This window comes from Alligator mississippiensis, chromosome 6 (assembly GCF_030867095.1).
Source record: "Alligator mississippiensis isolate rAllMis1 chromosome 6, rAllMis1, whole genome shotgun sequence".
Taxonomy (NCBI): Eukaryota; Metazoa; Chordata; order Crocodylia; family Alligatoridae; genus Alligator; species Alligator mississippiensis.
This window is the reverse complement of record NC_081829.1, coordinates 9,883,281-9,954,798: the sequence shown is the minus strand read 5'-3', so window position 1 is coordinate 9,954,798 and position 71,518 is coordinate 9,883,281. Positions and strand designations below refer to the sequence as shown.

Genomic DNA, 71,518 nt, shown 5'->3' with positions numbered 1-71,518 from the left:
TTTATTTGTAGGTTTGTCACCAGTTTCCATTGAACTAGATAAGCAAGTCTGAGACCAACACCTCCCACCCCTTCTTCATCTTGATACAACAGTCTTTAAGATCACCCCATGGTCAGGAAAGCTAAAGCCATGTCAGTAAAGCCATTTGCACAGCTGTGCATTCACCCACAGGAGGCATCTGTCTGTCTTCACTTCTGGCCTTGACTGGAAGAAGTGAAAAGAACATCTCTTCAAGCCCAGTTCCTTCACCCTCCGTTTCGCAGCCCTGCTGCTCCTTTTGGCCTGCTCAGATGGATGAGTAGTGGTATCATTTATGCCCACTAGTCAGAAAGCCAGAGGATTCTTGGCAACTTATCTATAATGTGGCTTTCAGTTCCCAGCAGGCATCCTACTTCCTAATGCCTACTGACTTGAATGTCAACTCAGACTGATAAAGGACCGTTACTGTCCCCCTTAGGGAAACAATTAATGGAGCAAAGATGGGAACCACAGAGATGCACTATAAAGATTTTTGCTACTTGTATTCAGTAACCAATGGCAGTAGTATGTTGTCATCCTCTATCTGGAGCAGCAACCAGGAGGGGCTGGGCAAAATCAATACCTGCTTTGAGAACTGGAATTGCATTAAAACAGAGGTGTTAAACATACAGCCCATGGGCCAGATATGGCCAGCTGAGCCTCTCTGCCTGGCACACCAGGCTACCACTGGGCCACCAGAAGTTGGGGGACATGGTCTGCCACCAAATTCATGGTCCTTTCGCCTCACCACCTTGGCTGTCAGTGGTCAGCTTGGCTCACTGCAACAGCACTCCCAGTCTGCACTACAGACCAGATGCTGCCACATGCAGAGCGGCCACCACTGCCAGACTTGCAACTGCTGCTGCAGCTGCATTAGCCACCCTCGTGTCTCAGGCTGGTTCCCGACTGCAAGGAGCCCAACAGTCTAGATCCAGCCTGAGGCCCTGGGTGAGTCTGACACCCCTGCATTAAAATATCATGCTCCTGTGTACTCCTCACATCCTCCACTGATTCCTATTCAGCCACCTTGACCTGTCTGCTTTTTTCTGATAGAATAGGTGTGTTAAACATATGGCCTGCAGGGCTCCTGTAGAGGCCAGGAATTTAGGAGCATGGCCTGCTGCCAAATTCTTGGGTATGTATTTCTGTGAAGGTCAGCAAGCAGCAGCTGCATTAACCCCCATGGCTACCTGATGCCATTTATGTTGCCACTATCTGCCCTGTCCTACTGCCAAAAGTGGGTCTGGAGCCCTGCAATCCAGATCCAGACTAAGGGCCAAATGAGTTTGACATTCCTATGCTAAAGGAAGAATGACATTGGTTATCAATGGAAAAATGTTCTTCATCTCCTTTAGGGACCATGTTTTGTGTAATGAAAAGGTCATTCTATACCCTACTGGTGGAGAAAGTGATGCTGTCGTGTCATTCTATTTAAAGTTATAGCCATATTAGCAGTGATTTGCTTTCTGAGGTGGACTGGCAGGTACAGACTGTGACTTCTGTGATACTTTAAAACAAGTTCCTGCCAGTGTCTGCCCCAATATTTGTATCACCTGGAGCTTTTGAGCAAGCTGTTTCACAGCATTTGTTTTCAGTTTTCAGCCATTGATCATATTTGTAAAACTTCTCTTCTGTATCTGCACTTTGCAGGAATTTTTCCATCATCTTATCCAAGGTTAAATTTTCAAAGCAAGTTTGCATATTTGGGGATGCCTGACTTGGGGGGATACTGGTCTTCAGATTGACATCTGTAAAACCTTCCCCTTCAGTGGTGGGGTGGTGAAAGGAGGCAGTCTACTTTGATGAGGCAGCTCGGCATAGGAGTACTCGCTTAAGTCCTTGTGCAATTTATTGTGGGAGGATTTGAACTCTGTGCCCTCCTCCAGCTCTGGGCATGGTGGGGATGCCTGGTACGTGTGGCCCAACAGAAGGCAGCAGCAGCAGGGGCTGTGGCAGCAGGGTGAGGTGAGGACAATTAGTAGCTGGGGCCAGAGGAACCACTGGGATAACCCCAGCAGCTGAGAATTCAGGCCATCTCATTGAGGTGCTTGTAGGTCATGTCTGTGCACCTGTGTTTCTTCAGCCTGTCCTGGCTCTGCTCAAACTCAGATTGAGGCTTCTGATTCAGATACAGCATTGATTTTGTGTGTTTTTGGTTGTAGCTGTGTTGGTTTAAGGACTTGGAGATGCTGGTGCTTCTCAAGGTGGACTTGTAATCGGTGCTGGATGGATTTTTTTCAGAACAGATATGTGTACTGGCCTGCTACCCAGCTGAGCTAGGCTTCAAACACACCACATCAATACAGGCAAGATTCTTTGCAGTTCTGAGATCTTCAAGGAAGTCTGTTGTTCCTTGAGATTGCAGAACAGCAGGTTCCCAATGCCTAAAGAAGGGTGTTTGTGCCTGAAAGCTTGCAAAGAACCTTTTTTCCAATAACTCAGTTGGTCTAATAAAAGAGATCACATCTACCCAAAGAACCTGGCCTGTATTGATGTGGTGTGTTTGAAGCCTAGCTCAGCTGGGTAGCAGGCCAGTACACATATCTGTTCTGAAAAAAATCCATCCAGCACCGATTACAAGTCCACCTTGAGAAGCACCAGCATCTCCAAGTCTGACATTAGAAGTTGCATGCAGTTGAAATGGAAGTACAAGTCCTATTTAGCATTTGCATCTTTCGAGCACAGCATGCTCCCTGCAGACAGAATTTTTGGAGATCTATGTTTTGCTTTAACGAGCTCTGCCTGACCACATGCAAGCTGCAATTTTTAGAGCTTTATAAATTGGCCAAAGCTGTAGTTTTATTTCAGGACAGCAAAAGACACAACCCTACCACAAAATCCACTTAGTTGCCAAACTGCAAGTCCTGACTCCAAATCATACAGGCACTAGATATTTAAAAAAAAAACCCAAACCAAACCCCCCCAAAATGTCAGTCATTTAATACAGGAAACCCAAACTGCAAGTCCTGACTCCAAATCATAGAGGCACTAGATATTTAAAAAAAAAACCCAAACCAACCCCCCCCCCCAAAATGTCAGTCATTTAATACAGGAAACCAATGTATTTTTCCTTCATCTTATTCTCCAAAATGGCTGGACTGGTTTAAGTCGAACTTAAAGAAAACAAACCTGCCCGAGGCAAACCTCTGAAATGAAACAGGTCAGCCCTAAAGTTCATGTCTGGCCAGGGTGAGAGCAACTGAAAACGGGATCTTATAAGGGAAGGTATCAAACTACCTTGACAATAGGTAGAACTAGCACAGCTGTATGCACGCCCTCCTCTTCCTGACTCACGTTTGTAGCTACCGAGTGAACCTGTGGTGCATACTCATGTACTAGCTTTCCGACGGTTAACTTGATCTAACTTTGAAGTCAACTTATCAGAGAATACATCCCCCTGAGGTGTATTATCTTGAGCCTCATTAGTTGACTTTGCTCAGAAGATAGCCCTCGTGTCAAGGAGCTGTACATGCAAGCCAATTCACTTAAGTCACCTTAGCACGTGTGTGCACCCCCCCCCAGGTGAGGGGAACTGTGGGGCAGGCATGTTTAGACCAAGGAGCCACAAAGGGATACAAACCACTGTTCCCAGCAGGAGCTAGTGAGCACAACCCAAGGAAAAGGCCCAAACACCCACTACAAGGAGTGCAAGCCGAGGGCTGCAAAAAAAAGGCAGGAGGCGCGCATGCGCACTAGAAGCAGGCACTCCCTAGCTCGTAGCCAACTGCGCGGGTTGAGAATGAGTCGACACGGCTACAGCGCATGCGCACAAACCGCTTTTCCCCCCCCCCGTTCACGGGCTGCCAGTCAACCCGCGGCCAATCAGCGAGCGGGGGAGTGCGCGTCCCACCCCTTTGCCTAGCGGGGTGGCCACGCCCCTTAACCCCTGATAGGGCGTCGCGGGCCCTTCCCCCACGGGCGCTGAGCGGCGGCTTGCCACTCTCGGGCTCAGCGCTGGTCGGCCCGGCAGCGCGTCACTCCGGGTTGCGTGCTGCTCGGCCAGGCGCGGCGCTGCAAGGGCGGGGGGCGATGGCGGCGGGCGTGCTGCGCAGTGGTCTGCGCGGGGCCTTCCTCATGCAGCAGCAGCGCGGGTGGAGCTCGGGCTCCGGCGCGGACCAGGTGCGTGCGGGGGGGCCGGGCCGGGCCGGGCCGGGCCGCGGGGCGGGAGGGGGGCCGCGCTCACGGTGCCGCCGCGTCTCTCCGCAGCTGGGCGAGCTGGGCAAGGGCGCCGGCAAGGGCGGCGGGGGCGGAGGCTCTATTCGCGAGGCGGGCGGCGCCTTCGGGAAGCGGCAGGCGGCCGAGGAGGAGCGCTACTTCAGGTGAGCGGGGCCCCTCGGGACCGGGACCGCTGGCTGCGCTGCAAGCGGGAGTCGCCTTCCGCAGTCCCCGGCCCGGGGGAGAGCGCGAGGTCTGGACAGCGTTGTCTCTAATCCTAGCCTTCACGGCCTGGGATGCGGCGCCGCGCCCCCCTCGCGCGCTCAGCCGCTACCGAGGCCCCCTTCCTCCAGAAATGTGTCCGGGTGGCGGCGACGGGGGTGTGGCACACCTGAGCGGCGGGCGGGCGGGCAAGGCCCCGGCTGAGCTGGAAGGGAGCGCGTTGCCTCCAGGCCTTTGGTAAGTGTTAGCTGACCCGTGTGCCGCCTGCTGTGCCCTTCAGGGAGAAGGAGAGGGAACAGCTGGCAGCTCTGAGGAAACACCACGAGGAAGAAATCGATCACCACAAGAAACAGATAGATCTTCTGCAGAAAGAAATCGAGCGCCACAAGTACAAGATCAAGAAGCTTAAAAATGATGATGATGATTAAACCGCCGGTGTCTGTTGCGGTTTTCTTCCATATGCAGCCGATAAGTGTTTTGTCGTCGTTGTTGTTGTTGTTGCTGCTGCATTGAAGACTACAGGCTTTAGCCAACATAATCCAGGTTTGCACCATTATAATATGGACTGCAGGAAAATCGAATAAACTCAAAGAATCCAACAAGTGTTTCTTAGTGATTTTTGTCTTTCCAAAATGCATGTTCTTTAGCCTTCATCTTGGCTTCCCCCAGCTACTGATATTAAACTGCTTTACTTTGTCCCAGCTGCTAACAAGTGGTTTATACTCCTACTATAGCATTTCTACCCCAGGCTCCGGCCTGGCCCTGCTGGGGGGGGAGCAGCTGCAATGCTGAGCTGGGCTCTCGGTACAACCATTATTTGCCCTTTCTTTCTCCCCTTTCCCACCACCAATGGATGGGCCCTGAATTTTGTGTCAGTTTACAAATGTGGTGGCTGAGTTACAAGGCAAAACTATAGCCATTTTATTAGAGTAATTATTTGTTTCTTTACTTCAAATGTGCCCTTGGTCACATGCAAATGCATAGAGAGCTTTATGATGGGAGAATAGACTTCATAGTATTAATACTTTAAAAAGGAAACACTTGTGTTCTGGTTATACTCATTACACTTCAGACATTGATATTCCAAATGTCAATATCCTTTTGCTGACTAACTTCAGGGGTTTGTTTTTGGCGGGGGGTTGGGGTTTTTGGGGTTGTTTTTTTTTTTTTGGTTTTTGTTTGTTTTTTGGTTTTTGTTCCCTCCTACAACGCTGGTGCTGCTTCAGAAACCGCATGTTGAACTAATCCCTGAGCTGCTGCTTTGAGAAAGGTGGCGCACAAATCTAACCAACAAGTAAATAAATAATCAAAGTGGTACTAGTAACTGATCGGTGTAACCAACTTTTTAAAGGCCAGCTGACCCACCCAATTAACAAGCACACCTCTAGAATAGAGAGATGGAAAAAAGTGTGTGTGTGTGATTGTTGTCATAGGGTGGGGGGGAATAACAAGGGCAAGAGAGTGGGTTCTACCTTGCTCTCTCCTGTTTTTGTTTTTCAGCCTGTGAACCAAGTGCAGTTATTCTTTAGTACTACGAAAGTGGTCTTACAGTGTGTGGCCTAATATATAGGAGGGTTTCCCTAACACAGCTGTAGATTTGCAGTAAAGCCTGTTTTTTCTCAGGATTTTGTGGTTGGAACAGATCTCTGAACAGCTGTTGGCTCACTAAGACTTTTGGCACAGAAAGCATTTTGACATAGCTGTCATTGGTCTGACTGAGAAGAAAATGATTAGGTTCCCTCTGTTTTAAAAGAACATCTCTGGAATGCAAGAGGCCTTTATTTCTTTAAACAAGAATCGAAGGGCACATGGATCAAAAACAACAAAGAGGAAACATTGATTAAAAACAGAATTAACTAAGGTACTTGTACCAGTTGTGCTGTTTTTCCTATTAATAAAAATATTAAGAACCTTTTCATATTTGTAGTGAATGCTATACAAATACAGAAAAGACCATCTTTGCCCTAAAGAATTTAAATTAGCTACATGTGTATTTATCACCAACGTTTAATCCACTGTGGAAAAAGCAGCTTCCCTACAGAATATTCCATTATACCATGCTTGTCTTAATCAGTTTGCAGGAGTCATCAGGTGTGTGGGGGAGAGGTGTTTTTTGGGGTTTTTTTTTTTGGGGGGGGGGGGGGGGGGAAGTAGAGCTATAGAAATTACTGTTTTGGTTTGCCGGTTGAACTGAAACATTTAAGTATTGAGAAAAAAGATGGTCCTGGGTCAACTTGAACCAAAAACCTTTTTTCAAATGAAAACCTAAAACATTTAGTTTTCAAAATGTTAAACTAAGTATTTCATCAGTTCTATTTTTTTAAGTGGTTTTTCACTGAAGAAGAGTACTTTTTGCCCAAAATTTATCTGACACTTCTGCCACCTAGCTAGTTGGTCCAATAACAGTATTGCCACAAAACCCTTCTTTCCCAACATGGACAAGAGTAATGGTTGTTTTGTCTTATTAACCCCCACACTCCACAGTGGAAGCCTAATAGATTAGATGCAAGTGCCTCTGGGTACATTGCTGGTCTAGGTAAGAGGAGGGGAGAGGGGGTATCTTGTAGGGGAAGTATGGCTACAGGTAACTTGGCCACAGGTGGTAGTGGCTTATTGCTGGCAGAGGTACAAGAGGTTCATTAGAAAGAAGTGGGAATTGCTGTCTATGGTAAGCCTACAGGAGCAGTATTTTAGAGATCTTTCAGAGTTATTTTTTGCCTTGGGCTGCCATTGTAAATCTGATTAAAGCATTTGACCAAACAAGCTGTTGTCTACCAAAGCTTATGCCACAGAAGCAGTTAGTTTCTAATGTGCCACCCTACCCTGCCTTCTGCTGTAATGGAGACATGGAACATTTCAGATTTATTACTCATAGCATCTTTGAGTAACCTGTTGGTAACACTCTGGCTGACAGTGACATGGAGGTAGAGGAAGAAAGGAGAAATTCATGGAGCTGTTGTGCTGGGGAGACGCTGTGGAAAGATGAGCATGTGTGAAAGAACCTGCCCTGGGAGTAACAGGAAGCAAACAAGCCTATTCTGACAGATGGGACGCACCTGGCAACAGATGGAAATGCTGCAGAAGGTTCACCACCAGATCTGGCAAGTTGTCCCAGTCTGCTGTCCATCTAGGTTCTGGAGAACATATCTTATGGGGGGTCCTAGCCCCCTGCACTACAGGAATCTCCAAGACCACTTCCCTCACTCCCTCCCATGTTCCACTTAACAGAGGTCAAGAAAGATAATTTCAGGCTTTCATATGTCAGTCTGTAGCAGGTGCAGCTTCCTCATTATTTTCGTGGTTGTTCTTCTGCTGGGCATTTGGTTGTTTTCTGTCTTTTCTCTTTTGCAATAATCACTTCACAGTTTGTCGTTACAAAAGAAATCAGCAAACATTTAATTTTCAGTTCTTGTGCTCACTATATAGCCTTCACAAAAAATTGATGCTAACCCCATTCCACTCCCTCTCGAACTCTGAAATGCACATTGGCTACCAACCCTGTCACTGAAGATGTGAACTGAAGGGCTCTTTCAAGGCTTCAGGCACCCTCATAACACTATTAGGTGATGTGCTGGCATTTTGCAGGTCCTTGTGTCTTTGGTGTTTGAGCTCAATGTAACATATCAAACATGGTGTTCCCGGACAAGGATTTGCCTGTGATATGCAGGTGTGTATCTTTAGCAGCATGGAAAACAGTAGTGTGCTTATCCAAAAACCTTAGGCTGCTACCAGGTATTAATCCTGTCAGCATGTATAAAGTGTATTTTGCAGACACGACTTGCCTTTTCCTGAATAGAAGGAAATGTTGATGGGGAAGATTCTCCTGGAAGTGAAAATTTAGTCAGCCTTCAAAGGAGCCCTGAAAGCAGCAAAGCCAGAGAAGCCTATATTTTGACCTATTTTGGGCCCAACTCCAGGAAGGGGGTAAGTTCCGACACATTACAAGTTGTGGGATCAGGCTGGAGGTGCCAGCTGATTACTCTAAAACAGCCATGAAAGGATTTAAATAACTGCAGCTAGATTCACCAATCCTGCCAGCAGCAAGCATATCCTCTGGTCAACTACTTGGTTATGAAAAAAGACATATGGGGAAGATGAAGAACCAGCCACTCAATCATGCCTACGTAAGACAGGCTTAGCATCACTGCAGAAGCCAAAGGTAAAGGAGTACTACTGCTCCTTCAACAGTAGTAGTAGCAGCAATAGACAACTGTTGATCCTTCTGGATCATGGGTTATGCATGAATGGTTACCAGGACCTTTGAGGCATACACCTATGGAGGAGTGGAGGCTACCCAGATCTTCCATCACCTCTTTAGACCACTGAGACAGTATCCAAAGGCCAGACCAAATCCAGACACTTGATGGCTAAGATTTCAAATATTTAGAATTTTAGTGCTTATTGATTATTATTCAATCTATCAATAGAAGTGTGACTAACTAGTGTGCTATAAAGCAAAATCAGGCTCTCTCAACCTAGCAGAGGAGCAGCTCTGTTACAAGGCAGTTCTCACACATTTCAGAGAGAGAGATTTTTTGGGGGGGAGCAGAGAATGTCTAATGACCCTTGAGAAGCAGCCCCATCTCCCATATATTCAAAAGATAAGATCGCAGCTGCACGAATGAGCCTGTCTTGGTACCTCAAAGTCCCAATTAGGGATGGAAAAATTCCAGCTATATGATCGACACTGGGTGCATGAAATTCACGTGGACAGTATCTCCATTGGCTGGACAAGGTATGTTGGACTCGACCACCAATGAACGAGCACCAGCTAGGTACACAATGAATGGACTAAAAGTATAACACTGGAGAGGAACAAAGAATGTGTGTTCATCGCTTACCAACTTCCTCCAGGTGAGACCACAATAAACTGAAGCAAGAGACCTGTGGAATCATGTGCTGGCCAGATGTCTGTCTTCTTGCATGCATCTCTGAGGCACAAATGTAAGGTGAGAGCCTTTGCTTGCTTGCCAATTGTCAAATGTTGCTACTGTCTATCAATGAAGGTCTCCAAGTTATCAATGGGATATGTTGTGATTGGTCATTGTAAGCACGTTGCACTCTGCCCACAATTGAATATTGGCTGCTGATTCTTAAAATCAGGCCAACAACATTCAGTGCCTCAATAACTATAGTTATATACACATCCAGGAATTGAACTGGGGTCTCCCATCTGGCAGACAAGGATTCTACCACTGAACCACAACGTTGGGTTTCTCCTACAGTACTTATGGTTAAAGGAAAGAAATGAAGATACATGAAAATCATGAGTCTAAATTACCCACAGTTTGTCACAGCAAAAGTATGAGCCAGACAGTTGAATGGAGCCAAGGGTACACGTCCTAGCATGTATATTTCCATGGAATTTTTAAATAGAAATGAAGGACCAGAGCCTGTTTAAATAGGAAAGAGGATATGAATGAGGGTTCAAGTATGACAGTTTTAGAACTACAACCATGTCTGCTTATGAATTTGATTTGATTTAATTAATGCTATTTGTATTTGTAACAATTAAAGGAAATTAGGTTATTCATTTGGTACAGTATTTAATACTGCATTGGTTTTGTGCTATCTGGACAGGTGTGGCAGGACCATCAAGGATTCATCAACATTGAGCTCAGAGGTGACTGGGGGGGAGAGAAATGGAAGCTCCTGACAGACCATTAATGATTAATTACTTATGCACAGCAGCTCATAGTGGGTTTAGAGAATGAAAAATTCTGGGATAAAAAGAGAAGCAGATAAAAATGTCAATTATGTCTCCTCTATGGGGCTGATGCCCTTTTAACTATAGCAGCAGGGCTGAGTATAAACACAGCACTGCTTGCAGGTGGAATTTGTCTACAAGCAAAAGTAAACCTGTTCCCCTGAACAGCAAAGACTGCTGATAGAGTCCATGTGCTAGCAGAGCAGCATTGGCCAGTGGTGTGAGATGTTCTCACCCCTAATCGATGCAGCTCCAGTAGTAGAACTCTATAATTTAGACAAGGGCTGAGAAACTGACTGAAGAGTATCCTTGGATATCTAGACTATAGTTTTGGATCTGGAGAGGCTTTGCACGCTTTGGTGTCCGAAGCAGCATGTCTGGATTGAAGCACTGGCTTCGCTAGGCTTCCTGAAGCGGTTCGGAGCTTCTGAAGTGCTTTGGAAAAGCTTCAGAGCTGCTTCGGAGATCCGGCCATAGGGTATAATGGGGAATCGATTAAATATCTATAACTTTGTAGTTTTTTTGTCTGATTTGGATGAAATTTGCAGGGGTGGTAGCTTCTGCCGAGGGCATGAAGCCTGCCAAGTTTCAAGAAGACCAGTGCAGGGGTTCAGGGGGAACCGCACCCCAAATTCTTGAAAGCAAAACTCAAGTCATGTCTATGTAATACACCATGGGGGGTGAAAACTGCAGAGGTGGTGGCCCCTGGTGAGGCCACAAAGCCTGCCATGTTTCAAGAAGGTTGGTGCAGGGGTTTGGGGGGGAACTGCACCTCAAGCTGCAGACAAGTAAAACTCGTGACATGGGTGACACTGTGTGTTAAGGCGCAGCAGGGTGAAAGCTGCAGGGATGGTAGCCCCTGCTGTGGCCACAAAGCCTGCCAGCTGTCAAGGAGATGGGTGCAGAGGGATTCTGGGGCCCTGCACCCCTAGCTGCTGACAGGCAAAAGTCGTAACATGGGTGCTTGTGCAACTGTGTTTGTCTTGGGGCCGGGTGTGGGGGGGGACTACTGCAAGTGTGGCTGCTAAGCTACTGTGTTACCAATCAATCATGATTCACTCAGGGACCAGCTCAATACACAACTGCTAGCTAAAGTAACCAGTTAATTAGCAACAATTAACACCTACAAAACCACAGACAGACTAAGGAGAGGAAATAATCAATACAGACAATCAACTGCCCCAAGACAGACACAGCCAGTTACACAAGCACCTATATCATGAGTTTTGCCTGTCAGCAGCTAGGGGTTCAGGGCCCCAGAACCCTTGCACCTATCTCCTTGACAGCTAGCAGGCATCCTGGCCACAGCAGGGGCCACCATCCATCCAGTTTTCACCTTGCTGTGCCTTAACACATACAGTGTCATCTCTGTCATGAGTTTTGCTTGTCCACAGCTTGAGGTGCAGTTTCCCTCAAATTCCTGCACCAGTGTTCTTGAAACTTGTCAGACTTTGTGGCCTCACCAGGGGCTACCACCCCTGCAGTTTTCACCCCCCTGTGGTGTAACACATAGACGTGACGTGTTTTGCTTTCAAGAATTTGGGGTGCAGTTCCCCCCAAACCCCTGCACCAATCTTCTTGAAACGTGGCAGGCTTCATGCTTTCAGCAGAGGCTACCACCCCTGCACGTTTCATCCAAATCAGACAGAAAACAATGAAGTTATAGTTGTTTCATTGATTCTCCATTATACCCTATGGCCAGATCTCTGAGGTGGCGCCGAAGCTTTGGAGCCGCTTCAGCCAAATCGAAGCAGAAACCAATGTCTGGAACTCTGGATCAGATCCCTGGCATCCGAAGCCAGATCAAATAGCTGCCTACTTGCACAGGCCTACTAGACTAGAGAATTGTGCCACCATAACTTTTTTCAGCTTATAGCAGCCAATATACTATAGGGCCAGGATGTGTGCATATTTTCTTGCTTATGTGCACCCTCATCACATGTAGTTGTGTCAGCTGAAGCGCCCTACACCTAGGCATCCCAGTGCTCCACACACCAATCTGTGATACACTGTGCTGGAAGGTTTTTGCAATGTATTGTGGGAATTATGGAGTGCACCATTCCCTTTTCCCCATCCCATAGTTTTCCTCATTTGTTTATATCCCACTTTTCCTTTTCCTTGTGCTTTCTTTCATTGCCATTAACATGGGTCCTCTGTAATTCACTCTGTCACATCCAGACAGGTTGTGTAATTCTTCTTTATTTACATACTTCATATTATCACTACTACTTCAGTGACTGGTGGAGCAATTAAAAGGCCTCAAGACTCTTCAGGGAGAATGAGTTGATAATGTAGAGCAGGGGCAGGCAATTATTTTAGCTGGAAGGCCACTTAATGAGTTCAGGTGAGTTCTTGAGCAACAATGGTAGCCCTCCTCTTGGTCCCACCCCCTGGTCACTATCTTGGGACCAGAAGTCCCACCCCCTGTCCCTGCAAGTACTCCTTTTGGGAAGGGGGTTTCCCCATCTTGGAACTGGAAAAAACCCCCAAAGTATACACTAAAAATCAAACATTGACAATAATTAAAAAAAATAAAAGTAAAAGTATGTTTTGTCCTGATTTGTGTGCATTTGCATCCTGTATGTAGAATTGATTGCATAATAGCTCAAAATAAAATCTTATTCTTGTATATTGCAGGGAGTATGGGGGAGTGGGTATGGGGTTTGTGGGGGCCTGTGGGGTGTGTGGAGGGGGAGGGTGGGTAGGGGTGGGGGCAGGGAGTATGTGGGGGTGTGGGTGCATGTGTGTGGTGGGGTGTGTGTGCACGTAGCAGTGAGTGGGTCTCCCCCAGAGGAGCACGGGTGTGTGTGTGGGGGGGTACACGTGGGGAGGGGTGTGGGGTTTGTGAGGGGTATAGGGGAGGTTGTGGATGGGTGCAGTGTTTGTGGGGTGTGATTGTGTGTGGTTGTGGGGTTTGCAGGGGAGGGTTTGTAGGTATGGTGGGGTATGCATGACAGCCCTCCCCACATGGGCTCCATTGACCTGGTTAGCACTTGACCCCACCCTGCAACAGCTTGGAGCCCATGCTCCCTGTGGTGCCTCCCCACCACCACCAACAGTGCGCAGCCCCAGCACTGATGCACGCCTGCTCTGGACTCACCCCAGTAGGAGCAGACCAGGCAGACCTCATCCACAGCCCAGACCCCAGCCTGCCCTGTGCCTGCACCGCACTACCTGCCTATGGCATGTTCTGCTGCTCCTCGGCACACAGCAGGGCTGGGGTGCCTCTGTGGCTGGACTGCCTTTCTAGACAACCCAGGCAGGAGTGGTTCCTTCTGGTTGCCACTGCTGGCCCTAGCCCCACAGTACTAGTGGGGACCTGTAAGCACAGCCCCAAAATGGACCACCCCACACCAGCTCCAGATTCACTTGCACTGAGCAGCGGTGGTGGCCAGGCAGAAACTGTTGCTTAGCATGGGGGAAAAACTGCTTAGCCCTTCTTGCTGCAGCAGCTTGGAGACCGCACTGTGCTATCCTGCATCTCCGCTGCTGTCACAGCTGCCTCCAGGCTGCCCAGTGGGGCAGTGCTGGCAGTGCAGACCAGCCACAGTGCAGCCTTGGCATGAGCTCTAGGTGGCTGTAGCAGAGAGCGCCGGGCAGTGGCAAGGGGGAGGGGCTTTTCCCCCCATACTGAGCAACAGTTCCTGCCCTACTGCCACCACTGTGGCTGCTGCTCAGCCTGGGTGGGTGAGTCTGGAGCAGGCACAGGGCAGGCCAGGTTGAGGCTGTGCATGTGGGTCCCCACCAATACCATGAGGCTGGGGCCGGTAGCAGCAGCTAGAAGGAGCCACCACCACCTGCCTAGAAAGGCAATCCAGCCATGGAGCCATCCCAGCCCCACTGCATGCCCAGGGGGTGGCAGGATGTGCCACAGCCGGACAGTGCCTAGGCCAGGCAGGACTGAGGGAACCACCGCAGGCTGGACAAAGACCCTCTAGTCCGTGGGCCCTATTTTGCCCACCCCTGATGTAGAGTGTGTAAAAGTGCAAGTTGCACCAATCAGGAATCAGTGCTGTGAATCCAGGATAATGAGCAAGAGCTGCAGACTTCCAAAGGAAGGGGCCATGTTTCTGGAGGTATATGTTAACCTCATCTCAGCCTTTTTAGAGCAGAAAGGGAGAGCTGCTTTTACAGTTGAAAAGTAGATGGCTTAATATCTGGAAGCTTGCAGCCTCCGAGTAATGTCAGGCAGAAGGCACAGCAGGGAGGTACCATAGAGACTAACTGGTTAAAAAAGGTGTTGTAGGCAACAGTCTGTGAACAGTTAGTTTGTGGTTGAAAAGGGGATGGGGTGGGCAGTCATCATGGGTGTATGCATAACTATTAAGCGTGATTATCCTGCTGCAGACAACTGTGACTGGGCAATGAGCAGGACATAAGAATCCCCTTGCTTCAAAAGCTTCTTAACTGTGGAGGTCAATAAACAGAACAGGTATCCCAGTTCCTTCCTGCCTCTATCCCGAGTTTACAAACTGAAAGGGTTATTTTCCATGCTCATGCAGGCACCGATGGGTTACCCAGAACATTTCACAGACATTAATTCTGGCTGGCCAGGAAAGGTACATAATGCTCACATTTAGAAGAATGCAGAACTTTTTCAAAAGATACGGGCAAAGACATTCTTCCCCAGCAGGTACCTTCGTACTGCTAACGTTGAAATGACAATGGTGTTTCTGGGGTACCCAGCCCACATTTTGCAGCCTTGGCTCATGAAGCCATCCACTAGATACTTGGTGACAAAGAGAAATTAAATTGCCAACAGAAAGCAGGTGCAGGATGGCCATTAAAAATGCTTTTGTTGAAAGCCTGATGGACCTTAGTGGATCCAGTACCCCTGAACTTGCTGCTGCTTGCAGTTGGTCAAACACTGTTTGCAAAGTGCCAGCAGAGTGGCACATGGAAATTGTCAGACTGCTGAATTTGAGCAGCCAGAGAGTGGGGCAGCTAGCTACTGGTGCTTGCCCAGATGCTGTGTGGCTGAGGGAGACCCTAAGGCAACACCTCAGTGTTGTGTCTTGAAGGGCACTACCCCTGCATGCTTTGTAATGAAGGGAACATGAAGGTTTTGTGCATGTGCACAATAAAATGAGGTGCCCTTAACATGTCTGAATGCAGTGAAGCTAAGCACTAATGCATGAAGCTGGTAACAGTACACTTAATATTAAACATATCCAGTAGATGACTGCCCAAACACCTCTCTCATGTAGTTTGAAAGGTTTTGCACCGCTAGAGAAAGTTCAGCATGCCCCTTATCTATCTGTATATATCGATATCTGTATATATAGATATCTATATCATACATACGGACACATATCTATCTCTGAGTGTATATATATATCTATAGATATATCACACACATATCTATCTATATATAACCAATATATAGTCTATGTGTAGCCAACATATAGTCTAACCAAAGTGTGTGTAGATAGATATATATCATAGAACTATAGAATCATAGAAAATTAAGGTTATAGAATCATAGGAAATTAGGGTTGGAAGGGACTTCAGGGAGTCATCTAGCCCAACTATCTGCTCAAAGCAGGACTATCCCCAACTAGATCATCCCAGCCAAGGCTTCGTCTAGCCAGGCTGTAAAGCCCCGCAAGGACGGAGATTCCTCCACCTCTCTGGGTAACCTGTTCCAGTGCTTTACCACCCTCCTAGTGAGAATTTTTTTTCCTAATATCCAACCTAAACCTTTCTTGCTGCAACTTGAGCCCATTGCTCTTGGTTCAGTCATCTGTCACCACTGAGAACAACCCAGCTCCATCCTCTTTGAAACCCTGCTACAGGTAGTTGAAGGCTGCTATTAAATCCCCTCTCAGTCTTCTTTTCTGCAGACTAAATAAGCCCAGTTCCCTCCACCTCTCCTTATAAGTCATGTGCACCAGCCCCTGAACCATTTTTGTTGCCCTTCAGTGCACTCTCCAATTTGTCCACATCCTTTGTGTAGTGGGTGGGGAGGGGCAAAACTGGACATAATACTCTAGATGTGGCCTCACTAGCACAGAGTAGAGGGGAATAATTACTTCCCTTGATCTGCTGGGAATACTCCTACTAATGCAGCTCAGTATGCTGTTAGCCTTCTTGGCAACAAGCAACAAGGGCTCATTGCTGACTTATAATCATCTTATTGTCCACTGTAAGCCCCAGGTCCTTTTCTGCATGCACACACAGTTATGTATCTATCATATACGTACACATTTTTAATATATACACACACTTACAGGTTTCCTTGACTTTATGCTGTACATGCATTCCTGGAAAACAGTGCATAACTCAAATTCACATAAAGGGAACCCACTTCACAATGCAACAAGTAGGGATATGTTCCAAGACCTCGACTGTACTGACTCCCAAATCCATTCCTACCACTTTAAGACAATTTTGGTACTTTCCAACACCAGACGGGTGGCTGCCACTGCGTGCGGCACTTTGTGCCCAGCTGCAGCTGCTCCAGGATCAGTGCTGCTGGCTGCACTGTGCCCCCTGCCCGCCCAGCGGTGGGATGCATGTGATGTTGCGCCGCTCCCGGGGCAGCTGCAGAAGCACGGGCACCAGCTGCCCTGGGCAGCAGGCTTCCATCACACTGATAAGAGTGAATTTACCTCGCCTATAATGAATTTTTAGTATGAAAAGAATCATTGCATAAGAGCAAATTCGCACATACAGAACCTGCATAAAGTAAGGGAAACCTGTATGACATCCTGGCTGGGCCAGCATGGCTACAGCACCACTGACCCAGCTGCAGCAGCTGCCTTGAGGCAAGTACCAGGTGGGGTAGATATGCACCATACAGACTATATACACACACTACATATAGAGTGTGTGTATTGGTTATATATGGCTCGTCTACACGCACGACTTAATGCACACTAGCCTATTTTAATGTACGTTAAGGCATCACAAAAAACACGCTCTTTAGCCTAGTGCACATTAAAATAGGCTCAGGCCCATTTTCCCAGTACCTCACAATGGAGGTACGAGATTTACTACACGTAATCTAAAGTGCATTAACTGAACATGTAGATGCACCCCTAGAGACTAACCGAAGGGTGCATAATGACATCTATCTATCAAGAGCACACACCAAGTGCAGATGCTTCCTCAGCCTGATGAAGGGTATTTAAACCCGACAGCTTGCTAAGAAGAATTTTTCCAACTATTTGAGTTGGTCTAATAAAAGAGATCAGATTTACCCAAAGACCTTTGTCTGCCTGTGTCCTTTGACCAGCATGGCTACAACCTACACCCCTATATCTATCTATCTATCTATCTATCTATCTATCTATCTATCTATCTATCTATCTATCTATCTATCTATCTATCTATCTATCTATCTATCAGGTTTTTGAACCCGAAAGCTTGCTTAATAATTATTCTCCAACCATTTGGGTTGGTCTAATAAAAGATATCAAATTCACCCAAGGAACCTTGTCTGCCTATCTCCTTAGACCAACACGGCTACAACCTACACCCTTGTATCTATCTATCATGCACGTATCTACCAGATATACGTGTGTATCGACACACCCTTAGGTCCGTGTCTGTACAGTGTATACTTGGGCTGTACGTGCGCACACACGCGTGGCCTCCTCGGTGCAGCTGGACCGGGTTTCTCGGGCGCGGCCCCCTGGCGATAGGGGGCGCTCGCGGGACGAAGCCACCTCCCTCCCTTTGTTCGGCGGCGCTGCCCCTTTAAACCCCAGCGCTCGGGCCTCGCCGGCTCGCGCGTGCCGCCATTGGCCGGGCCCAAGCGCCGAGGGGGCCGAGCGCCCCGCTCCCGCGCCGCTCCCATTGGCTGGCGGCGCCGTCCGTCGGGCGCGAGGCTCGCTGACGGTGGGCGGGCGGCGGCGACGCCGCGGTCCCTGGAAGCAGTTCCGGGAAACCCCGCGTGCCGCCGGGGTCGCGCCGCCGTCCATGAGGAGAAGGAGGAGCGCGCGCCATTTGCCGTCGCTGCTTGGGCCCGAGCTGCGCCGCGCAGGCCCCGCTCCCGCTCCGGTGAGTCCCGCGGCGCCGCCGGCGGGGGGGGGCCGAGGCGAGGCGGGCAGGCCCCGCGCAGCAGCGGCGGCGGGGAGGGGCGCGGCCTGGCGCTGGCGGAGGAGGCGGGCCCCGCGCAGCCGCGCCGGGCCTGGAGGCGGCGGGGCCCGGGCCGCCCAGGCCTGGCGGGGTGGGGCAGCGCCCGGCCACGTGGAGCACCGGGCCCGGGGCGCGCGCGTGTGTGCGTGTGGGTGCGCGGGGGGGGCGGGAAGCTTGGCCTCGGTGGCCCCGGCCCCGCGCTCGCAGGCGGCGGAGGAGGACGTGCTTGCTTGTGTGCCCGCCCGCCTCGCTGCGAGCCGCCGGGCCCTGCTCGGGGGGGCTTCGCGCTTTTGCGGGGCCTCCCCAGCCTCCTCCCAGGAAAGTCTGGCAGCCGCGATGTTTTGCGCGGCAGGAAATACCCGGCCGCGAGGATCGGCCTCTCCCGCCGGCCGCGCCGAGCGATTCCCGGTGCCTTAGCGCCCGCGCAAGCGCTGGGGGGAGCCGCTTTCCGCTGCTCAGCTCAGCTCAGCCCGCCTGGGATGCGACTGGCTTTTTTGCTTTGCTTCCCCATCATTTTTTTTTATTATTATTTTTGCAGATCTATCTGCAAAACTTGTTGATTTTAAAAGCGGGAATTTAATATCCATGTCCCTCTGTTACATGTGGAGCTTGATGATCTGTCTTGCAAAGCAGTTTTTGTTCTTTTTCTTTTTTGCGGGGAAGCTCACGTGTTAAATAAATGTATCTTGGCACCCGTGCTGTGTGGAGTAGGTAGAAGAGGCATTGAGACATTCAAATGAATGAATGTTAAGACCCCTCTGCAGGGTCGCTTTGAATTATCCCTCAGACATTGCCCCACACATGCTTACAAGCCACCCCAGTGCTTAATTTGAGTGAACTGGCAGCATATCGAGTTCATCTACCACTGGTCAGGTTAATATAATACCATCACTTTGTGCAGTGATCTAATTGCGCTGACCACCTACAGCGCTAGTATAGCTGCTAACTGACTGCCGTGAAATCGTGGTAGGAGTGTCTAAGGCCATGACAGGCAGCGTTGGGTACCTTCATTAGTGTCTTCTATGTAGTTTTCAGCCTGAGAGCTGTGCCCATCTTTCTGTATGCCAAGAATGGGAATTGAGATCCCCCAAACTTTCTAGTACATGTTGTGATTTAAGTCTAAGAATTACTGTGTTGGAGGGGTGAGGGTGTAAAATACTCATTAACAGTAGCACATGCTGTAGTAGAAATCAAATTGAGAAAGATTGAGATTAGTAGAGGCAGTATCTTCCCAATAAAAACTTGACCAACCTTGTGCTGTGTTCATAACTATGAACCAGTGAATATTTTGTAGCGTGTTTTTTAAGTAAGTTCTAAATAAGACCAAGTTACGGTTGTTTTTACTACACCACAGTTTACTTGTATGAGAGAAACAGTTGTAATATACCTTCTTTCAAAACTTGAATGAATCTCATTAGTGACTGGAAGGTCCTTCAGTAATCATGTCAGAGTTCAGCTTCCCATTATAACCCCTTGTCTCCCCTCATTCATAACTTCCTTATTTTTTCCTTTTTGGTTTGAGACGTACTGTGGCTTTAGACTAAAAGTAGTTCTTTTGCGTGGTATCAGATTGTCTTGCTGTGCTCCAGGGATGCTGGGAAGGGGAGCTACAAGCTTAAAACAACTACTTTTGATGCATTAATAATGTAAATGGTTGGCATTCAGTATTTTAACTGTCCTACTTTTAGACCTCCAAGTTATCTGCAAAGAATATTAAAACCAGAATCGGGCTCAGAGTCCAAATTCTGTAGAACTTTTTAGTTATATCTGTTGCATGTTCAAGTTGACTATGTCCACTTCTGCTCCATGGTGGTCAAACTATAGCTAAATAGCAGTCCAGAGAAGTCTATTTTCAGCTGCCATACTTTCTTTTGATTTGTCATGTTAATAGAAAGCATCTATGGGGGAAAACATGGAGGCTTGACCATTTTGATTTTTTTTTTATTGTTTCTTTAAAATAAAAGCATTTTCCAGGTAATTCAAAACCAGATTAAATTTGACCTCCTAGTTTGTGTGAGTAGAACCTCATGAGAGCTAGTTATTACAGTAACACATTGTGAGACAGGGTATGGGCAGGATACCCAATTAAAAATACAAAGTAGTTGGAAGTATACTTTAATAGTATAAAGTTCCTGTTGTCTTCAGTTGTGTAGCTGGGAGTTGCAATATGGAGTTTTTAGTAACACATCTGACTGCACTTCCACATGGTCTTATTAGTATTCCAGGAACAATCCCCACACACAATATATATACTGATAATCAGTAACTGCTTTCAGGAGGTACATCTTCATGTGCACCTTCTGAATTCATCTCTTTCTGGACACTACATATATATGTATATCTTTCACCTGAGACTTTTGCACACATCTGGGGCAAAACAATTCACTAACCCTCTGAAATTAGGCATAGTTCTGTGCCTGCACATGAAGGTTACACTATCCAAATTTACTTGAATGCAGTGCTTTTTATTTATGACAGGTCAGAAGTTGAGCCATATCAGATACCACATACAACATCTATATACACTTACCTGATTTTGTGGTCATCTTTTTAGTGTTGCATACTTTTAAATATTAAATCTTTGAAGTTCATTTCAAGTATGGAAAGGGAAAGCAAAGGTATTCCTTAATCAGACTCTTTTTTTTTTGTGCATTCAGTTGTGTGTTGTTTTTGGTGGCAAAGTATCTTACTAGATTTTATCCCTAGTTGTCCCACGTAGCGCACACTGCTAAGGAAGGAAGACTAGGTATTTTCTTTCTCTCTTTCTCCTCCTCCCCCACTCCCCCATCACTGTAATTCTTGTATTTCAGTTATACATATGCAACCCAGTTAGAGAAAATGAGGTTTACAAAAAATAGTAGATCGGAGGAAATGTATTCTATTTGCAGATAGAAATATTTTCTTGAAATAACTGAGCCATGAATATTCTCCACATCCATAGTATTTTGTCACATTTCAGAATAAAATTATATTTAAGAGTTTTTGGTTAAACATGTGACAGAATATACATATTTCAAGTGGAATTCTCAATTTTACCTTGGACTTGTGCATGTAGTAGTCTAATCTTTTGTCATCTTGCACTAATGCTCTCAAGTTACATTTGCAAAGATAAGAAAACATAACATGAATATACTTGACTTACATGGAGTGTAATAGAACAGGCTCAGAATTTGTACAGTGACCATGCTGTTCTGCATTGTAGCAATAAAGTACCTTACTGGATTGCGTATGCCCCGGTTCATATATTTAAAGTCACTGGGCATATTTACATATTGTTATGTTGCAAATACAAAATGTAGTTCATGAAGAGCTTTAGATGTAGTGTGGCAGACACATTCCATTTTTACTTTTAGATAAACTCAAGAATGAGTAATTTTAAAACTCAGCAGTTTTCTCAAGGAGAGACTTGAATCCTGTATGTGATGTTTGACACAGGAATGTAGTTTTACAAGAAGTCAGCCTTGCTAAAGGGGCCATCTGCTTACTTAGGAGGACGCATTTGTTACTGTTACAAGTCATCCCTGCAGAATTTATTATGGTCAAAACCCATAAGTTTCCGCGGCCTATAGAAAACCTCTAAAATAAGGAAGGAAACATCTAGCCCTAACTTTGTATTTCCTTACTGATGTGTTTAATAGCATAAACTTAATATTGCATTAATATTTTGGAAATCTGATTAATATTTGGTGTAGTGGTGCATAAGCATGGACGTATTAACATGCACGGTTTATACAGTCTATGCAGTCAGTAGGTGACAAAAAACTAATGTAGAGCTTCTTTTTAAAGCTAAGTGAATAGTTTAAAAAGTATGTTTGATGCTTGATCAAGGGGTGGAATAGTTGGGTCTCAAGATGCTTATGTAGGTGCAATGCAGCTTTAGAAAGCCTTGCTTTTTCTTACAGATTGCATAGGGGAGAGTGGTGGCATCAGCTGTAGAAGTCATGACACTGAATAGTGGTTGTATCACTTCAGACTTGACACCCCTCCCAATCTCAGCTTTGTCACAGTCCATCACAATCCCTTGTCTCAAACAAAAATGACTTTGCTCAAGTTGCCAAATCTTTCTTGGTGCATTTTCAGACCAGTCCATAGACTTTTACTTTGAAGCTTTGGATATGCAGACTGTCTCTAGGTGTGGCTGTTTTGCATATTTGCTCTGTCTGCTGAATAGATAGCTTGAGGTTTCCACAGGGAAAAATAAAAAGGTTTGTTCTTAACCCATCTTTCATGTCACGTATTCCAGTAAACATCTCATTGCTCCTCTCATGCTGCGTATGTGTACGTGGTTATTCCATTGTTGATATGTGGATCATAAACTCTTCCCTGTCTTAAAGTCTAGGACCCTTTTCATTTCTGATCTTTAACAGTGGACCTTCCCAGTATCTCTGTGGGTAGTTGGATAACCTCATTTCAGCTCTTGTGGCTGAGAGTACAAAACATCTATTGGTTGGCTGGCTAATAGAGAAAGTGAAACCATTTATAGTACACCTAGGCAGGCCTGTTACCTGAAAAGATAGCTGTACAGTTTTTTGATTGTATATCTTTGCTACATCAATACTGATTCTTGCATCAAGTCTTTTAAGATAAAATTCAAGATGCTGCAGTCATGGCTTCCTTTTTAACTCTCAAAATCCATAATTCATGCAATGGTCTGCAGAATTTAAAACATTTTTCTGGAGTTGATACCTGGAGTGTTTTCCGCTCCCAGTTTTGTTCCACAATTGGTTGAAATTATAACAGATTTGAGTATGATGCTTCCCTTTTTTCTGTACATAATGAATTCTGACAGCAACCCAAATGAATACAGTTTTTTTTATAGGAAATATTTTAATGTTGGTTTTTAAGGAAGACATGGCAGCAAGCCAAGAAACTGAAAATTAGCAAATTAGTTTGGACATCTGTATGCTAAGTTACCCTCTAGGGCTATGTGTTCATGAAGGTTTAAAACAGCAAATTTTTGAAGGGAGATGAAAATAGCATTAGTTTTGTGGCTGTTTGTATCATACATTGTTACACTCCAGCAGCTGTGTCATCCATATAACTTCTTGATGTTCAGAAAGTAAAGTTTAGCCCTGATGTACATGAAGTACTTAAAAGTGTAAACCATGTACATGTTCCACAATATTACACAATTGTACTTTCTCTTGAAACGTAGGTCAGCTGCATCCCAAAGGCATTAAATACAACTTCTGATACAGGTCATTTTCAGCATGTATACCAATTAGTTTAGATAAATCATGCATTGTCCTACAAACTAGTTATTTCTGGCTTATTGTAATATAGCTCCTGAATTTTTTCCAGCAGCATAATAAAATGGCTAATCAGGTGAATGGTAATGCGGTACAGTTAAAAGAAGAGGAAGAACCAATGGATACTTCCAGTGTAACTCACACAGAACACTACAAGACACTGATAGAGGCAGGCCTCCCACAGAAGGTGGCAGAGAGACTTGATGAAATATTTCAGACAGGTATAATATGCATTTCTTGTTTCTGACTGGTTATGAAAGTGAGGGCAATACCATTTTCAAATTTTATAGATTAAGGTTTTAAAGTAAACTCACTGTTTTTTTTTTTGTTTTGTTTTATTTTGGTTTTTTTATTTATTTATTTTTTGATCTGTGTAGGTCTGAATGTATTGTTACTTTCACTTTCTCGAAGGCAAATTGGGTTTGACACTGACTTTTTAATTATTTGAAGCATCCTTAGCGTTGAATATGACATCCTAGTTGCTTCAGGATACAGTTCATCAGTTTGTCTTAGACTTTCACAAGTAAAGATGTATGTTCCAACATACTGAACTGTACATTTTTTCCTCAACACAAATCATCATTTGCTTTTACTTTTCTACTGTCAACTCCTCACAGTGACTTTTAAGGGCTGGATAGGGGGCTTAGTGGGGGAAGCAACTAGCTTGTCTTGCCAGAGAATACATTTGAACTCCAGTCTGCCTGTGGATTTTGTGTTCTGTCTAGTTCTTAGTGGACAGTTGAATCTATGTCAATCATTACACTGAAGTGTTCAGTCTGACCAATAAATAACTGTTATTTAATGAAGTTCAGGATTAAGCAAACTAGCAAATTCAGTAATCTTGCTGCTAGCAAGTGTTCTGCAAGTCCTAGAGAGAGGGTTTCTTCATAAGAATTTTTTGTAATCTTCAGCTTACCCCCCCCACCTTTCCCTCCCCCGCCCAGCCCCCCTTCACTATACTTTGGGTCCTGTAAATTGAAACTACTACTCTTCTCTTCAAAGTGTGCTCTGTGAACAGATTTAGAGATGTAATAGAAATGCTTTATGCACTTATCTTGAATATGTCAGTAGCGAGATACCAGTTTATCTTGTCTAATAGTCCAAAAATTTTGCAGACAAAGTGGAGGCAGTTCAAAATAATACCATACTAAGGATAGATAAGGTATTCTGGCTCATGTGGGCAGTCTTAAGTTGCTCCAGATGAGCTTCCAATGACTTTCTGCCAGGTTTTATTTGCCTAGAGATATGTTTTTCTAAGTGTGGGTTATGATTATTTGACTTGATGGCTTGAGCATAGGTATAAGTGCCTGGGCAAGGGAACTCAGGGGTTCTAGCATGTGTGGCAGTTAGGTTGTGTTATGAGGAGTTCTCAAGTGAGTTAACATCAAGCATTTTTTTTAAACCCAGAAACTAGTGAGCTAGTATGATATTCACTTGTTCAGGTTTCTTTAATACCAGTTAAAGATATTCTGCATTGCACAAGCACTGTTAGTAACTCTTGATACTGCAGCTAAATTGGGGATGAACTTTGGGATTTTTAATCTGCTGAATCTGTTTCACATGTGAAAGATTCAGGTGCCTGCCAGTATGCAGGGTCACTTCTGAAATGCAGTCCTGCTCAGCTGTACTATATGTTTTGAATTCAGATAGAGATTAAGGAGTCTGCATCAGTTAAACTCCAGAATACTCACTGTGGAGTTTTAGAGATGGATTCATATTAATATTGTGCTAAATTTCATCTTGGATCTTATGAACTGTAATCCTTGATCTAATGGGCAGCATCCACAGCTTCCCTGAACTTGCTACAAATACCTCAGAGAGAAGGAAGAACTTTTTAAAGGCTTTAAAATATGTGCTTCAGAACTAGTCCACTGGGGTTTTTTGAGTCTGTACCTATAAAGTTAACAGTGGCATACATAGGACACATAGCAGGGCTTGAAATAATGGCTTTTTGGATTCTGGCTGCTAAATTGCATAGGATAATCTCTTTTATGATTTCCCCCTAGAAACTTCTTTCTTTCTTTCTTCAAGTAGAGGTTAGTGAAAATGGAAGCAAAAAGTTCTTTCTCCTAACATTCTTCTGGGGTGTTGGGGGAGAGGTGGCCGTATAAGTGGCGCTCACCTCGAGTCAAGTAGTTCTACTTGTATGTTGAGCAGGGCATGCACAATATTCTCTTGCCTGTGTAGTTTGGAATGGCTGATTCAAGGGAAGGAAATGTGACACATTTTAGACTTGACTCTCTTGGAAATTTAGCCAGAGTTCATTATTTCAAACCCTGATATGTAATTTTGCTCTTATAGCAGATTTAATTCCCAAAGGTCTTAAACTAGTACATTCATTCTTGGTTTGTAATCTTGCATTCAGTTTACTTTAGTGCCTAGATAGCTACATTTAATTTAACTTTTTACTTTATTGTTTTCATGTCCTTTCATATACTTGTAGGAATATCTAGTTTTTTAAATTAAATAATGCATAATTCTCTTTACTTATGTGGAATGCAACTGATTTAGAAAGTAAATTGCATAGTTTTTAGTCAGCATGTTCACAAAGTTAAACAGAAATCTGTAACTTTTTTATCTTTAACTTTTAGGGTTGGTAGCTTATATCGATCTTGATGAGAGAGCAATTGATGCTCTTAGGGAATTTAATGAAGAAGGAGCCCTCTCTGTATTACAGCAGTTTAAAGAAAGTGACCTGTCGCATGTACAGGTAAGGTGAGAGCTCCAGAGATGTGAGCAAATAAGTATAAGTGTTTTCACACTTCTGACTTTACGAAAAGTCAGTAGTTAACAGACTCACTGGTAGCGCTCTGTTCTGAAATATGCCTTTGGTATCTGGGTGTTTGGAGGCTTTTATGTTTTACATGCACTGAAATTAACACACTTTTGAGTGAATGTGAAACCAGTTAGTTGGAAATGATGATTCTTTCACTGCTAGCTGTTCCAAGGAATTGCATCAGGAGGAATTGTCTCTAGGTTTCTATTTTATTGGTTACTGAATTGACTTGACATTAATCTCTTGTGTGTAAGAGTCAGTAGCTTCCAATGACTTTTTGTACAGCCAATTCAATTACTTTATAAATTGTATCTACAGAACAAAAGTGCATTTTTATGTGGAGTTATGAAGACCTACAGGCAGAGAGAGAAACAAGGAAGCAAAGTACAAGAGTCAACAAAGGGACCAGATGAAGCAAAGATTAAGGTAAACTTCTTAAAGCCTACTTCTTCAACATTGGAGTTAGTTATACAGATCGGGATGAAATTGAGTATACTTTAAATCCCCCTCTACTACATAGAATTGGCACACAAGGCTGCTCTGGATCTTTTCGTATTGAGGCTGAAAGGAAATGTAGATGAGACACACTGAGAAGAGATGTTCTTCCACTAATTGGAAACTTCCAGGTCTTTAATTTTAAGTACTTAATGTAAACTATTATGGCAGCAAAATCTTTGTGTTCAGGTTTTTATAACTCAAGTTAAAGTGAGGTCTGCCTAAAGAGAGAGACACTTGCACAGCTTTTCTTTCTATTAAGCTTATAGTAATGCATGCACTTCTGAAAACTCAAATTAAAATCTTATGTAACATGTCTTGAGTGACAGCTTTCATGCTAATGCTGTAAGTAGTTAAAAAAATAGTGGGCGAGGGCCAAAAACTGCATCATTGTTTTTTTGGGAATGTGTTGTGCTACACTTTAGTTTGCATAACAGTACAAATTAGGGAAAGTCAACCTGTTGCCTCTACATAATTGTATTGATGCGTTTATGTATTCTCTAAGAAAAATCTCTAGTCTCTTCTGGCAAGCAAGTATAGGTTAGGTGTGTGTATGGTTTTTAAACTGGAATATCCTTTTTAGTACGCTCTGACTTCTGTGCGGATCCTCTGGAGGCCTGTACAATCTTGACAAAGAGCAAATTAGGAAATTTCTGTTCCAGCTATTGTGTATAACAAAAGTGAATTAAAACTTTTATAATTTCACTTTTCAGGCATTGCTAGAGAGGACAGGTTACACTTTGGATGTGACTACAGGACAGCGGAAGTATGGGGGACCACCTCCAGACACTGTCTACTCGGGCGTTCAACCTGGAATTGGAACAGAGGTTAGTATGTTCATACTATTTTAGCAGACTGTTATGACTGGTCATGTATGTAGTTTGACTTCCTAAATCACTTAAGCTAGGAGTAAATCATAGTGCAAATGAAGACCTACACCATTGTATCACACTTCTGTAAAATCTTATCATCCTTAAGTATGTATTTCTCATTTGTATTCTGCTTCTGCAGAAAATGGGACACTAATAATCACAGATGTCTTGAAGCAAAGAAAGGGATTATAAAGCTGAATTCCCTGTTAACTTTAAAAATCTGAATTGGGCAATCAGACTGAAGACTTTTAAATACAAGCGTAATAAAGCTAACTTAAGTCATTTGACTATGCTGTTACATGTGCTTTTGTAGTGATAATGTGAGACCTGTTAATTGGCTTAGTGACAGATAACACTGAAAAAGTGTACTTCAGATGCTTGTAAAATTATGCTTAAATATTTATAGAGAACTGAAGAGAGACACCTCACAAATGGTCATTTGTGGATAGTTTGTGTTACACAACCTTCAGTGGCATCCACATCTGTCTCTTATTGGTACTTTCTTGTTAATTATAATGAGACAAAACTGAATTAATTACATTTGTAAATCAGGAGCATAGTTAATATCTTTCAGATTGAGATGCTTTTAAGGTTAAACAAGCAGTACCCTTGGTTTTTTTGGTGCATCCTCTTTCCCCCCCACCCCCCAATCATGCTGGCTTGTTATACATTTGCTAGTTCTGCAGACCTACTTACTTGGTGTGTAAGAGTTGTGGCTAATGCCACAGGAATCCTTTGTGCTAGCTGCATTACGTTGCTGGCACATCTACTGTCTGTTGCTAGGAGTGTTGAAGAACAGTTATCCAGCATAACTGTTTAGGTCATCATGTTCATTAAGTGATCATCAATGTCATGGTGTCTAGTAATAAGATGGTATTGGGAGGCAGAGTGCCCTAGAGCAGTGGTTCTCAAACTTTTTTTTGCAGACCACTTAAAAATTGGTGAGGGTCTTGGCAGACCACTTAGTACACTTTTTTTTTTTTTTGTTCTACAAACCAAAGCGCACAACTCATATTTTAATATCAGGCGTCTTACCTTTCTTATGTGATGGGTGTACCTGTTTTTTTGAGCAAAGTTCTGGGAAACTGGGTGTAATAATTGTCAGCTTTAGCCTTGGGTTACCTTTCTGCAGACCACCTGAATGGAGCTCGTGGACCAGTGGTGGTCTGTGGACCACAGCTTGAGAAACTCTGCCCTAGGGGTCTTCCCTGGGTCCAATATTTGTTTAACATTTTTAGAGAATGGGGTTGAGTGACAAAACTGATTAGCCTAGGAAACATGATTTATGAGGAAAGGCTGGAGGAACTAGAATTGTTGTAGCCTGGAGAAGAGTTAGGTTGGATTTGATAAACTGTCCTTCAGGTATTTGAAGACTTAAATATGATGGAGATCTAGATTATTCACTGTAGCTATAGGAGACAGTACTAGGAGCAGTGGCTTCAAACTCTAGCAGAGGAAATGTGGGTTGGGGATTAGGAACAACTTTCTGACTGCAAAGGTGGTAAAACATTGAAACTAGCTAGCTACAGAGGTCATCGGACCTCTATCCCAGGACATTTTCAAGAGAATGTTAGACACTTGTCTGGTATGGTTTAGTTTGCAACGATCCTGCTTTGAGCATGTGGCTAGACAAGATGACCTTATGAGCTCCTTTCCAGCCTATCTTTCTAGGCAGCTCATCTCTGGTCCTATCCGGACATTGCCTGAAACAATATGTCAAAACCGCATACACAAAATAAATACATCTGGTTCTATAAGAAACAGAGACATTGTCCCTCTCAAATGAGTTAGTTTATGTATGAATTAACCAAAGTACAGTGTTGCACTGTTCACATAAGGTTGTCAGGAAATGCTCTACTACTTTTTCTACCTTTTTGGAAGGAATGAGTGGGTAGGGCATGCTTGATGGTTCTTCTTGAAGTCAGTGCTAGACTAGGGTAGTATAGACATGCCAGAACAATCTCAATGGAGTCATAGAGGTGAAATGGCTTGCCAGTTGTGGGCTGCTGATGTGATTTCAAGAATAGTGGATATTGACTGTAAGTATACGGTTAATACCTACATACTACACTGTCTAAATTTAACACTGAACATCTGCCATCATCCTGCTGAGCTGAGTGCTTTGCAGAAGTTACAGACTAGGGGGGAGGTGGGTGTTTTTTGTAGTTGTTTTTTGTTTTTGAAATTAAGAAATTGATAAGCTGTCCTGGAAGAGGCTTCTCCAGAGATGATAAACTTGTCTTTTGAAACCAGTGGTCTGTGGAGCTAAATTGTCTAAGTTTTTAATTATCTGTTGTATGTTTATATATGGCACATATATTGGCTAATGGCTTTAATGGACTGATTTGGTGCAAGCCTAGTTCCACCCTATAAAAACTTGTATTTTAAACCAATTTCTTTTGAAAATTGGCAGAGCACATACAGTTCATCAAGACTTGTTCACTTGCTTGGTTTGAAAACTCATAGTGCATCTGTTCTGTGTAGTCTACTTGGTAGGGGAGGAATGTAATAAGTTCTTTTGCCTGAGGTAATAAGTTATTTTGGCTGAGGAAAATATTACATATGTTCTCCATTCTAAAATGAAGTAATTTATATCAAACTTGAAATCAGTCTAGGAAGGTTCCAGGGATTAGGGTTGTTTTGGGTATCTTTTATGTGATTTTATTTCCAAACTAGGAGGGTTCTATTAAGGATCTGTATCACAATTAGAGCACTTTCTATTTTAAATGTTCTCTGCAAACAGAGTAAAGAGCAGTTGTCATGCTTAAGGTAGGTTTTTGAGATACTGGATTCTGCTTTATAAGAATGGAATTCAGTGTGTGGTTTCTTTGTTTTGCAGTTCAAGTTCAAGTATTGCTTGTAAACCCTGTGTAGTCGACTTGGATTACTGATGATCATTATACATGTATTTAATATCTAAAATGTGTTCCCATTTCAAAATTGTCACAATGAAGTTACCCTTGCTCTTCAGTTGAAGAAAGACAATGAGTTAGCTTCTGACAAATGGAACCAGTCACTGAACTAAAACACAATGCATATCTCTAAAAGTAGATGACTCAAAATTCTTGTGGGTGACAGTTGTATGTGAATGCTTTATTAAGATAAACTTAAGAATAAAACAAAGTGAGAGTTGAGACGACTACTTGTCCAAAAGGTAACAAATCTTTAGTTGCACAAAATTGGTTTGGCTTATAAAAGACTATTTTAGCAAGGTTGGGGTGGGGTGGGGGGGGGAGCAGGAGAAAAGGTTAGAAAGCAATGAGAGAATTGGGCAACAAGTTGAAAGCAGAGAGAAAAAGGCAACACTATGTCTAAAATTAAATGCAGGCAGGGGGAAAAACTAAACATATTTCACCCAAATATTTATAAGATTAGGGGTAGCAGAATTCTGTAAACATTTCAGAGAAAATGCAATTAGTAATGGACTTTTACTATTACTAGAACTCCATCTGGTAAAATTATCAATGCAGAAAAATGTTTAATAATAACCTTTCTTGTGAGCATTGCTGAATGAATGATGTACTCAGCTATACTGTTTCTTGCATCTTCCATGCATACTGTTGGGAGCACTAAATGTACAGGGACCTATCTAAATGTATGGTCTTGTGGATTTTACAGAAACCGTGAAAAACAGCGGTCTCCAGGAAATCTGGTATCTTGAAACGAACCATAGAAAAAAACAGGGAGTGATGTAGACTGAGTGAAGGCACCCCCTCCACCAGCCAGTGGTGTGGGGTGGGGCTGCTGGGACCCCTCTGCTGATCAGTGATGAGGGGTGGGGCTGCTGCAAAATGCCTTTGAAATTAGCACTGTGCGCCACGAGCAGACTATGAAAAATAGTTTGTCTTGCTGTGATTTAAGTCCCTATATATGTATAAACATCTCAGATTGGCAAGTCTGAAAAATTTCAACACCATAAATTTAATGATAAAATCATTTAATGGGAGGGAACCTCATGGATCACTTAATTCAGGGCTGTCCAACTTTCAAGTGGCTGGGGGCTGCACGCCGCACCAGGATGAGCAATGAGCCTTCAGGTCATGCATGTGGACGCTCCTATCTGTGCTGCTGCATAGTGTGTCCATGTTGCCCAGGACTCGCTCTCTGCTCCCCATGCTGTGTGGCAGCGTCCTGCTTGCCTGTCTGCTTTTAGGGGTGACAGCCAGAGGGAGGCAGATCCCAGAATCTCCCAGCTGCTGTTGTAGCCAGAACAATAAGGGGGGGGAGTGGTGACTGAGCAAGAACGTCAGTGGTGGCCCATAGGCCACCAGTTGGATACCCTGATCTAGGCCAGTCTGCCATGCACGAATGTAGGATGTGCTGTTCCTGAACAGTCCCAGACAGGTAATTATGCTTGAAAAACCTCCAAGAAATATTGCAGAACTTTCCTGAGCAGCTTGTTCCATTGCCCTATGGTTATACCAGGAGGCTTTGTTTTTTGTATTGTTGTTTTATTTTCCCTTTCCCCTGAGACTTTTTTTTTTTTTTTTTTTAAACCTAGATCTGCTTTCCAATTTTAACTCATTGCTTGGTGTGTTGCTCTTTCTGGCAAGGAAGAACAGTTCTTCTTTATGGCAGTCTTTCAGATATTTGCAAACTGCTATCCTGTTTCCCTTAGTATCTGCTTATTTTTTAATTTAAACTTATGTGGACAGGCTGCGAGAACTAGGTACAGCTTGCATTCCAACCTCTCTCATCTTGTCAGTCTGTATGTTCATCAGTTTCTCCAGATCCTTCCAAAAAATGCAGATTCCAGGATTATATACAGTACTTCAGCTGAGGCCTAAAGAGTGCTGTGTAAAGTGGTACTATCAGCTTCTTACGTACAATACTTCCATTAATGCAATCCAAAATCGCATTTCCTACTTTTTTTTAATTGTATTGCACTGCTGACTTGTGTTTGGTTTGACCCACTATAGCCCCCAAACTTAAATATCTTCCATTCTCTGTTTGTTTGGCTTTTGGGGTTTCCCTGATGAAACACCTTGCATTTTGTCTCAGAATTTCATATTGGTGTCTACTGTCCATTTATCCAACTTTTTCAAATACTTTGAATTGTAATCCTCTTCCTTTTAAAGTGTTGGTAGTCTCTTTCAGTTTTGTTTTCATCTGTAAAGTTGATCGGGACTCTCTTTTTCTGAATCTCTATCCCAAGTCATTAATGAATGGACCTGGTTGTTTTAGTAGCATCTGATGAAGTGGACTGTAGTCTAAGGAGGTTCATGCCTCTCAGAGCAAGACTCCGCTCTATCATCTTCCCAACTTTAGACTAACATGGCTAACTACCTCTCTCCATTAATAAAAATGTTAACCAACTGGGAGATTTTTATTAATGCTGTTTAAGGAGGTCTCTGAACTGCTAACTCCTGAAGATCCAGTGTTATGTCACTTATTTTAAAGGGTAAATATATTGATTTGTATACTCGTATGCTGGTTAGCCTGATGTTATCCTAGTCAAAATAAGGGAATGGCTGGTATGAATCTTTGGTTCCATCATTTTTTAACTGTTGAAATCTATCAACATGGTTTTTACTGAAAATACTAATTTACTTACTGATTTAACTAAAGGATATAATGTTTGCTGGCAAAACTCTTCCACAGAAAACTGTGAAGTAGTTTGAATTTTCAGCTTTAAAATGAAATTTAAAATTAACATAATGTGGCCTATATAATTAAGCTGTAATGCCTTTAAACCCAGTTTTTTCTTTTATCCTCAAGTAGATATTGGTCATTATTAGCAATGTTTCTGGGAGGGTTCAGGAGGGATCTCCTGTTCAACATTTATATCATGGGGAAGGAAAACATAAACTACTGCTTGTAAATTGCGTATGGCAACATTTAGGGTGACAGATGAAAGGTGGTCAGTTCTTCAGAGAGTAATTCTTGATAGAGTAATTGGATTTTTCTAAATTGTGCATAGTCCAGTAAGTGTGTATAAATTGCCATGAAGAATGAGGATAGTGGGGCTACATACTTGGAAACATCAGTTCTGACAAAGGACTCATTCATTGGAGATTATGAACTGAACAACATTTTCTACTCTACATTGCTGTGAACCTTTTGAGACAGGATTTATAGCATAGGGAATATTTAGTACAGGTAGGGAGCTGGTATTATCAGGTTTCTAGATCTGTGTGTGTGTGTGTGCGCGTGTATGCACACACAAGTATCTAATCCAGGAAGATTCATAGGGGAATGAAGAAAACAGTACTTTTAGTAACAGAGTTAAGAGTGGGAGGTAGCTCTGAGACTAGTTTAAATAATTGGAAAGATGGTTGAGGCAGTTTTATGTGACTTATGCATAACTTGCATAAACAATCAATTACATGGAAAGAGATACTTTTGTGTTGCTTGCTAGCTTGGAGAGCCCTAACAAGGTTGTTTGAAAGCTGAGGGTTTTTTTGCTGTTTCAGAGAAGGCAATACATGGACAGTAAAGTTCAGGAGCTGCTGCTCTGGTTCAGCCACATACAAAGATGAAGCAACTGGGACATGCAGTTCTGTTCATATTGCAAAGTTTGATTGCTTGCATGGCATGGCTTAATATGCCTTTACCCACACATTAACCCCACAATGGAAGAGAACAAAAGCAGTTGAGGAATGGACCAGAGATATGTAGGTATGGGACCCCTCATTGCCAGCATTGGCTTGAAGTTTACGTGTATGTTTTTAGTAGAGGTTCAGAGACTTATTGCATATTAATCTAGACCTGGAGAGGACATGTGTTATGATGTTACTGATAGTCATAAAGTCAATCAGAGTAGACTTAAATTGTCTCTTCCTCAAGAGTGAATTTTGGATTTCTGAGCAACTGGAGGGTTGGGAATATTAACATACATTTATATGTAAACCTACATCTGAGACTTCATCTTTAGCAGAAAACGTATCCTGTGTTCAAGTATCAGTAGTGCATGGGGTGGCAGAGTCATAAAATGTTGCCTCTGAATTGCTTATTGTCTAAGCAATTCCCTGCTTTCTGCTTGATTTTGATAAATGTACACTGATATTGCTGTTAACTTGCATGGAGAACTTGCACATCTTTACTGACTACAAGCTATTTTTCAACGTGTGTTGTTTTTTTATATTCTATCAGTGGAAAAGGGGCATTGGTAAACAAAGGCTTGTATCCCAACAGTGTGAAAGTCCTTGTTCTTGTTGTGCAACCACTATCACAGTTCACTTTGCTCTCCTCCCAAAAATTTTGCCCTCCTAGTTAGTCCTTTAAAGTACCAGGAAGATGGTAATTGGAGGGCACCAGGTTCAGTATATGCAGGGGATGGGGCATCACAATCTGTTCAAAGAATTAGATTGCCTCTATGGTGTGCAAATTGGTGTTTGGGCAAACTTTGTTATGCACCTTGGGTTGGGCTCTTTGTATATGTTGTTTTAGTTTCTTTGGGGTCTTGACAGCTCTTTAAGTTTACTGTGGCTACCTTAAGCTAGAAGTCAGCAAGAACACCCTATATGTCCCTGAACATAAAAGGAGGTTTTACTTTCTGACTGACCCTCATAGTAATTAATATGCAGTATAAGCTATGTTCTAGAGGTATTTGATAAGCAGTAACTTTTTGATAATGGACATTAGATAAGTATATACCTTTTTAATGTAGCATTGTAGATGGCCACTGATATGAATGCCACCAGAAATAATGTGTTAATTCATTGAGGCAGTAGTCCCTCTTCTATCTCTGGTATGACCACATAACCTATCTCGGGCATCTTGATGTGCTGTAGTCCTAAAACCACTGACAAATCGGAGAGGTAGGTGGATGAAAAGAGTTATGATGTAGTAGTAGTAGTAGTAGTAGTAGTAGGGTATAGTACTTGACCCTGGAGGTCAGTTTTACTCTTCTGTTTCTACTGAAGGGGCTGGAGATGGTGGGGTATGAGAAGTTTATATAGATGTCAAAAGGCAGGGCATAGTGGCACCTTTATAGTGTAGAGTAACTGGTTCAGAGAGGTCTGAGCTTTCATAGGCTATAGCTAGTTTTGTGAGATGCTATGCTGACCCAGACAGCAAAGTTGCCCTGAGGAAGGTTAGCTTGATTTAATGGAACCTGAAGACCATTAAAGGGAGACCACTATTAACACCTGTGGAGTGAAGAAAAATAAGCCAATGACCCACCTAAACCTTCAATAGCTATTAGCGGGGTTAGGGCACTTGTGTGTGAGAGAGCTGCTTTGCCTGATTCTTATTAGGATCAGAACCTAGGTCACCTACATCCCATGTGAGTACCTTACTATGTCAGACCCTTCTGAGGTGAGCACTGGAGCTCCAGACTCTCTTGCTATGTACCCTCAGGGCCACAACCAGACTTTGCCCATAGAAGACTCCTCTTCCCCTGGGAAGCCTGGTCTCATCTGCCCCTCATCAGACGTTGCAGAGGGGAGTTGCTTCAGCCTTAAAATCTTCCTGGGTTTGCAAAAGAAAATGAAGATGGATCCCTGTCTTTGCAGAAAGGGTGTTCCTGTTGATGTTAGACCAACCCAAATAGTTGGAAAATAATGATTAAGCAAGCTTTCGGGTTCAAAAACCCTTCACCAGGCTAAGGAAGTTTCAGCAGTTGGTGTGCATTCAGCAATTTTTGTCGCTTTCTACAGGGCAAAGCCCCCAAAAGGTTTGCACGATAAGAACCAGCAAGCATTACAATCAAACTACTGAAACGAGGCAGTCTGAATAAATCACAAAAGAAATAACAGCCTAGGAACACAACAGTGACTGGGCCCAGTGCTGTTTCAAGTGCAAGGCACTGAGGCAGCAATTTGCAAGGACACGGGATGGCAACTATATCTGGCTCATGAAGGTTCATATGCTCCCACTATGAGAATTTCCTGTAACTGCCCAGCAACATGTTCCTCTCTGGAAACACAGTGGATGTGGCAGCACATGCCTCCTGGGAATGTGACAAGGACTCCAAAGGCATGTAGCTCTTGCAGGCCAGCAAAGCAATCCAGGCAGTGAGCCAGACTACGGACTTGCTGGCTGTCTGCCCAACCTGTGCGGACTCTGAAATGAACCTGGGCTCAGACAATGAGGGCCTGGAATTTCCTGCCCTCCTCCTGTGTTCATCCCAGCCAGCCCAGTGCTCCAGAAGACCCAGCTGGTGACAGAACATATCTCACTTTTGGGGATGGTAGGTTATAGACCACCATTATGTTTGGGTAAAGAGGAGTTGGGCAGCTGGAGGGAGGGGGTTATGGGCAAGGAGCTGGGATAGTCCAGCACCTCAGTGATGCACTGTAGCATAGCCCCCCTTCCTCAGGCTCCCCACAGAATTGGAGATTGGGTCTGCACTGGAACCACATGGCTGGATTGCCATGTTGTGCCCTTGCCCTGCCCCGCCCCGTGTGGTATGCTAATAGGTACCACTTTAATGGTTTAAAGAAACCAGTGATTTTTTTTTTCTTTTTTGGAGGGCATCTACATCAAGAGCCACATGTGGGTCCCACTTCACTTGGAGATTGATGCCATTTATACTAATTATCCACTTAATGCCTCATCCATCCCCCTAGAAAAAACAGATAAAGACAAGTAGTGCACAACAATAGGGACCCTCCCTGCTGCCCTGGTCATGTGCCCAGAGCTTGCTATAAGGCACTAGTCCCGGCTTCATAAAAGTTAGGACAATGCACTACTACTTTAATGTGCCACCCTCTCCTCTTGCTTGTGCCTTCAGTTTGTTGCCTGTGTTCCACCCTAATAAAGTAGCAGAGCTGGGCTTCACTCCCATGGAAAAATAATTCATTATAGATTGCTTGTACTTTATTACAAGCAATGCATTACAAGCCAGCAGGCAAGGGAAGGAGAAAACAAGTACCTTGTAAATCATCAGGTCTGCTTCTTCATCATCACATCAGTTCATGTTTCCCTCTAACTGGTCCCAGCTTGGTTACATTGTCCTGGACTTATAAATGCTAGTGCTGGCCTTGAGAGTCAATCAGAGCTACCTCTGGCTCCCCTGTCTAGCAGACTTGGTTCATGCAGTCCAGGGTTGTTTCACAGTAGGAGAGGATGGGACACAGGTGGGCTGGGGCCCCTGAGTCTCTGCAGAATGGGTGGAGAACTGGTAGCAGCATACCTTACACCCCTAAAAGGTTCCCAGCGCCCCCCCCCCCCCCCCCCCCCCCCTTACCATGATCCTTCAGCATACTACACAGAGCTTGTACAGTTGTGAGCTCTTCCCAGCAGTAGTCTGCTCAGCCCCTCAAGGCAGCAGTGGGCATGGGAGGGGGGTACTCTCATTGCATTCTCAAGCTGTGCATCTTGAGCAGTTTAGTGACTGCCTGTCTGCAAGCTTTGTGAATTATTGGCTAACAGTTAAGCTAGACATAGGTCATTTGCACCCCTTATGGCATTCCGCTTGGGCCATGAAGGTTGGTCATAGTGGGTAATGCAATGCACCATGAGGTGATCCATGACATTTCAGGGAAGAGCCAAAAGCACCGGTGAGCTATTGTAGCATATCTGCCATCTCCATGAGTTAATATTGTTGGACAATATCATCTCTTGCAATCAGAGGCAAGTAGAGACCATTGGACTGCCCTGTGCAGCAGTGAACATGTGCTGGCTCTGCTGTGGGGTCAGATAGATCAAGGTAACATTGGCCCAGGTGCTAGCATCCTGTGATTATAGACAAGGCATGTTAGGGGGTCCTTGGGTAATAGACTCTGCTCAATACCAGCCCAAAGGAGCAGGTAAACTCCTCTGTGTATGGCCCTGGACCCACCCCCACCTGCCTCAGCCAGCCTGCTGTTTCATGGCTCCCATGGGAGTTAAGGGCCCTGGCTCTACTCAGTGGGTCCTTGCTGTACCCAGTGGCTGTTTATCTGTGGCTGCCCAAGCATGTCACCTTTCTTCCCCCAGGTTACCTAGGAAGCAAAGGGAAGAGTGAACTTATCACATTGAGATTCATCAGTGCAAATGAGCCTGTCCATTGGCTGGATGGCCTTGCAAGTTGCAACTTTTGGGGGGTTGTTCATGTCATCAGGGTAACAGCAAGGAAAACAATGAGAACTGTTCATTTTCCTATACTTTCAGGCTCACCGGGTGGCGTGTGTAGGCTGAGGAGCTTTACGGAGCCATTGCTGAGTGTACAAAGAAGATGCCTGGGGAGTCTGTGAAGGTTGAGAGTAGTCTATGTATTGCCTTATTTCTGCTTTGAATCTGCAGAGATGGTGTGTCATCCCATAGTTCAATCTGCAAGTGGGACCATCTGGTGGCTGTGCAGAGAACATGCTGCCACCAAACTTCACTGTCCCACAGGGCTCCCCAGTAACAGCAGAGGGAATGAACACACCCTTCTTCCTCTACCCAAGCTGTCAGGCAGTTGGATCCTGTGGCTGGAGCAGTTGTCCAGTGCCTGAAGGTGCCTGAAGTCACTGTAACACGCTGCACTGCATGCACATGATATGTAGATTTATAGGATTTCTGTTGACCTCCCCCTTTCACATTTCTGTTGTTCTGTTTAATAAAAGTTCTGCCTGTTGCCAAAGCTGGCTGTGGCATTCACTGTATATATGAGATGGGAGCATTCAAGGGCATGAGAAGTGCCAAAATAACTCAGCTTCTCTAGTCAGTGCCTGCCTGTTCCAGCACCAACTCTCCTTCCCTTTGGCCAGCCTGGAGCTGGTTTTGGTAGAGCCATGTACAACCAACCAAAGCTGTTCCTCTTTCTCTGTCTATCCCCCTCCCTGCATCTGTGCCTGGAGGAGCCTACAGCCTTGCACAGCCCAAGCTTTCACTACTTCCCTTCTCTCCTCCCCTTCCACAGCCTTGGGAGCATAGCTCAGCAACTGGCAGGCAATCAAATCTCCATGGAGCCTGTGCGGAACTCGCAGCCCAAGCTTGTCGCTTCCTCCCTTCACTTCCCCCCACCTCCCCACAGCACCTTTTCGCATTCCTGGGAGCACAGAGCAGCACCCAGCTAACATGTTCACCCTGCACACTCTGTAGTTATTGTTCCCCACCCTCCCCCAGCTGGAGCTGACCATACGAGAGCATGAGTTTAGTTGCCAGTATTTATGACGTGGCAGTACATGACATCATTTTATAATTCACTGTTTCACTCCAGATTTTGGAATATGGTCAGCCATTCCATCTTGCCAATGTAGTGCCAAGTCACTGACCTTTTTTTGAGAATTTGTAGGAGTTGGGGGTTTTCTCTGCTTTGGCTGGCAGAGCTTCCTCCTTGGTCTCTCAGATGCTGTGCAGCATGTACGCGGAGACCACAAACTGAGGCATGTTGCTCTTGCTGGCACCCATACATGTCCTTATGCATGTCCAACAAGCCTGGAGATGCCCCAGAACAGACTCCACAGTCATTTTGCAGCTGCTAAGCTGGTAGTTAAACAGTTGCTTCTGTAGGTCCCCAGCAAAAGCTTTCATCATCTACGGTAAAGCAGGTAGGCAGGATTTTCAGTTGGTAAAGGGGGTGCAGTCACTCCCTCCACCTTGATGTTGGACAAACCAGGGGCAAACTCTCCACTCCATTTCAGGGAGGAGGGAGTTCCTAAATATTCTGGCATTGTGCAGCCTGCCTGACTAGCTGGCATTTTATGTATGTGAAATGGCTTTGGTGGTACATAACTTACTGAAGCATTGATAAATCCACAGCCATGATGCACTGGGGAAATAATGGTGATGTGCCTGCTGTTGACAGCCTCAATGCAGTTGGAAAACCCTAAGCTGGCAAACCTGTCCATTGTCTCCTGTGAGTTGGCAAGATGTATGAAGGACAAGGCTGTCACACTTTGCATGGCTAGACATATCTGCACTGCCACTGCAGCCATCAATTTGCCAATGGCAAAATGGTTTGCCATGGACTGGAGGCAGTTTGGGGTTGCCAGCTTTCTTGTAGCTACAGCAGTCTGCTCCTCCGTAGATAAGGGCACCTGCATGGTTCTTGTCCACTACTGTATATGTGGGACAAGCTTGGCATAAATCTTCACGAAGGTGCCCCTGGACACATGGATCTGTACACACTGCTGCTTGTCATCCCAGGTAGCCATTACAATCTGCTCTCACCCCTTATTACTAGTTGCCCTCAGAAGCACCCCAATGGTTTGGAGCTGCTCCACATCTGCCTGGCCGCAATGGCCTACCTGCAGCCGGAACATCTTCAGGGGTGCAGTGGATTAGGAGCCTGACATAGCCAAGTACCGCATGTTGTTTGGCAGCAAGCACATGTGTGAGCTTCTATTGTAAGTGCTGCTGCCTTGACCTTACTGTGAATGAAAGAAGTCATGGCAGCAGTCAGAGCCCATGGATATTGCCATTTTCACCTAATCTAGTTTACGAGTTCATGACACTGGGCCAGCAAGGTCTGCAAGGCAGTGACCACATATGGATCTATAGTGGCTGATGGTAGCAGAAGCTGTGGGTCAGTCAGTGGTGGCAGCACAAATCCAGTAGAAATGCAGATGGGCAGTTGGGGGTATGAGCTTTGCAGTGAATCATGCAAATCCTTCCCTCAAAATTTTCACTCCATGCAATTTGCACACCAGTGGATGCTTTGCTCAGTGTTGGCAGAGTTGGGGGAACCTACAGAAAATGAACCAGCACAGGGCATTCTGGGATATACTTTCTCCAGCCATCTGGTGGCAGAAGAGTGGTGGTACATTCAGTTGTTTTTTAAATTGAGTTGGAAGGGAGATGTGCGGACATGTCAATATTCTGTTTACTTCATTCCAGAACAAGTCGCACAACCGGTCCTGCAATAAATGCATCTGTTTATAGCCCTCAGATTCTCATATATGCCCCTCCCTATCTCTTCCTTTTCAAAATCGGTGTAAATGGTCATTAGCTTCTATGTGGGATTCCCTTCCCCTTTGATACCTAACTGCCTAGGTACCTCCCTTGATATGCCTGCCAATGCCTCTTGCCATTGTCACTTAAGGGCATCACCTCTTTATTAGGTCCCCAAGTCATAGCTCTTTGTCATGCAAATAGCAGTTATTTAGAGGGGAACATCTTTGATGCCTGGTCTGGCTATAATTTTATTGCCAGTCTTTTCTTTAAGTCATATCACAAAATTGCGAAGACACCTATATGTAGAATAACGTGATCCATGGAAACAAAAAAAAAAAAAAATGATAGTACCGAATACAATTTACTGATTTGTTTTTTAAAAGCTAACAAGAAGGTAGTTAAATCGGTTTGGGAGAATATCTATGCATGTATGAATAGTGTTCCTCAAAATTGATTATATAAGTCAGTGTTTCTCAACCCCTGGGTCGCGACCCAAAAGTGGATCACAAGAATATATAAAAGGGTCTCACACGAACTGTCGGAGTTTTAGCCTACAAGGAGTTGCTTGGAGCTTCCCATGCTCCCCACCCCTAGCCCCCTGCCCTACACATGCTGGGGCCTAGGGGTAGGGGGCAACAGGTCGGGTGTGAGGGGCACTAGGTTGGGACTGGCCATTGATGTTTACAAATGGGTCCTGGTACAAAAAAGGTTGAGAACCACTGATATAAGTAATTGTGACACCTAACATTGGGTAGTTGTGGTTTAGAGTCTTGCAGTGTTGGGTATTATTTATTTATTTATTTAAATTGTTTGTATGTATTTGACAATTCCAAAGGTCCTTGTCTTAATTGGATGTTAATGTTCTAACCCTTAAAACCAGAGGTAAACAAGGCATACTGTCTCCTTGGGAGCTATGGGGTAAAGCAATTTGAGGTGCTAGGTCGCAGGAGCCCTATAACTTCTTGTGTCCTGACACTTCTGAAGAAGCTGTGGGGCAGGGTTACTAACCAGCTGGGTTTGCCTGTGCTCAGCTGAGCTACTAGGCACAGGGGAGGGTTAAACTCCCCAGCAGGTAGAAGCCCCTCAGCTCTCTCTCATGGCAATCTTGTTAACCTCAGTTGAGTTGCAAGGTTCCTATTAATATAGCGAATCGTAGAGAAGTAGGGACGGAAGGAAACTTTAGAGGTCATCTAGTTCAACTCCTCCCTGCCTGAGCCAGGATCATTCCTATCCGGACCATCTTATACAATCCATAGTCTAACCTTGACATAAGACTACTGTCAAGCCTAACACAACAGACATAACACCCCAACCTACCTCTCAGTTAAAACAGGGAAACCATAGCAGCCAATGTCCTGCTTCTATAAAATGTTGTTGACATATGCTTAAGAGATTCCAGGTAGAGGGCCATGCCCTCTACTACAGAGGAAGGCAAAAAGCCCCATAGTACATACATCTGACCATAGGGTAAAATTCCTTTCTGCCCCCAAACCTGGTGATTGGTCTGACCCTGAGCAGAGAGATGAGACCTTCCAGCCAGGAACCTTTGATTCTGGTTCCAGCAGAAGCATTGGCGTACCCAAGTCAAAATTCCTTGCCTTGGCTGTAGCTAATACCCAGTGCCTCCTGAGGGAGGTTTAAAATCACCCTGATACAAGTAGTAGATAGGGGGGGCACAGGGGCAGTCAGTGAAGTCCAGAAGTATGGCAAATGCTCGTGGTAGAACATAGGCATAGCTACACCTAGATCATCCCTAATCAGTGGCTGTCTGAGCTCTTCATTAACACCTCCAGTGATGGAGAGTCAACAACTTCTCTAGGTAGTTTGTTTCACTGTCATACTATTCTCATAGTGAATAAGTTTTTCCAGATATCCAACCAAAACTTACGTTGCTGCATGGTCCGTGTCCTCTTCTCTGCAGCAAGAGAGAAAAGGTGTTTTCTCTTTTTATGGCAGCCCTTCAGGTATGGAGACTGCTATTATGTCTCTTCTTAAGTGCCTTTTCCACAAGCTGAACGTGCCTGGCTCCTTCAGTCTCTCCTTGTAAGACTTGCTTTCCAAGCTCTTTATCATCTTTGCCCACCTCTGGATCCTCTCTAACTTCTACACATTCTTTTTAAAATGTGGAGTGTAGAACTGCACACGATACTCCAGATGAATCCTAAACAGTGCTGAATAGAGAAGCACTATCACTTGCTGTGTCTTGTGCCTAATGTTTGTGTTGATACACCCCAAAACCACATTTGCTTTTTGTGAAGCTGCACCACACTGCAGATTCATATAGAGTCTGTGACCTACCAAGCCTCCCAAATCCCGTTCCATATTGCTGCCATCCAGCCAGGTGTCACCCATTTTATATTTGTGTTTTAGATTATTCCCCCCCCCCCCCCCCGTGTAGCACCTTGCATTTGTCTGCCTTGAACTTCATCCTGTTAGCTCTAGCCCAGCTTTCTAATCTGTCGAGATCCTTCTGAATTGCACTTGTATCCTCCAACATATTCACAGTCCTTCCCAGTTTTGTGTTGTTTGCAAACTTGCTCAAGAAGCTTTCTATGCCAGCATCCAAATTGTTATTAAATGCATTGAACAGCACTAGGCCCAGGACAGACCACAGTGGGACTCCACTTGAAATCTCCTGGCTTTCTGACATGGACTGGTTAATAATTACCTTTGCTTGCAGCTATTGAGCCAGTTATCTATCCATCATATAGTAGTTTAGCCTGCATGTCTCCAATTTGTTTATGAGATGGTTACATGGGACCTTGCTGAAGTCCCAATTCACTCTAGCCACAGCATTCTCTTTATCCACCCAAGTAGTTACTTAGCCATAGGAGGAAATCAAATTTGTTTGACATGAATTTTTTTTTCATAAATCCAGGCTGGCTGTATTCTTCCTCCAAATGCTTGCAAATGGCCTTCCTTAGGGTATGCTCCAGTAATTTTCCAGATATTGAGAGTGTAGTTCCTTGGGTCCTCCTTTTGGCCTTTTTTTAAGAGGGGTACTGCATTGGCCCGTTTCCAGTCCTTTGGTATTTGGTCCATCTCCTGCAACTTCATGAAGATCAGTTAAATTAATTCAAGAAAGTCCTTTGACATTTATGAGCCAGGAGACGAGGTTAAATAATCAGGTGCGCTTCTGTTCTTAAGTAATGAAGGAAAATCTTATGAACAGGTAAGTAATATTAAACTTTTAATGGTACAGATTTGGAATGCCGTATTTGAGTAGCAAAGCCAGAAAAACCCAAGAATAGGAAAAAATGCAGTACTGAAGGTGAAAGGTAGGTATGGAGAAGCTATAATGGATATTCTCTATTGTCTATTATTGTTCATAAATCACTCAGTTTTATATGTTCTTGTTTCCCAGCAAATTTTATTTAAAATACCTCTGCCAAGTTGGAATGTTATAAATGTTTTGACTAAGGAGGACTTGTTCTTTTCCCTTCAGGTTTTTGTTGGCAAGATCCCCAGAGACTTGTATGAGGATGAGTTGGTGCCACTCTTTGAGAAGGCTGGCCCAATTTGGGACCTGCGCCTTATGATGGATCCTCTTTCTGGTCAAAACAGAGGTTATGCTTTTATTACTTTTTGTAGTAAAGATGCAGCACAGGAAGCAGTTAAGCTGGTAAGTCATTCTGAGTGGGATAGAATTTTATTACAATCAGTAATAAAGCTACTGAGTAACTTATTGATAATTTGATTTATCCTCAGATCCTTTGCTGCAGCACTTTTTAAAAAATTTAAAAATCTCTCCTCCATAGAAATGTTAGAGATAAGCAGGTGTCTTAAGGTAACCTGTGATTAATTAATTACAGACTGAGGTCATCTGTACTCTGTGCTGAAGTGTTTTCACAGTCTCACCTCCCTTTTGTAGAACCAAATGTGAACTTTTTTTGTTTGTCTTTTGTTTTTGTTTTGGAGCAAAGTACTAAATCTGGTGACAATGCAGGGCTGGGATTTGATTGTCTTACTACAAATTTTTCCGTCCAAAGAGTATGTAGTTCAAATATCTTACTGTGAGGTTGTTGTTTAAAGAAAGACTCTTTGCTGGAAAACTAATGCCAGCAGCATTCTTCCCAGTAATTTCTGATCATTTTAGTGCTCATATTGTAATATATAACCCAATGCACAATATATAAAGGCTAATTTACATTTTTATTGAAAAGTCAAAACTATTGCAAGTTAAACCTGATATATATTAAGAGTGGCTTCTCCTTGTATTTCCTTAGTGTGACAACTATGAAATCCGTCCAGGAAAGCACCTTGGAGTATGCATCTCTGTGGCAAACAACAGGCTATTTGTTGGGTCAATTCCAAAGAACAAAACCAAGGAGAATATATTGGAAGAGTTCAGTAAAGTCACAGGTAAAGTGTGTCTCTTTTTTTTCCACTTTTTTTCCTATGTTTATAGTAATAACAGATTAGTCCCCAGTCTGGGCTTTTACAGCACGTTGACAGCCAATAGTAAATTTTAAGTTTAGGTGATAATGAGATTATTTTTAAATGAGCTCCAGCTTTATTTCAGATGGGACCTTTTTGCTGTATGAACACTCCAAGTGAAGTGTAAAAAGGATTCATGTTCACTATTTCTTGCTGCCACCCAATTTGACTGTTTCTGAAACTTTATATTAGAGCACTGATGTCAGATGGATACAGAACAACAAAAAATAAAGACCTGTCCTTTAAAAAAAGAAAGAAGGAAAAAAAAGAAGAAAAATATATGAGACTTTTTTTAGTCCATCTTAAAACTTTTAATGGGCCTAACTTTAAAGCTTCCATTATTGAGTAATTTGAATAGTTTACCTTGGATCTAGTAGCAGTGTGATAATCTGGGTTGCTTCTAAAAGTATCATCTGCTGGAGAATGTCCTAGAAGTAGCGCTTAAAAGTTAGTTCAGGGGTGGGAGAGAACAATCAAATTATCTGACCAGAAAACATAAGATAAATGAAACTGCAGGGGAACTGGGATAGGGGCAGCACAGGTTCCTATCTCTTAATATCCTGTACCCTGGAGGAAAGGGTTCCTTGAAGTGGAAAGCAGGACTTTGAATGTTGCCGGTACTTACAAGCTGTGTATTTCCAAACACTTTGCCACCACTAGCCCAAATGTTGTTCTTTCATTCAGTTCTGAATGCCATTATGTTTTACTGCTAATCCATAATGGTGATTTAAGACAGAATAATTTACATGATATACAGACTTCATGATTGTGTGTGTTGTTTTACTGGTATGGGTTTGAGGCCAATTTAAGGTTTTGTTAGAAGGCAAGACTTTGTGAAATTGGCAAGAAATGTAGGAGACTTCTTTCAAAGTTTTGGAGGGGTTAAGTGTGTCCTGCTGTAGCCTTAGGCCCCTGGCAGACCTTGATATGTTTTCCACGATTGCATCAGAGGAATTTAATGCCTGATCTAAAAAATCATTCATCCTGCCATGCACATCAGACATAACAGGGGACACAATTTTTGGGATCAGGCATAAAATAACTCTGATCCCAGTCTTTTAACTGCTGAGGGGGCAGGTTCACTCAGGCTTAGGCTACATACCTGCTTTAAGTTCCCAAGGCACTGCGAGCCTGACACTGGGGAGCCCAGCTTCATACCTGCTTTTTAAATGTCCAGGGCTCCATGAGTCTGTCACTGCATAGAACTTTTCCAGTGTCAGGCTCATGGTGCCCTGGCCACTTCTAAAACAGTGGATTTGCAGCCCAGACTCGCATACTTTGATTTTTTTTTTGCTGGTTCCCAGCAGACTTGCATGTTCAAAAGTGTGCAGTGCTGGGCTGCACATGATGCTCCTGGATACCTGTGTACATCACGTGTTCAAAATAATGTGATACAAACCAGCCACACACATGCTCCATAGTAAATGTAGGTCATCTATGTGGCTGGTTTGGCATTTTATAACTTCTTGGGCATTTTATAACTTCTTCAGTATTTTGCACATGTGGCATATGTAGGCATCCAGGGATTGCACATGCAGCCCAGCATTGCACATCCTCTGAACATGCCAGCTTGTGAGGAGCCAGCATCATGCAGTTTGTGTGATAAATCAGGGGATAATGGAACTGTCTGTTGCAGCACTGAACATCCACAGGTATTTGGCAAACATTAGTCTTTGCAGGGAAGTAAGGAACCTGTTATTCCTATTTCCTGGTTTCCTGTTTAAATAGTTCAGAGGTCTGGTGTGTGGTCTCCACGTTGAAATTCCTCAATAAATTGCTACCACAAATCCCCAATTTCAGACTATTGTTTTTTGTGGTTGAATTGAGTGCATGGTTAGTGTGCATAGGTTAGAACTTTGACTTTCAAATCACCTGTTGATTCTACAAAGTATTGATGGAAGCATATTAAACATGCCCTGTTATTTTTAAAGAGAACTTTTTCACTGCTAGTTTCTCACTAAAGGTATGTGTGTTTTCAGAGGGTTTGGTGGATGTAATTCTGTATCATCAGCCAGATGATAAAAAGAAAAATCGGGGATTCTGCTTTCTGGAATACGAAGATCACAAGTCAGCCGCACAAGCTCGACGTCGGCTGATGAGTGGGAAAGTAAAAGTCTGGGGAAACGTTGTGACAGTGGAATGGGCTGACCCAGTAGAGGAACCTGATCCAGAAGTCATGGCAAAGGTAATTTAGTATAATCCCTATTTATAAGTTGCCGTGAATTCAGGGAGAACTTTACAACTTGTTGACAGTAGAATTAGTGGTCCTTTTTTGTGCCTTTTTTAGTTTGCTAGAGGGGGCTGTGAAAAACAGAAAGCATTTCTTTGTCCCCTGGTTGAGTGTGCCCTCTCACCTAGCACTCCAGCTCCCTGTGGCTTAAGAATTGGAAAACTAGCTGTGGAACTTGTTTCCTTGCGTATGTAGCATAGGAGAACAGGCTGTGTAAGACTGTCGTATTGGATTGAACCACAAGTCCATCTCATGCTGTTTTGTTTCTTCCAGGGTCCAGTACCCTAATGAAAATTATATCCATGCATAACTCTCTTCCTAGGAATATAATGCACAGGAATTCTGTATTCTTGTTTCATTGACTAAGAAACAATGCTGGAGTTTTTTGGGTGGAAGGCTAGATTTTCTGAATATAGTTTTCTTTGGGTACAGTGAGGCATCCATTTTCTCTGAGAATTGAACCTTGTTACTCCCTTCTAGACAGTAAACAGAGAACAAGCATAAAAGCGGTCTCTCCCAATTTTATCCATTAGGAATTCTCATTTAGGAGTGGCAAGTTTCTGTTTTCTTTTCACCAACTTATTGCAAAAATAAATAAAGAACACCAGTGCAAAACCAGACAATCTGTTCCTGGAATATGGATCATGGGAGTTCCTAGTAAAAGGAACTTGACATTGTTAATGCCATTGGTTGTCTCTCTGGGAACAACAAAAGAAAATGGGGAGACTGCCATGCAAATGTTCACACAACTACATTCTTTGAAACTAAACACTGGAGTTTAAGACTTCACCAGCATTTTTTTGTGGGAAATAGAGTACAGCAGAACAATGTTGTTTTGTTTAATAGAAGTTGGCTGCTACTTGTTCACTTAATACCTTCTTTTTAAAAACCATTAACTTTTCAACTTTGTCTCACACTTATGTCCTTAGGTGAAAGTCTTATTTGTAAGGAACTTGGCCACTACAGTGACAGAAGAAATCCTGGAGAAATCCTTTTCAGAATTTGGAAAGCTGGAAAGAGTGAAGAAATTGAAGGATTATGCTTTTGTCCACTTTGAGGATAGAGGTGCAGCAGTAAAGGTAGGCTTTGTTTTATTACCTTTTGGCGAACTAAACAGTCGGCGGACTAAATACTAACTGTAACCTTTCATACCAAATGTACAGGAAGAGCTTGCTATGAAACTTTTTTGTCTCAGCTTCTCAAAGTAGCTTTGCTGCAATCACACAATTATAATTGTAGGACTTGTGTAACAACCCTACTGTCACAGGAAAACTCCAGTGAATTGTCCGGAGGTCTTCGGCTATAGGTCTTGCTTTTACCAATTCAGTATTATTGGATTGTTCATAGGAAGTTTATTGCAACTTCCTGACCTTTTACTGTTAGTCACACCTAAGATCCATTTGTAAGTTAGTTTTGTTGGCTGGGCTGAGTGTCTCTCTCACTTTTGCTCTTTCACTTTGAACATGCCCCACCTGCTCTGCCCTCCCCACAGTGACAGTGTAGGCCATAATTTCCATAGTCAGCCTTATGATACAGGGTTTCTTGGTGGGGAGGGAGTGGGGTTGGAAAGATGCTGGGACAGTTACCATGCTGGAGTGCTGAAACTTATCAGAGGGCTGGTATGCTGCTTTTTTTGTGAGTGGCTGTTGGGAGATGTTCTTTGGTAGTGGTTGGAGGAGAGTTGGCAGGATTGTCTGGTATGGAGTTGATGGCCCATACTGGTATGTGGTCAGTCTGCTGAGATGGGATAGGTTGGTTGATATCAGTGTCTTTGAAACTCTTGCTTGCAGATGGGTGGTAAGCTTCCAGATTGGCCCTCTTAAACAGAAGGGAGGAATTCTGTTCTACCTGTGTCAGTCTGTGACTACTCCTCTTAGATGCTAGTCACTCTCACTTTCCAAGACCCAATTGGTGCCTCAGACCTTATACTGTACCTTCAGCACTTTGGTCTTGACCATGGGTGCCAGATTGGAGACAGTGCGCTAGTTGCAGTGGCTTGCTTAGAGTGAGTACTAAGTGTCCTTGTTGCTCCACATAGCAAGGAAGTGATTATCTCTGTCTGCCTCCAGAGGGTAAATTGCTTTGTAGGTATAGCAAAAAACGATGGCACGGACACTGTGGGTTCATCCCCACAGGTGGGAATGTGCGGTTTGTGGCATTGCAGGCCCCTCTGGCATCACAAACTACGTGTGCTGCACATGCAAGCCTTCACCTTGCTGGTAGTTTGCAGAGCAGGAGGATTTTTGACATCAGGAGATCAAAAAAACCCTACATGAGAAAAAGCGGGGCAGCACATGTGGCAGCAACGTGAGCCGCCCAAAACTGAAGCCTGCCTGGCCAGGCTCCACACCCAGAATGCTGTTGCTGTAGCCCCAGGCGGCCCCTAGGACCTTGGGTAAGGCTGCTGGGGCCAGCCCAGATGCTGGCCCCAGCTTCTCCTAAACCACCTGGGGCAACTTGCTGCACACCAGTGTGTGCATGCAGGGGCATTCTCTAGGGATAACTAGCAGTGACACAAGTATGTGCCGCTGCTAGTTGTCCCTGTGGAATGCACATTCCAGCTCGTGGGGATGTGGCCTGTGGGCACAGCCCCCTGGTAACAAGCTGCAAAAAATCCTTGATACTTACATTACAGTGGAGTATAGTCCTCAAGGTAAGTAGCTGCCAGAATATGGGCTTTGGTGTTCTTTTGTGTCTGGCAGTAAATAGTAAATGTATCACACATGTTCTGTGATCCCAGAAACCTTGGAGTTCAGCTGGAGTCACAGAGGTAGAGCCTTGAGGCATGAGGGAAGATGAGGTAGACAGCAGAGCACTGGGATGTGGGAGGACTCACCAACCTTCTGTTGCCTTTTGCTGTAGGGCACAAATATAACACGGCCTTTCACAGTTATTCCTGTTTTTTCTGTGGTCATTTTCAAAGCAGAATGGCTGTTTGAAGCACATCATTGGTCTAGTACTTCTGCATACTTGGAGAAATTTAGTCATTGAAGTGCTTTAAATACTATATCTGTCCATGCCCTAGGTGCAACTTTTTCCTATGTTTTAACTTAGGATCTTAATTTGACCCCCTTATGTGTATCATTTTAGTGACCCATGAACTTTTATTACTTCCCCCGTGCACTCCTACTTCTCCTTGTTGAAATGTATTTGATAGTTTCTTCCTTCAGTGTGTAGACATAGACATTATTGAAATTCACCATCAAAACCCAAACTAAATACTAAAGGTGCATCCATGCATCCGTCCAAGATCAGATTGGCACTGATATAAAGAAAATGGACTGCATTGGAAACAGGCCTGATATGGCTGATAATATGTCTGACAAATGCCCGTGAATGTGCACAGCCATGGTGCAGCACGTAGGTGGCAAGGAGCACAGCCTGGCAGCTCTCCAGCTACATGCAGCTGGTAAATCTGTTGTGGTGGAAAGGGAGGGGGGATGGAACAGGTGTGGGGGGGGCAGATCAAGGCTCCCGCAGTGAGGGAGGGAGTAGGGTAGGGGCTGGGGCAGGACATGGGACAGAGGTGCAGCTTGTCCAGAGGGTACGTGTGGGGGGGGCGGGGGTGCAACTGCGGGCTGGGACTGAGCTAGGCTCTTCCCGGCCTGTGTGCAGGGAGGGGTTGGGCTGGGGCTCCGCTTGGGGCAGGCAGTGACGGTGCTGGGAGGGGGGCTATGGCGAATTTTGGGATGGCTGCAGTCTTTCCCCTGTAGCCCCCTTCCCGGTGCTGCTGCCACTTGCCCCAAGCACAGCCTGCCCATCCCCCACTGGGAAGAGCCCACCACTGCTCTGGTCTTAGTCCACAGCTGCAGCCTGCCCCACCCCATGCAGATCTGGGGGCACATGCCCCTCGTCCTCCCGGGGTGTGCACGTTGGCAGGAGCGCCCCTTCCCCAGTGCTCCCTGGATGAACTGTGGCTCCATCCCATGCCCTGCCCTGCCCTGGCTGGGCAGTGCCTACCCCAGCCCCACTCCTCTCTCACCACAGGGGCCTTGAGCTGCCCCCACACCCCTTCCTTCCCTCCTTGCTTCCCTTCCACCACAACAGACTTACCAGCTGCACACAGCTCTTCAAGTTGCTGGGCTATGCATCAGAAGTTGGATCAGTATCGGGCGATATGCCTCTTTAAAAATCAGCTATCAGTATCGGCCCCCAAAATCTCTATCGGTGCACTCCTACTAAATACAGAATACTTGCTCCTGGATATTTTTGTATTTGTTTCATTTTGCCTTCTTTCCATTTGGCTTTGAAGAATCTAGAGGATCATAGATGCAACATGGTTTCAGAATCCTTACTCCTGTATTTACAACTTTTCAAAGAGAAAAGATGTCAGACCATCAAATGTAGAGTCAGTCTGCCTATTGGTTGTAGCTATTTACACCCGTGTACAAAACCAGACTTGTATATAAATTATGAGTTTAAGTGTGTGTTAGTGTCTATGTGCTTTCATGTCAGTAATCAAGAACTTCTCCGGTATTTGCATCTGAAATAAATGTTCCTTTTTAAGAAATGTGGGAGCGCTACATATTTGCAACATGGATCAGTTGCTTTGACGAGTCTGGAACAATTTTAATATTATTAAAATATGATCTTTGACATTTTTATCTTTCCATTTTATCATAGACGTGTTTCAGCATAGTGGATAAAGAGGGGTTAGAGTGCAATCGACTATGGCATCCTTTTAGGAAGTCTAAGAATACAGCTTTGAAGAAAGTGTAACCTTTGGTGGCCCAACTAACATCACAATTTAATGACAGATGCTGGAGATGGAGTTGAGGAGTGAAAGCTCTAAGGATATTTCCTTTTCAGTTTCAGCTGTGTGATATTTTATTTTATTATTTTATTTTGTTACATCTTTGAGAATTTGTAGCAACTCGCAAAGATTTTGGTTAATGGAAACCAATTCCTGTTAACTCAGGTGTTTCTCTCTGGTTTCATTTTTTTTCTTTCCATGCAGGCTATGAATGAAATGAATGGAAAAGAGATAGAGGGGGAAGAAATTGAAATAGTTTTAGCAAAGCCACCGGATAAGAAAAGGAAAGAACGCCAGGCTGCTAGACAAGCCTCCAGAAGCACTGCGTGAGTCTTCATTTCCGTTGTGTTGTAATGTAGAAATAGCAAAACTTCATGCTTCTAACAGAATGTGAGCTAGCATAGAAATATCTGAAACAAATGGTCTTCTCTTCCCACACACCATGTGTTAAGTGGGGGGTGGTGGTAATAGTTATTTAGAAGACTCTCTTAAGATAGACAAATTTTAATATGCGTTTCTTTTTCTTACTAGGTATGAAGACTATTATTACTACCCTCCACCTCGTATGCCACCACCTATTAGAGGCCGAGGTCGTGGAGGGAGAGGTGGATATGGCTATCCCCCAGATTACTATGGCTATGAAGATTATTACGATGATTATTATGGTTATGACTATCATGATTACCGTGGTGGCTATGAAGATCCCTATTACGGCTATGATGATGGCTATGCTATAAGAGGAAGAGGAGGAGGAGGAAGGGGTGGGAGAGGCGCTCCTCCACCACCTAGGGGGCGGGGAGCACCACCACCAAGAGGTAGAGCTGGCTATTCACAGAGGGGGGCACCCATGGGACCGGCAAGAGGAGCCAGGGGTGGGAGAGGGGGTCCTGCACAGCAGCAGAGAGGACGTGGTGCTCGTGGAGCCAGGGGCAACCGTGGGGGCAACGTAGGAGGCAAGAGAAAGGCAGATGGGTACAACCAACCCGATTCCAAACGCCGTCAGACCAACAACCAGCAGAACTGGGGCTCCCAACCCATCGCTCAGCAGCCGCTCCAGCAAGGTGGTGACTATGCCGGTAACTATGGTTACAATAATGACAACCAGGAATTTTATCAGGATACTTATGGGCAGCAGTGGAAGTAGACAAGTGAGGAGGGCTTGAGAATGATATTGGCAACATAGAATTGGCTATAGATCTATATTCTTCAAAAAAAAAAAAAAATTGGCTTAATGTTTCATCCTTCAGTAGCGATTGGCTGTCATTTGTATTGGGCTGAAGAATCACTCTATTGTGTATATACTCGAGTCTTTTAGTTTTCTTTTTTCATAAACGCACTTGGACATTACTGGGCTTGCAGAATTCCTGAACTCCATTTGGGGTTTCGATGCTTTTATCGTTTTAGGCTTCATTTTTAGCAGTTTAAAAACAGGATGGGCACACTGTTCAATCATGATTTTGCAGAACCTCTGGTTTTGGACAGTTTCTTTTTTGGATTTGGGATAGACTACATAGGAGTATGCTGTACATAAAAGTAAAAGCTAGTGCTTTGTCTTAGTAGTTTTAAGAAATTACAGAAAAATTAAGTTTTTTCTTGTATTGAAAATAACATGATTGTATGTTTTGCATTCCTAGAAGTAGGTTAACTGTGTTTTTAAATTGTTATAACTTCACACCTTTTTGAAAATCTGCCCTACAAAATTTGTTTGGCTTAAACGTCAAAGCCGTGGCAATTTGTTCCTTGATGTGATTGTATTTCCAATTTCTTGTTCATGTAAGATTTCAATAAAACTAAAAAATCTATTCAAAACATTACCTATTTCAAATTCAATTGCGTCCTAAAACATTATTTTATTGGTAATTCTTGCAAGAAGCATTGTTTTCAAAGTATAACTGCCTATGTGAGTGATCAAATTCATGCAAAAATTTCTTGTGCTTTCCAGCATATAACACTATGAACATCAGACTGAGAGCTAGGTGAAATTGCAGTAAGAGTTCAAAGGACACTGTTTGTTTAAAGGATGTTTTCAAACTGCTGCATCTAATTTTGAAACGTATTTCTTCTCTTTTAAGAAAGGATTCAGTTATACCTGAACATTCATATAGGGTCTAGGTGAATTAGAATTCTTTTATAAGTGTTAACGTGGAGAAGGAAGCGGAGCCTATAGTGTGTTTTAGCTTTGTTCCCTTTTTATGACTACTGTGTATTTGTGGGACACCTAGGGGCTACTGTGTCCAAATTCTGGCCCTATTGTACTATGTAACACCCAGCCGCATAAGATGGTTTTGATTCCGAGAATCTTAGTTTAATTGAAATGGTTAAATTTGAGCTAATATTTGATAGGGATAAGAATTTTGCTGTAAATTTAAATGCTGAGGCTCTGTGAGGATAAGGGTGTTTTGTTTTTGCTACAGGCAACAAACCTCTATGTTCTGCTTAATTTAGTTACTGGCATTTTGATTTGATGTTCTGCCATGATGAACAATTTGCCTTAGAATTCTCATGCCTTGTAATAAAGGCTTAATTAAAAAATATGCTAGTCACCATCTTTCTGGGAGATTGCTAGGTAACAGATCTTGGGGTATTATATATGGCCTGTTTCTAACACTCCTGGGTGGGCTTTTTTTTTTGTTTTTTGGTGCTGCCAAGTCATGAAATTAGCTTTCTCTTATCTAAGCTATCCCAGTGAAGAAACTTTATTTTTCAGGAAAGAGCAAAACAAGAAGGATTAGAACTTCTAAAGAAAATTATTGCTTGACTTCTGAATATCAAAATTAACATCTGCCCTCCTTTAAATCTATTGCTCAAACTTGATTACAACATGCTAAACAAAATCATTGGAGAAGCTAAATGTCAGTGGGCATACTCTTCCATTTGCCTTCCTTTGTCTGGTGTCTGTCATACGATATATCAGAACGTAGAAAACAAATTTGTCCCTATTACCATGGTGGGTTGTTTTTTTGGTTTGTTTTTTTTGTGGGTTTGGTAGGCAATTGCTTGGGTTTACAGCTTCTGACCGGAATTGGAGCAAGAACACATACCTGCTTCTCAAAATGAGTTTTCTCCTTATGTTGAAGGTCTCTGTTCCCTTCAAGTTAATAAAATGAAGTCAAATGCCACACAAGTTTATAAAGTACTTTTTAAATTTGCATTCCAGATGTTATGTTGGGGGAGGAGGGAAGTTATCTCAAGTCATTGGGCCAAGTTGTGTATTTCTTGTTCCTTATTTTAAGCAGTGAAGTCAGAGGGAGGATTGCCTGAGTGAGAGTAGTGGGTTTTTTGCTTGTGATGAGGATCTGGCTTGTAAATGAATCACAAGGAGTACCTCTTCTGGAAATCTGGCTTTTTCAGTAGTTACATCTCTAATGGTTACTGTATCTTTCTTTTGTGGTGGTAAATAAAACCACACAAATACAAAACAAGTACTGTCATTTCAGCAAATTATAAAAAAGGAGGTTCTATTACAAGCTAAATTTGACTCGAATGGAATTTTCATTTAATGCACATTTCAACTGTTAGGAGTCCCAAAGCGGTAAAATGCCAAAATGTTTGTTTATGGGGGGGAGGGGGAAGATAATCTGTTACAAAACTAACAAGGATCAGAAATAGCATTAAAGCTGTTTACCTGAAGAACCATAAATCTGTATTTTTTTTGGGATATGCTTCCACCAAAATACTATTTATCCTAATGCTTGGATATGAAAAATCATTCATATTTTGTGCAGTTGAAAATAAAATTCTGGGTTTTTTTTTTATATTTGCAAAATTTGCAAGCTGCTTTGACTTTTATGCAACTTGTGGGTACTCAAATTTAGTTAAAGTTGCAAAAGCATTTTATTAAAACATTTCAGAAAATATTTATTAAAATTTTAGTGCATCAGAGATATACATTGAACTTGGAGAAAACTACATCAAAACTATTAAACTCTACTCAACAAAGATTCTATAATAAAATTAAAGGACTTAGTATATTCTGTAACAAATACTAAGGAAAAATGTGATGGAAACAAATTTGCAAATTTCCAAAATTTTACTTGCGTGTGTCTTGATCTTTCTTTCTGTCTGCATAACATCCAAAAAACCTACCATAAAAATAACTATCTTGAAAATGAGTTTAACGTCACACAGATGTTTTAAATTCAGTTTGCGCAAGTGTCCTGCTGGTATTGGTGGAGAAGTCACGAAATGGGATTAAGAATTATTTGATCACTCATTTATAGCAGTTGTTTAAATGTCTGTATTGATAAGAAGGTGTTTGACTTTAAAAAAAAAAAAAAAAAAAAGCGTCAGATTTCTAGTTATTCCAAAACTTCTTGAGCAAGATTTCTAAAGCTATCATGTTCCATAGACTTAGTTTCTACTCAACAAGGTCAATTTAATTCTCAAATTTAATTTGCCAATTCATTAGAGCTAAATGTCTAATTTTTCTAGTTAATATACCTGTTAAACAACAGTCTATGTCTTAATATTGTATAAAGGTTGATCTCAATCTTTAGGTAGCTGAACTGTCTTTAAAAATTTTCAAATTTTCAGAGAACTAAAAGATCTATATAAATGTGATTCTTGATGGTTCTTTTTCAACTAGTTAGATTTTGTCTTCTGTATTAGCATATTAAGCCCATTTGTTGGATTTTTTTTGTTTCAGAAAATACAAATCTTACTAGCAACAAAACCAATGCAAATATTGGGTGGGACTATTGTATTCTTTTATAAGTGTACAGAATTATTCGGCACCAAATCATGTAGTTGTAGTACAAGCAACATTTATTTCAGCACAAATTGCTTGGCTAAGCACTACAGGATTGGGTTCCCGATCTTATATGATGGATCAAATCTTGCAAATCTTGTGAGTGAAAATTACTCGCCTATTGATTTAAGTGAGACTTTTGTGTAAAAATTATTAGCATGATTTAGGTTTGCAAGATTGGGTTCTATGTCATTTGTGAATTGTTTGTGAGTAGCCATGAGCCTTTTAGAGTGAGAGTCCCAGGTTGTATGTTCCTGCTTTGCTAAAATGAGCTTCTGTTAACTTAGGACTCATTTGAAGCTGCTTTGTGTGTAATGAATTGGCTCTCATAATTTGTATTATACAGTAAAGAATGGCAACCTTAAGTATATTAATTTACTGACTAAAATCTGTGGAGTAGAAAAAGGTCTCTTAATTTTTAAGGCAAAATGTGAAACCTGTAATCTTTTCCCCAAAACACTCAACAGCTGAGACGTATCTTTCAAATGCTTAATATTTGCCAGGAACTTCTGAAACTTTAAAGTAGCAGAATTCCTCTGGACAAATGTTTTAACATCCTGTTTGGAGGTTACCAGAAGCTCTGAGTATCAGTTCAGAATATGTTGCATCATATTTTCTGATGTTGTCCAGAAACCTGCAAGTGTGTTCCTTTTTTTTAACTCCTTCCTTTTACCTGACTATCAGGGAAGCGTGGTTGAGGCTGCCCTGACCTGACATGTCATGATGTCGACTTGCTAGGTGGGGTTCGCAGGGATCATTTACCTTGGAGTTGTCGGTAAGAGAACTTTATTTCTAATTCTTCTTCAGTAAGATGAAAAGGCTTTTGGGGGCGGAGGGAGGAGTCAGTCCTCAGACCCTATCTCAGTGGTAGGGATCGTACAGATCTTTTTGAAAAATTCACCATTACCTATGGAGACTCTCCAAACATATTGAAGGTAATACTTGAATTTAAACCCATCTGATCTCTGTTCAAAAGCAGTACGATTTAATTTCAACATCTGAAATAAGCTAAATGATCTTTGGTTTCAAAGGCAAAACAAATCTTTAAAAAAAAATCAGAGGAAGAATATTTTCGTTTACGGTTAGTAGAAAGGCTTTGGGAGGCATTCAGTCACTGGTTCTCAAGGCACCTCTCAGAAAATGCCAGCCCTTAGCTTTCATTTATTTTTTTTTCACTACAGAAAAGTAATAGAGCAGGTCTTCTGTTGCAAAGACCTCGGTCCACAATAGGTCAGAATATTTTTGACGCTGGATTCCTACTTGAAATCTCCTGTGAATTGTGTTGGTGTTTGCAAACTTAACTGATAATATTGTGTGGCTACCTCAATCTCACTGCCTTCCAGGGTGACATTCCTGGTTGAGAATCACTGGGATTAAAAATGAACTATTAACACCAGAAACAAGTTAATTTCAAAAGTGCTAGAAAACTTTTTCCCCTTTCAGCAGACCTTGTAATTTTGTAAAATTGTATCTAAAAATCATACCTTAAAAAAAAAAAAAAAAAAAAAAAAAAAAATTCTAAATGAAATGGAAGGGACCAAATGGGTTTAACCACTTTTTCTGTAGAACCTTGAGACTGCACTGAGTGAGTTACTTGAGTTGTCACCTCAACTAGTATTTAGGGGTTGGTGACCTGTTATGAGACATGGGATTGACAACCTCTTATGAGAGGTGGGCCACTGATCGCGACTCCCCTGATGTGCAGGCTGTTAATTTCCACCCTCCTTCCCTGCCTTCCACCACTGCAGGCCACCAATCTCCCTCCAAAATCCAAGCCATCTGCTACCATCGCAAGCCACATGCTGCTGATTCCAGTCCCCAGCAGTAACAGGGAGGGGTACTGAGGGTTGAGTGTTGAGGGTTAGCAGTAGGGGTGTGCAAAGCAGGCCGTATTCAGTTTGATTCGATTCGGCCGAATCTGAAGATTCGATGCTGATTCAGAGAATCAGTGATTCCGCCATAGACACAGCTTTAAATGTTTTTTCTACATGCCTTGAAGTACCGGGCACGGCTCATGAACGCTGCTATGGAGGGGTGGATAGAGCATCCCACAGGAGCGGGGGGGTGCCCTCGTGTGCTCAGTGACGAACCCAGAAGTGGACTGGAAGTACTTCCGGTCCACTTCTGGGTCTGCCAGGGAGTGTGCAAGGCCCGCCCCTCCCCCCCCCCACCACACACTTGGTGATTGGCTGCAGGGGTACCTGGGTGCCCCCCCCCAACCCAGGAGGCACCAGTTGCCAAGCTGGGGCGGGACCGTAGGGGGACCCCCGCTGCACGCTCTGCGGCAGACCCAGAAGTGGATCAGAAGTGCTTTTGGTCCACTTCCAGGTCTGCTGCCAAGTGCGCTGTGGAGCCCCCCGCGCTCCTGTGGGATGTGTGATTCGCCCCACCATCGGACCATTCACGAGTCACCTGGTACCTTGAGGTATGTAGAAAAAACATTTAAAGCTGTGTCTATTGCTGAAACTTTCCGAATCAATTCGAAGGGTTCTGATTCGATTCAGAGGGATTAAAGGGTCTCTTGGTTCGATTCGGATTCGGAGATTTGGCCACCAAATTGGGCCAAATCTCCACCAAATCAAATTGGGGACCAAAGCTTCACACAGCCCTAGTTAGCGGCACCTCCCATAGCAGGTGAGGGGAGTAGTAGAGGGATTTGGAGGGGATTGGTAGCATGGTGCAGGGTAGAGAAGGTGTGTGGGAGGTGGGGGGAACATGCCGACATGCCACTGATCCCTCAGGCCAACATGAGCCCAATCCAGTCATTTTGCTTGTGGGCCATAGGTTTTTGATCCCTGATTTAGACCATGTCACAACTACCCTGCAATCTGGAGTAGATCATTCCTCTTCAGGGGAAGCCTGGTTTGTAAGATTGTTTGGCAAAACTCGAAAGAAAAAGTTAAAATAAGTGCTGCAGGCAAAGGCTGAAGTGCTCTGAAAGATCAAAGAGGGATTCTGATTTTTAAGGTTTCTGCCAGCAATATGTCAGGATTTAGCTAATGCCACGAGACCCTTCTGTTCAGGACAAAGAGATACAAAGCTCTTAAGATTATAGAAGCAATTCAAATTCAGGGGTCAGCAACATTTTTGGACAGTGCGCCAAAAACACCTGCAACCTTGACTTGCGATGTTGGCATGCCAGGGGCAGATGGCAGGGGAGCCTTGTTGTGGCAGCGCATCCTGGCTCCTTCCCCACCATCTGCCCCAAGTTGCTTGTGCCAAGCAAAATGCCTTCATGTGCCACGATCTAGCACATGTGCCAGGGGTTGACGACCCCCAAATTAATTATTAAGTTTTACTGTGTTCCAATTCTAACAGAACAATCTTAAAAAGTATAAATGGTAGCTTGTAGTATTTTGGGACTTACAGACTTGAAACTTCAGGAACACTCAGAGTGAAGATGTTGCTCTAGCAAGTACTTACTGTCATTCATAATTTAAGAGAACTGTGAAGAGTTTACTTTTCTGCTATTTGAATACTAGCTTCCCAAATTGGCCATGTAGTGCTCAGAACAAAAGATAATGGGACTTAGTGAACATAGTCAAGTAGGAAAGCTTTTTGAGAGAGAAAAAACAAGAGAAAGTTGCACACAATCTTAAATACAACAATTGATTAGGGAAGGGGGTAATAGCCCAGAGCTATGGATGATGGGGTTTTTCTAGAAACACAAATAGCATCTATGCTTGTGAACTTTTTAATTTTTAAAATACTGTAATTTTCAAAAGATTATTGGTATAGGTACCAATAAAAAACAATAAGATTGCAAAGACGGGCACTCAAGGTAAAAACAAAAAAAACCCCCAAAACCGCACCAAAACAACAGTTTAAGGGTATCCATTCAACCTAAATTTTGTCCCCTTTGTACATATGCATTAATCTTCATTTATAGAATCATAGCTGCTTTTTCTCCTTGGGATCCCTGTGTCATTTAGTGAATATCTAGTAACTCAGTATTCTCTTAACCCTTCCATAAGTAGCCTCTGTCTTCCTTGCTTTGCCTTTTCAGATTTCTGTACTTACTGATTGTGGATTTAATTTCCTTATGGATGTTTTTAGGGGCTCGCAACTTGAAGTTCAAATGACTTGGTTCAGGAGACTTACAGAGGAACTCTCAAAATCAGGGGTAAAATCTAATTCCCCAGGGCAGCGTTTAATCACCTTTGTTGTGAAACCATCCTTTTTCTTCCTTCCTTCTCTTCTGCTTCATTTACTATGTACCTTTCAGTGTCTGCAACAAATGAGGACGGAATCTGACAAATGACCCCGATTCATTTCCACGTCATCAACTAGCCTATATGCTGAATGAGGCAGAAGTTTTGTGGTAAAAATATTACATGATCATGTAATTAAAAGACAGTCTCATAATACATATCTGCACAATACTGAATTAAAGTTGTGGTTAGCAAACATGTTTTGACATTTCCTAGCTTGAGTGCTTGATTCTGCAGGCTTAAGCTTTGGATGCATGTTCCCAACTTTTAAAATAAATAAATCAGTCAAATTCCATCATGCTTTATCTTGTTGATTCCCCATTTCAGTGGTTATCAGGGTTTAAAAAGCTGGTCCACAGTCAGCACTTCTGCTGGCTCAAGCAATAGAGTACCAAAGAGGAGTCTTATCTCATTCACAGAGGTTAGTTAAGCAAGTGGGGTTCATAGCTATTTTGTGAGAGCAAAATGTAGAGACTCTGAAATCCAGTTTTGGCTTCCTGGTTCAGAAGGGAAGTATGCTCTCGTACTTATGCATTAACTTAATCCACTTTATTCCAATCAGGCTCCTGCCTTTTCTAATATATTGTTTGGATTATTAGCGTGGTTGACACCATTCACAAGAGAGATGGTTTTTCTTTGTTTATTTCTATTCCCAGACCTATAGCAACTGGGAGGAGGACCAGTTGTAGGGACCACTCTGCTTGTGGCTGCTGCTCTCAAGTTAGAATATTTTTTGAGTGGAAATTATCTTGGCATAATTCATTTGCCAAACTTCCAGGAAAACTCTATTGAGACATGGCAGTGCTTATGCCAAAACATGAAGATAGTTCAACTGAGCAGTTACAAAGAATGAATACTAGTGAGATATTTTTTTTGTCCTGGTCATTCTCAGAATGGTTGAATTGTGTTTAGCTGAAACAACATCCCCCCCAAAATGCCGTTGAGATAGATGGTCAGCATAGAAAACTTTACCCCAAACAGTTTAGCACAATTTAAAAGCAACTAAAAACGAGCTTTTAAAATGAAGTACCAGGTAATTTTAACTATAGGCAGTTCTACACTTTATCTATAATTATTGGATAGAGTCCTTTATTTAGCTGTTTAAACCTTTTTATTTCTTTCAAGGTTTTAAGTTTTTTCTGTTAAGAGACAGTTACGTGTCATTAGCTTCAATGTAACCTCAGTGCACTCCATTCAAGTGTTGCTCTTCCCTCTATCTTGACAGCTACATGAGATAGCATGAGTCCATTAGATGTCTTTTTTCATTTATCCTTTCCTTTGTAGCTGATTGTATTAACATCAATAGTTTAACACTTCTGCCAGTCACATCAGCAAGATAGAGGCTAAATTATATGAAGCTGCACACTTTTACCTATGCTGCAGGAAATGACTGATCTCAAGTATTCAAATTGCTTGCAATATGAAGAGCAATGGGTAGATAATTTTCCTGTAAGTCCTATTTACTGCAGGACTCTGGACAGGAGAAACAAAAAAGGAAGAGAAATCAGCTTTTCCTGCAAGAGGAAAATTTTAAGACCATAATCTTAGGAACCCATTCCTCAGGCTGAGGCCCCCTTAAGTTCAGAGAGTCTTAATTTCCCCCTCTCCCCCACCTTAACCCTAGGCAAGCAATTTTATTGCACCTTTGCAGCAGTTTTTACACACACGTTTTTCAGGATTTCTGACTGCCCTCTGTCTCTGAAGGATATCACAGTAAAAATTAATTTTCTCTCCTGCTCAAAAGTTTGGGAATACTGTTGTAAAGCATGTCCATACACAAACTTGTACAAGTATGAATTAAAGGAACATGTGTTAAGATTACTTAAATCAATGCAAAACCCTGCGTGTATAGTTTTACGTGCTTACATCAAGTGAATTTGATTTGATAAATCAGTTTAAGGCCTTCCACGCAAGGTGTGCACCAGGTTAATTTTATACAAATTACCATTAAAGCATCTTACTATATAGGAAACAAGCTATAATGTCTCCAAGATGTGAAACTCCAAATTAATAAAGAACTATGTATGGATTGTTCTTGAAAACCAATTCTGTAGTAACACCTCTGATGGTAAATTGACCATTCATTCCTTTGATGGGCACAAGACATGGCTTCATGATCATTTTGACAAGAAAGTTGGTGGGGTTTTCAAAAGAGGCTCAAGACCAGAGGCACATGGATAATGCACATTTAACACCATCAGATGAAGTGCAATCAATCTTTGATAAAGGCACGTAAACATCTTATTTTCTTTACTCTTCACCCAGAAAAATTGACGGATCGAATGAGTTGTCAAATATTGTTCTCTGATCTATTTCCTGTTCCACACAGAAACCTGCATTTTCCAACTTGATCCTCTAACTACCAGATTTGCTCAGACCTTGTCATCTGTGGGTATTTCTTCTCTGCAAAGGCTACGTTGGCTTGTATTGGAAAGATGCAGGAAATGAGCTTAGCACTGTGCAAAGTGGACACCAAAAAACTTAAGTTTCATGACTCGATGTAAACCATACATTGCATTGGCGATTGATTTTAGCATGTAGGGGATTTACATCTCCTTTCTCATATCTGATAAGCACACTTATGAGCTTCCAGTGAGAATTAGTTTTTAGGAGAGGTAATGAAAGGTGGTGGTAGTTTTAGCGGACTGAGATGTAGAGGTACATTCCACAAAAAGAGAGATTCTTTGGAGAAATTCAGTAATACTGTACCTGAAGGAAAAATCTCAAGCTATACTGGGATCTAGTTATTTGCGGTTAATTTTGAACCACTATTTTAAGATATAGTGGATAAGAAGAGTTTCTTTCCTGCTCTTCAAGTTGACGTTTCTACATCTGCAGAGAAATAAATTTGGACTTAAATTGTATCCTTTTGTTACTCTGTCGCCAGAGGACTCTCTTCCATTGGCATTCTTTAAAGGGTTGCGTCTCCATTACAGGAAACTTCACTGCATAGATCATGCCTGCTTCTCCAAGAAGGAAGTGATATGAGGACAGTTGAGATAGGAGAGTTCTGAAATATCCCCAATAGATTTACTGGCAAAGAATATGCAAAGAATTCTCTAGCAAGAATATTTACCCCTTCTCCGGAAAAAAAATGAATTTTGTTACTAAAATACTAGCCAACACAGCCATTTCAGTAACTACAGTAGACTCTGAATCTGGGGGACTTTCTCACTTTTCCAGCCACATAATCAGCAAGAATTTTGTATTGGGCCCCAAGTCTTCCTATTTATGTTAGTATGGGTTATAGCTTCTAGTCTCAATGAGTAGACTTGTAGGCTTATTTTTCTTATGGTGAAACAGAAATAAATCTGTTTAATTTGAAATAAAATCTTTTGGTGAGGGCAAGCGCAAAATTTGCTTGTGGTGGAGTGAAATGTTTTTGCTCCATTTGTTTTCAGAAATTCATTATGAAAGCCAAAGAAACAGGACTTGAAACACGCTGCTGCTGGAAAGGGTTGTGGATCCTTTTCTGCTCAGTAGCATAGTATTTAGAGCCTTCACTTCACTAGTAGGAGAGGCAGGTTCAATTTTTTTCCTGTTTGAAGGGTTGGAACCTATGGCTTCTACCTCTGAATGAATGCCCTATGCATCAAATTATGGAAGGTTTTTTCTTGGCTCAGTAAGAGCTATTTGAGTAGTCCATGCAAGTGGAACTGTATCAAAAGGAAGGCAAGGGAGAAGTGCACTTCATGTTCAAACTGAATAGGAAGGAGACTGAAAACCACCCATCCTGGAATACCCATTAGTAGGGGTGGCCAACCTGTGGCATTTATCAGATTATGGAGGGGACAGGCACGCAGCAGCAGATAGGGCAGGAAGCAGCACAGGAGAACGCAGGGCAGGAAGCAAAAAGAGCAGATTAGGCAGAAGAAGGGAATCTCAGTGGCACTCAAGGAGAGTGTGAGGCTATTTTGTGGCATGTCTGCCAAGAAGGTTGGCTCTCACTGCCTTATAGCATGATAGAGAGTTTTCCTGGTTGGAGGGGGATTTGAACTGATCTCCCACAGGTGCAGGAGAGTTGAGCCTATATTGCAGGTGGCTAACTCCTGTGTTTATCTAGCACTTGTTTCCTCAGCTTTCACAAGTGCCCCAAACCAAAAAAACCTGGATTTTCATTCCATCCAGGAAGAGCACACACCAACTGCTGAAACTTCCTTAGCCTGACGAAGGGTTTTTGAACCCGAAAGCTTGCTTAATAATTGTTTTCCAGCTATTTAAGTTGGTCTAATAAAAGAGATCAGATTCACCCAAAGAACCTTGTCTGCCTATGTCCTTAGACCAACACGGCTACACCTACACCTCCAAACCAAAAATGGATTTATAAGAGTTGGGAACAAGTTCTCACATTTACAAATATCTTGTCATTTTTGTTTCAGCTGAAACTGTGCATCAGGCTCAACTCAGATTTGCCAGATAGTTTGGGCCTCCCCAAAATCATACCTTTGAATAACTTGCTGACAAAATTGCACAGCTCTATCTAATGATAGTGTTTGGCTTCTGCTGTTTTAATAGAGCTGGAACATGTCATCTTTGAAGTGCATTTAGTTTTGTGGAGCAATTTTTCTAAACCCTAGAGTGATTGCAATGAACTGTAGTAATGGATCAGAATCAGAAAGGGATCTTGGCCTCTGGGGGAATCTTATGGATAGGCGTAAGGCAGCAAAGTTGTGGAACACTTAGTTAATGGAGAATGCGGTGGTTCACAACACACATAATTGAGATCCTACTTGCCAAGAAAGGAATATTAGACAAGTATGCAATTCTAGAGGCCTAATGTCTTCTTTGTGATCACATTTTAAAAGTTTGCCTGGTAGATCTCTCATCATGGAGAGTGAACATCTTTTGGCCTTCTGTAATTTCCTTTTCTTCATTATCTTCGTAGAATAATCTTTAAATGGTCCCTACATTGGGGTTGGTTTTTTTTTTTTAAACCACAAGCACAGTTCCTACTCTGAAATGAAAACTGAAGTAAGACCAAGTTTTCATTGACAGATATGAACAAAGTCCTGGTAGGTTGTTTCTGAGGAGGATTGAAAGTCAGGAACCCAAGGATCCAATGCAAACTTCAACATATAGATCAAGGATTTATCCGTTTTAGACTTGACAGGACTTTGGGGAGCTTATATTCAGTTATTTTATCCCTCCTTTTCCAGCTTTAGTGGCTTGGGCATAAAATTTTCGTAATACATGGCTTTTGAGGGCATTGTGAGGATTGTAGGTGTTTCCATTCAGACAGTTCAGCTTTCCTGTATTTGCATGCTTTTTTTTTTTTTTTTTTTTTTAATTAAGGGTTGATTCAAAGATCCCACCAATTTTGTAATATTACATGAAGGTAGAGGAAACAGAAGTATCTAATGTAACTGGATTTTTGTAATTTTTTGGTCCCAGTTCAAAAAAATTGGGGGAGTTATTTTCCTAAGTTCATATTTGCTATAATTTGCCAAAAGTTGCCCTTCTCAGAGTTGCAGGAGAGAACTTTATTTAAGCTTCTGTTTTGTGGAATTGTTAGGAGAACATTGCAGAGCTAAGGAATGCACATTTACCTTCAGGTCTGTGGATAATCCTATCCCTTCTTCAGCTAAGTAAATACTTAGGTTAGGAAATGCCAAATTTGGGAGTGTGTTTCTTGCCCCATTGTAACTTTGCCTGAAACCCTTCGATCCCATAGCTTCACTGAGTGCAGATTCAGACCATAGAGCTCCACCTAGAGTGCTGCCACCAGGAAAAGGTTGTCCTACGAGAGTGATTGCTGTTGTTTGTGCTCCATTGTGGGGTGGTATTGAATGCAAGCAAATTTGTACTAATGGAGCCATGAAATGATACCTTGAGGCCCTTTGGAAATAAAACACATCCTCTTGAAATGTGGATGGAAAGAAGTTAGAAACATGACTGCTGAGTCTTGACTGTTTACAGCTGAGACATCCCAAATGGTTTGATGGTGAGCCTCATTTTTAATTGCCCCTGTTTGTTTCTTAAATGGTGAAAAACTGTGTTACAGTAATTTTTCTACAATATTAAACAATTTTTTAAAATAGTTTGTTTGCATTTTCTTGGCATAAATATCCAGTATTCCTTAACTGATCTTATATATAGGATAAGCTCTCTAAGATAAGAGTATTTTAATAATTTTCTCAGCATCTCTGTAAATCATGCTTTGTTTAAAAAACCAGGAGTGCAGATTTTTAGCTGCAGTTAACTTTGAAACTAACTCTGCTTTTAACTTGGCTTACATGTGCCAATGAATCTTCAATATTCTGTGTACTGAATGTGTGCTCTTTGTTGGTACACTGTAAAATAAGCTTTTCATATTAACAACTCTTGAACATAAGATAGTCACTAAGACACTGCATATTGAAGGCTTTTCCTCCATCTTCATAGTCCACGACTGAGTAGATAAAACCCTGCCAACTTACTCTCACTATGACATATTTGAGACCTGCAGTTAGGCGTTAAATGGGAATGGCACACTGAGGTAGGTATTTTTATACAAAGACAGATTTCATCCAGTTTTGAGTCGGGGGAAAAAGTATGGCACACGAACCAAGACTGAACCTTGTTAAGACTGACAACATTCACTTCCCTACTTTGCCACTTGACTATACTTCTTTTTTAACAGCAGCTTGCCTTAACCATCAGTTACTGCATTAATTATAAAACATTTAATTAGTTCTGTCAATTAAGATGTGTTTATAGAGTCATTTTCAACTGGTGAGGAAAAGCCCCAGAGGACACCAGACCCTTTCGTTCCTCCAGATGGGTGAGTTTGTTGCATTTCAAGAACAGGACCAACCCATCAGGAATGGATACAATGGAATGCAGAAAGCAGGTAACTGTTCTCGTCTTGGGTTTTTTCTCAAAATAATATGGGAATAAGTAAGAGCAAATTGTAAGACAATCTTTAAACAGCACAGTTTTTCCTGTTCTGGTATAAACTTTCTAACTTGACCTGCCATAGCTAGCACCCTTACCTAGGATCTGTTGGAATTTGGCTTGCTTAAAGAAGCAGAGATTTTAAAATCCACAGTGAAAAACAATTCTTGCTACATAAAAATAGGAAGTTATACTTGACAATAAAACTTTGACTAGAAATAAGTGCAAGCTTTCCTTTGATAGGCAGACCTATTGCTTGAAAGTTTTAAAATAGATTCATAAAAGAAATAATAGTGATTAGGGCAAAATCAGTTTTAAAGGGCTTTTTTTAATGTGAAGTCAGCCTTTAAATCGCATGGGAGGTTTTACACTGGGTTCATTTTAGGATTTGTTATCTTGCAATAGGATGGTGGCTTCCAGAATGACTGATATACCTCTTAGAAACCAAAGCTTGAATCACAAATACACTTCTTCAGTTAGAGAGGGCACGGCATGCATTCTGCTAGGAATATGCCCTTGCTTATCCTCAGGCTCATGAAAATCCTATTCTCGGTCAGCAAAAATATGTTACATTTAAGCTCGTGCTTGAACCAGTTTGCATTTGTTTTGTTTACCTTAGGCTACAAACTGGTGTTGCATTTGTCCTGAGATAAATCCTAAAAAGGGTAATTGGATAAGAAATACTAACAGTTTATCCCAGGACATCCCAAAGTGCATCCGAACTGTTGTCCCAGGAGTGCATAATTGAATCAGTGAGAGAAAAGCTGCAGTGCATTCGGTTGCTCACTAAACCCTGATAAGAAGAACAATGTGTATATATGCCAATCCCAGGATATTTCTTTTCTGGGACAAACACAGACACAACTTGCCTTGGGGAAAAAATGTAATGTTGTTTCCTAGCCTTAATGAAATGGGGCCATTTTCAGAAGTGCCACAAGAGGGCAGCAATAAACCAGTATAGCATGCTTTGGTGTTTTTAAATGTTCTTATCTTCCAAGTAAAGCCAAAGATAAAAGCTTATTAATTAGAATAATTTTGAGGGGTGTAAGTAAAACTGCATTTATTGATGACACAATCTCAAACCCACACACCTCTTTTCAAAGAAATCACACTGAGTAGTTTTCTTGTTGATCCCAAAGCAGAGTTAATCTTCTACTCTGGTAGGTCTTCTCTTTTTCAGAAAGTTAGCGTGATTGGACTCTGGCATTGACTATGTACACTTAAGATTACTTACATCAGCAGCTTCAACTGAAGTATAGTTAAAAATTAGTATAGTCCTTTGTGCCTTATCTGTCCATGTTCTTGCTTAAAATAAAGGGATAAATAACATAATTTTGTGATAGAGCAGTAAATAGAGAGTATTGGAAAATAAGCAGATTGTGACAGTGTCTTTAAAAAAGAGGGTAATGTAGCATGACCTATGTATTTGACTGCTTGTAATCTAATCCAAGTTAAATTATTGAGTCCTAGTGTGCGACCTCAGTCATGGAACAGCCTTCCTATAACTTGAATGGTAACTTTGGAAATGCCTGTTACCTCTTAAGAACATTGTGTGACCATGTTACTGAGGTCAGTTGTTCACTTCTGCTTGCCAGAAAGTATAGCTACGTCAAGGAAAGCTGTAATGTTAAAAGTCCTAATAAGAGAGGGAAAAACAGTAGTAAAGTTGAAAGCAAGTACCCAGCTTCAGTGAAGATAAGATGACAGGCTGCTTACAGACATTTAACACCCCCCCCATGCTTTACCAGAAGAAAGCACCATGGTAGTTTGACCCGGCTCCACAGTGTCTGTATACATTGGGTGCTTCAGTGGGGCTTTTTGGGGCTTTTATAATAGCTGATTTAAATCAGCTATTAAATAAAAGTACCAAAAAAGGCCCTCTAAAGTGGTTGATCTATACAGACATTGGGCAAGCTGGGTCCAACTAACGCTATATCTCTTTTGGGCATACGCTGGGTTTGGCACTGGAGTGCACTGAGTTTAAAATAAAGTGACATTTTGTTTTGTTTTTTAACATGTGTAAGCAGCCTTAATGTCTGGATTATTCACTGTGGCAGGAGAAGTTATTTGGCTGGCTCCTTTCAGGTTACAATGTTTTATTTTTAAGGCTAATCTGGAGAGCAAAGCAGACCTTGGAGCTCAGGTCCTTTAAAATGGGAGGAGGTTTGGGTGAGTTAGAAGCTCATGGCTTGGATTGGGTAATTTAGATGAAAAATTAGCAAGATGACTTGTGTCTATAATGACTTGTCTAAATGCTGTATACCCTTTAGCAAAATAAATCATGATTTTTTTTTTTAAATCTCTTTCTACATTGTTGTTAGATTCCAGGAAGATATGTGGAGTATGCCCCTGGATTTCCTGATGCTGTGTTTAAGCAAAATTTTATTAGCACCCCTTCTCAAGTATTTTAGTGCAGTTGCAAAGGAAAGTAGCAGGCCTAATAAGAACATTTTATACTTTCATTTAAAAAAAATGTGTAAGTTCAGATAAACAAATCTTGAGATTTCCTTTCATAAAAGCAAGTGCTTGAATGGCAAGAGTGATCCTTTAATGGGACCAGTTGGAGTTTCCAAGAACTTTTGTCTGTGGAGGAAACATATCTTGAATCAAAGTGAAGCAATATTAACGCAAAACAGATTCTTGGTATCTTCCCCTAAAAGCCTGATTCTTATAATCTCCTGTCTTCCCAAGCCCAGCCAGACAACACAGCCCACATGAAGCCCTGGGCTGGGAGGGAGGGAACACCAGTGAAGGAGCAGCTAATTGCTTAATTGATGAGTAATTAGACTGCTCCCTGTTTTCCTCTTAGGCTATGAGTACTAGTCCCACTCTTCTTGCTTCTCCCTCCCTCCCTCCTGCCTGCCCTGCTGCCTTCTGAATCCTGCTGGGGCACCATATAACTTCCCTTCCCCTCTCCTCCCCTGGGCCCGCCAGACTGCACCCAC

General features: G+C 42.8%; 2 protein-coding genes across 5 annotated transcripts; both read left to right on the top strand.

Moving 5' to 3' along the window:
- The first annotated feature begins 3,983 nt into the window (after positions 1–3,983).
- Positions 3,984–4,997, top strand: ATP5IF1 (ATP synthase inhibitory factor subunit 1). Its single transcript, XM_014605037.3, has 3 exons — positions 3,984–4,137; positions 4,225–4,337; positions 4,676–4,997. The coding sequence occupies exons 1-3, from the start codon at positions 4,048–4,050 to the stop codon at positions 4,821–4,823; spliced, it is 351 nt and encodes a 116-aa protein (XP_014460523.2). The 5' UTR covers positions 3,984–4,047; the 3' UTR covers positions 4,824–4,997.
- A 12,972-nt stretch (positions 4,998–17,969) lies between these two features.
- Positions 17,970–54,553, top strand: HNRNPR (heterogeneous nuclear ribonucleoprotein R). Of its 4 annotated transcripts, none has more exons than XM_059729618.1 (11): positions 17,970–18,106; positions 23,486–23,654; positions 26,025–26,143; positions 26,528–26,635; positions 27,418–27,531; positions 44,768–44,944; positions 45,549–45,684; positions 47,739–47,944; positions 48,919–49,068; positions 52,947–53,068; positions 53,274–54,553. In XM_059729618.1, the coding sequence occupies exons 1-11, from the start codon at positions 18,026–18,028 to the stop codon at positions 53,884–53,886; spliced, it is 1,995 nt and encodes a 664-aa protein (XP_059585601.1). In that variant the 5' UTR covers positions 17,970–18,025; the 3' UTR covers positions 53,887–54,553. The 4 variants fall into 4 exon arrangements, with proteins under 4 accessions (XP_059585601.1, XP_059585604.1, XP_059585602.1 ...); XM_059729619.1 differs by having other exon boundaries at positions 17,971–18,106; positions 23,489–23,654; XM_059729621.1 differs by lacking the exon at positions 23,486–23,654.
- Positions 54,554–71,518: the final 16,965 nt, after the last annotated feature.

Bases quoted from the DNA above. Each gene is read 5' to 3' on its own strand.
- ATP5IF1 (XM_014605037.3), top strand. From the start codon at position 4,048: ATGGCGGCGGGCGTGCTGCGCAGTGGTCTGCGCGGGGCCTTCCTCATG. The intron at 4,138-4,224 runs GTGCGTGCGGGG...GTCTCTCCGCAG, and splicing joins CGGGCTCCGGCGCGGACCAG to CTGGGCGAGCTGGGCAAGGG. The intron at 4,338-4,675 runs GTGAGCGGGGCC...TGTGCCCTTCAG, and splicing joins GAGGAGGAGCGCTACTTCAG to GGAGAAGGAGAGGGAACAGC.
- HNRNPR (XM_059729618.1), top strand. From the start codon at position 18,026: ATGAGGAGAAGGAGGAGCGCGCGCCATTTGCCGTCGCTGCTTGGGCCC. The intron at 18,107-23,485 runs GTGAGTCCCGCG...AATTTTTTCCAG, and splicing joins CAGGCCCCGCTCCCGCTCCG to CAGCATAATAAAATGGCTAA. The intron at 26,636-27,417 runs GTAAACTTCTTA...TTCACTTTTCAG, and splicing joins CAGATGAAGCAAAGATTAAG to GCATTGCTAGAGAGGACAGG.